This window comes from Peromyscus maniculatus, chromosome 15, assembly GCF_049852395.1.
Source record: "Peromyscus maniculatus bairdii isolate BWxNUB_F1_BW_parent chromosome 15, HU_Pman_BW_mat_3.1, whole genome shotgun sequence".
NCBI classification, from domain to species: domain Eukaryota; kingdom Metazoa; phylum Chordata; class Mammalia; order Rodentia; family Cricetidae; genus Peromyscus; species Peromyscus maniculatus.
Window position 1 is genome coordinate 49,321,861 of NC_134866.1, and position 72,089 is coordinate 49,393,949.

Consider the following 72,089-nt stretch of genomic DNA (forward strand, 5'->3'; position numbering starts at 1 on the left):
ATCTTATGAAGAGCTCTGGAAGCTGATCACAACTGCTCTGAATCAAGAAGGAGATAATTACTGCCAGCTGAGAGGAAAGAACAACACAAGAGACCACATTTGGGGAGAGGTAACTGGCTTGAAGTCTTAAGTACACTGATGCCCAATAGACATGCTCAGAGTGAAGAGTAAACTTGGTCATCAAGTCTGTCTCCTCCCAAGTCAAATAATAAATTAGATTTTTCTCAAAAGAAAACTTATGAATATTGTGTAGTTAGCTTATCTAGTGAATAGAGAAGTTAGCATAAGAGCTTTGTCATCTATTAGGTTAGAGGTATTTATAAATTTATAAGTCATAGTATATAAATTAAATTCATAAGTATAAAATCAGGAAGGAAGTCCTTTTTTTCAGTAAAGTGAGAACTAAAGGGATTATAATATTGACTTTAAGGTAACTACATTGCTTGGAAAGGCATAGTACTACCATGCTTATTCTGTTGGAAGTAAATATACTAGAGACACTGTGTTTAATGGAAATGTTGGTGACTTTCATTTTTAGTATATAAATATACTTTAGTTTATAAATATAAATATAATTGGTATGACAAATTCAAAATTCTATAAGCATTTCAAGGTTATTGTATATGATTTCTCAGGTAACATATTTCTGCTTTGATATGAAAGTGATATACATGTATTGTGTTTATTTCAGAATCCCTATTTATTTGTGCATTGTGGTCTATTTGTTTTAAAAAATAGTTATTAGTGGCTTTAAAAGATCATTTTTTTAATTCAAAGTTCTTTTCAATAGCTAGAACCAGGAGAAAACAACCCAAATAATGTACTCATTCATATGTGATTTTTTTTTACAAGTTTGAATGAAAGTGGACATCTAATTAGAATTCTACTTTCTACAATAGGTAATAATGTGGGACTGCTTTGTTTGAAATAGGACCTCATATTGACAAAAATATGCTGCAGGAAGCCATGATTGTATCACTCCAGGCAGGAGGCTGGGTGAAAATGTGTGAGAGGCCCTAAGTTGCACCTTATCCTAACTCAGTGTAGGGCTGTTTGGCTGGGCTTAGACTTGGAGCATGTTCTAATGGAGCTAGAAGAGTTCAGTTCCATCTCACAGTGGCATGTCTTTGGGTTTGCACAGATGGTGTCCCTGCAGATTCTATGGAGATGGAATTGTGGTCTGTGGAACATGGAGATCATTTTCCTCCCACTATTCCTGTACTACTTGCTGTTCATATCGTCTAGACTGATGCATCCCTGAGTTTCAATGTCATAAAAATGACTGGAGGTCATAGCATTAATTGTATTATTAAGCCCTATTAAGTGAACATCATATCTGCTTTGAAGGATAGTTTTAAACTGGAAATTTCCATCTTGCATTTGTGTGCGTGTTTTTTTTTTTAAATAGTTTTCTTTTACAAAAACCTACAGAAAGATGTTCTTATGCATTTATATATTTATCTGTTCTATCAGGAGGCTGCATGCACTCAATTATATTTTAGGTTGCACAGCAGAGAGCTGGCTGTTAACTAAAGCCTTGTGCTGGGTACAAATGAGCAAAAGGGGTAATGCTCTTATAACAGATGTTTTCCTTGTTTGCCTGCACATGTGATTCCTGTTGGTTTGCGAATCTGACGTTTTCACTGAATTTTCCAAGCAGGGGTGACATAGGTAATTTCAATTCTGCTTTCCTCACATTGCATTGTCAGCTAGAATGTAGTTGGTTAATTTTAATTTCATGCTTCTGATCAAAAATTGCATGGTAGAAATAAACTCATCCTAACAGGTAAATAAATTTGAGCAAGACATTGAAGAGGTGTCTTCACCTTGTCAAAAGCAGCATTCATTCTCTAGGTGCATGGGCATCTGTGACAGCTAGGAAGGAGTCTACCAGTCCCTTAGGACTCACTATGTGTATTAACTAAACCTAAAGGAGTTTAGAGAACAAAAGGTGTTCTGCAAGCCAGCATGGTCCAATCCACAAGGAACTTGGGTAATAAGGCAGCCGCTGAGACACTTCGTGTGAGAGCTAGGGGTTGCCTTCTTCTGAATGCTCTTTCCATAGAACTGAGGCTAAAAAAAAATCACTGGGCAGCAGCATATGTGGAAAGCCTGATGAACAATTTTAAAGACAAATGTTTAGAAAATTTGAAGATGACTTTGTTTATAGATCTATTTACAACTCCTCTGCTCTTTCTACCTTTTCACTTTGATTTTTCCTTCTTCTCTCATACTTGACCACTTATTTTTATTGTTGTCATCCTAGGGTCAATTTGCTTTTTAAACATCTGGAGTTTCATTTTTAATGAAACAGAGAGGCATTCTCTTATACCAGGAGCCACTAAGAGAGTGTCTTAAGCACTTTGGCTATTTTGTGTTTGGGATTATCTTGATTGTTTTAAGACATTGATTTTGGAAATTTAAGGTGAACTGACCTTAAAAAAACTACTTTTTTCAATGTTTTCTCCACTTTAGTAATTTATCTAGAATAAATGAACTGAGAAGGTTTGTTTATGGATTCAGCTAACTTTATAGAATAATGACTTACTCATTGTAGTTATTTTTCTGTCCTAAAGTAAAGAAGGATACAGTATGCCATCAAATCTTAAGAAAGTCTTGTTCTAAATATGCAAGTTTTAGGCTGCACTGAGAAGCAGATGCAAGTTTTGAAGCCAAAATAGGATATGAGTTCAAGAACCATGAAAGAAAGATAATATTTAGTGATACAAAAAAAAAGAGGTATTCTGGAGGAAGTCAAGATAATGTGTTAACATATCTATGTTATATTTGGGAGTCCTAGGAACAGGTTAGCAAGCATATTTTCCACACACTGTTTTATTTACAAAACTCTCTCACAGAACTTCTTGAATAGCATCTCCATGTGTTATACAAGAGAAAGTGGTTGTAGTGAGAGAGAGCCTTGAGCTCTCCCTGCAGTTGAAACAGGTTCAAGTGAACCTCTGCCTTGACAGAGCACAGCTTGAAGCCCCTTTTAATTCCTACACCTGTATTGTCAGGAAGAACAGTCATTGTGACTGTTTTTGCTGCCACCACTGGTGAGTCCTTTATCTAACAGTGGGAGGTCATGGTCGACACAACACCTATGCGCCTGGGAGGGCAGTGTGGCCAGCAGACAATGGATCTGCCTGGAGGTGTGTGTTCCTGGACTGATTATCAGTGCAATAGAATAGAAGCTGAGGAACACAGAGGTATGATTCTGTCTAGCAGCTAGTCCCTAGCTCACATGGCCTTCCTTCCTCAATGCAGTAGTGATGGCCATAGTGTTGTGAGGTAGAGCCCACTAAGTGTTCCGATCGTCCAAAATGTTCTTCCTTCATCTCTTTGCTTGGTTGATGTTTCTGACCATTTCGGTGTTGGTTCATGGGTCACCTTAGAAACAGGCTTTCTTGCTTCTCTACCTACCTTCCACCCTCTTCTCAATAGCTTTCATCTTAATTCTCAGTATTAATTGCCACCATAACATGGTCTTTCATCCTTTCAGAGACTTGAACAATTTTGACTTCCTTGGTCTTCCTCACTAGAATATATTCTTCAAGAAATTACAGAGCGTGTCTTCCTTATTTATTCTCATAAGTTTAATATATTGAATATAGTAGTTGGATATTTGATAAATATTTTTTAAGTGCTTATGTGTGATTTTTACCTGAGAGCTACAAAACATAGCACAGGCCATTAGAAGACTCAGTGGGCATGGTTCTTTTAGGGATTTTTTTTTGTTTGTTTGTTTTTTCAGAGCAGTGTAACTTAATGTTTTGAATCTTTTTTATTGCATAAAAAAAGTGAATGTGGCTTGTACATAGAAACATTAATGAGAAGTAAAAGTTGTAAAGCCAAATTTGGACATATCTTTATGGTCAGTCATCTGTTGTAAACATGAGGCTGCAAAGTTTTAGAAAAAAGAAGAAACAGGATTATAAATTTACATGATTGATATTTTAGGGTATTGTAGAATATCATTTTACGGTGTGTTACTTTTGTTTATGTTGCATTTGTTTAACTCTGTGAAGTGGTGTTGCTGTTTTTCTTTAGAACACCTGATGGTCTAATAAAGAACTGAGCAGCCAATAGCAAGGCAGGAGAAAGGATAGGTGGGGCTGGCAGCTAGAGAGAATATATAGGAAAAATCTGGGAGGAGAAAGGAAGTAACTAGAGAAGGAGGAGGACCCAGGGGTCAGCTACCCAGCTACACAGCAAGCCATGGAGTAAGAAATAATGAAAGGTACACAGAAATTGAGAAAGGTATAAAGCCCAAAGGCAAAAGGTAAATGGAATAATATAAGAAAAGCTGGCTAGAAAAACACCAAGCTAAGGCCAGGCATTCATAATTAAGAATAAGCCTCCATGTGTGATTTATTTGGGAGCTGGGTGGTAGGCCAACAAAAGAGCAAAGCCAACCAACATTAGAGCATATCTTTTCCCTCTTTATGATAGCCAAGTTTTATGTATATGTATATATGTGTGCATATATATGTATGCGTATATGTAAGTATATGATGTATATGTATATATAGCACTGTATGTGATTATGCTCAGAAGGAAACGATCCTCTTCCACAGGTGATACTGAGAGCTCTGGGTCTCCTGGAGGTCCTCCAAATGAGGGGTACATCATTCAGTACAGAGGATTCACAATACTCTGAGGGGGGCCATTTGTGCTGGTTTGGGTAGATGCAGGACACTGAAGAGAGCAGAAGCATTGGCTCTGCTTGCTTATATGTGTTTTGAGGTGGTTAAGCTTGTTCGTGTTTCAGTTCAGATATAAGTGCTTAAGGAATTAAGACTCAATAACTATTAAGAGAGCTGGTGAGGTGGGGGGGAAAATGGGCAGAGATTATATAGTGCCTGCTGGGTCCTAAGTAGTTTTATGCCCATTATCTGCTAGCAATTTCAGGTGGAGGTTCAAATTTCTACCAGGTGACACCTGGAGCTCAGAGTGTTGGCAGTGAGGTTCAAACTGGGGCAGGAACTCTTTTTTTTTTTTTTTTTTTTTTTTTTTTTTGTTACTGTCATCAAGTTGTGAATGATGTTATTGTCTGACTTTTCCTACTAACAAAAGCAAGAGGATTTTTGCTCAGCAAGATTTTGAGTTAGCACAAAGCAATTAGGTGTTTCCCCTTTTATTGTTGTGAAGAGAATTGGGGAGATGAGTCATTAATTACAAACCATATCCACACAGCGTGATCACCTGAGCAGAGGTGCAACTGCATTCACTTCTCCAGTTTGATCTATTAGACAACCATTGTTAAAGTAGGCATGTGCTTTTACTTTTTATTAAATGTCAATGTTCTGAGAAGTTTACTCTCCCCATTGAATACTGAAAATAATCAACATTCATAGTGCTTATTGCTGTGGATATCACTCTGTATGCTGTGAATGTGTTGCTCTGATTGTTAATAAATAAAGTGCTGATTGTCCAGTAGCCAGGCAGGAAGTATAGGCGGGACAAGCAGAGAGGAGAATTCTGGGAATAGGAAGGCTGAGTGAGGAGTGACCAACCAGACACAGAGCTGAGAAAAGGTACCAAGCCACATGGCTAAACATAAATAAGAATTATGGGTTAATTTAAGTGTAAGAGCTAGTCAATAGTTAGTTCTGTGTGTTTACTTGGGTCCAAGCAGCTGCAGGACTGGTGGGTGAGAGAGATTTGTCCTAACCATGGGCCAGGTGGGACACAGGAATACTTCAGCTACAGCTTATATGCTTTAAATTAGACCCATGTAAGTCATCAATGATTAATATGTTTAAACATGTGAGAATTCCAGTTACAGTTACCAAATTCAGAATAAGGAATTTAGAAAATGTAATCATGAATCTAAGCTTATAAAAATAAATCTCTAATAGAAAAATCAACAAAGACATTATAAACATAGCCCTGCATGTGGATGAATGACTAGAATATTGGCATTTGAGTTAGCTTATTAAATATGTAAGTATTCATGATCTGATTGTACTAGAAAGACCCAGTTTCTCTTCATGTATAATCTACTCATTGAAAGTCAAGGAAACATGGATATTCACTTCTCTCTCTTTCAAAAATTCCCACAAGGACCCAAATTGTTATATGGGGTATGTGAATGTTTAGAAAAGAATAGAGTTTGCTTTATTTTTGGAAATGCTGTATGGCACCCTTTGGATACTTTGAATACCACCCTTGTAACTGGAGACTACCCTTGTAACTGGTGATTCCAGTCCTGTATGGTCGGGTCATCACTTTTATTAGGCCAAGGTCAGGCCAGGAGAGTATCTCATTCAGAACAGTGTAGCATGCTGTTGGAAGCCAAAAACCCTGTTCCCTACATATAGTCCACACAGGAAGACTTGGAGGTACAGGGATCTAAGAAGAATTTTCCCTAGAACTGTTTGTTGAGGCAAAACAACCTCTTGCTGTCCCCCAGTTTCCTTGCAGCAAAAGCCAGGGCACATTGCATTTAACATGCTCACTCAGTTCCAGTATCATTTTGGCCTGCTGCAACTCTGCTGTTGTAGAGGATACTATCATGACTCCTGGAATTTGGCCTATGAAGAAACCACTCTGATGAAAAGGAAAATTAACTAGGGCTGGTGTTAATGAGTCAGCATCCTTCTGCCCTGATTCAGAGTTGCCAAGGGCTCTGATTCTTGTTTACCACTGCTATATAAACTCCTGTTATCCTTCATACCTACAAAATCCTCAGGCTGGCTGGTTGGCTGGCTGGCTGTGTTGGACAGATTCTTTCTCTTAAACCCAGCTTTTTTGAAGACCCTGTTGGGAACGGATCCTGTTTAGTAGCAGGGAAAACCTTAATGAATAATCCATTAGGTTTCTGCTGAGTATTGATTTCTAAAAGGCTACACCACTTCCTTTAGATCCTAAGAATGTGAATAAGTGATTAAATTTAATGCAACACAAGCTTGCTTGTACATGTTTATAAATGAACCATTATGATACAAATTGCCTTGAAAACATCATGGCACCAGGTCAGGGTGTTAGTATCTTTGTGGAGGCTGTCACCAATTACGTGTACAGATTACAGACTGAACAATGATTATTCCTGCTCACCAATTCTGCCAGATTACTGTCAGACAGGAGAGCTACCTTCAAATGCAGGCTAGTTTAAGAAAAGGACATCCTCTTAGGGATTCATCTCTGAGATGGGAACTATTTGCATTAACTTATTTATTTATTCATGGCTTTTCCAAAGTGCCGAGAGAGTGATTGAAATTTTGCTTCTCCAGAATGCATGAATTTAGCTTTATTAGCCATTATCTGCACCTCAAGTTTTAGTTGGAATAACTCAGACAGTCTTGATAACTTGGTCTCAGGAAACAGGTTTTGTAGTTAGTTAATCTGACAAAGGCAATTAACTGCCTTTGAGGCTTTTGGAGGCGGAGGCAGCCAGTGAAGGTCAGGACACCAATTCTCACCACAGCATCTCTCTGCCGATATCATCTCTACCTTTAGTGATGAAATTGTATTTATAGCTCTTTATAAATTAAGGTATTTGTTAAAATTAACTTGGATGAGGAAGTCATTATCCAAGGGAACAACACCGAGGAAAAAATAATAACAGAAGCAAAGAGCTGTCTCGTATGAGGGTCAGAGTGAAAGCCGATGCTCAGATCCAGGAAGGTAGGGATTTGTTGGTTGTAGAGGACACAAGAAATCATCATAGGCAATGTCAGAGTGTTGAGCTTAGATACGGAGGCCTCCTTGGTGACCCTGAAAGAAGGAATGAGGTCAGATGTTTTTGTCTGAGCAGATGAAGAACCTTGCTTCCAAAGAAAGAGTCAGCCAACATACTGGCTGAAACTCAGACAGAGCACAGTTCGGGTTAAGAGGGCAGTTTTCAACAGCCTTGAGTGGCCTGGAAGAGTCAGGCATAGCTATGACATACATATCTTAGAAGATTCAGGAAGAAGTAACCCTTGAAGGTGAAGACAAAACCTGCAGAATCAAAAAAATCCCTGAAGTCAGAAAAGGCTGAGATCTGTAGGTACGTGGCTTACTTTTATTACAAATATGAGAAGCAGAGTGCCTGAGTTTCTTCATCCTTGGTGAAGAACCCGGTGACCTGTGCTCCATAGTTCCTGGATTTTGATTTAGGAGTGCTGCTATACTGTGTGTATTTGTTGGTGTGAGATTAACTGAGGATGGAAAGAAGGGCGTGTTATTAAAGAAAAATTCTCTAATTTTCTTTCTTTTGTTCTGAAAGTTTTTTTTCTTACTAAGAGATTTTCTATTTGTTTTACATATCAACCACAGATTCCCCTGTCCTCCCTCCTCCCACCTCCAACCTCCCTCCCAACCCATCCCCCATTCCCACCTCCTCCAAGGCAAGGTCTCCACTGGGAGTCAGCAGAGCCTGGTACAATCAGTTGAGGCAGGTTCAAGTCCTTCCTTCCTGCACCAAGGCTGAGCAAAGTGTCTCAGCATAGGCACTAGGTTCCAAAAAGCCAGCTCATGCACTAAGGACAGGTCCCAGTCCCACTGCCTGGGGCCCTCCTAAACAGTTCAAGCTAAAGAGCTGTCTCACTTATCCAGAGGACCTAGTCCCGTACCATGGGTGCTCCTCAGCTATTGGTTCACAGTTCATGTGTTTCCACTAGTTTGGCTAGTTGTCTCTGTACTTTTTCCAATCATGGTCTCGATATCTCCATGATAAATGAAGACACCATGGGAATAGGAAGAAGCAGAGTGCTAGAGAGGTCCCCAGGAATCCACAAGATACCTCCACTATAGACTACTGACAATGGTCAAGAGGGTGTCTGAGCTGACCTACTCTGGTGATCGGATGGCTGAACACCTTAACTGTCATGATAGAACCCTCATCCAGTGACTGATGGAAGCAGATGCAGAGATCCACTGCCAAGTCCCAGGTAGAGCTCCAAGAGTCCAATCAATGAGAGAGGAGGGATTATATGTTCTGAAAGTTTTTAAGCAAAAGAAAGCAACGGACTCCTCTTTTCAAAATGGCTCTTAGGCTGGATGGATGATTTTGGTCTTGTCTGAGCAGTGGTTGGTTTCATAAGCATGAGTAAGATCCTCCTCTCAATTGAAGATGCCTGGAGCATTTAAGCATCTAGGAGCTTCTGAGGCAAATGACAGATATGTCTATACCCTGTGAGCTTTGTAGACACCCCTAAAAATAAGGGCAGTGACTTGAATTTTTCTAACATGCTTTAGTTCAAACTTCTGAATTGTTTCCCACTTTCTTAGAGCCCAGTATCTGAGGTCTGGAAGCTTTAAGTCCTATCTTTGTGTTACTCTGAGGATACTTGTGTGGATACTTGTCTTAACTCCATGATGTAAATAGTTGATTATATTCATGATGTGATGTACTCAGTGCAACCCTGAATCAGAAGATACTTGGTTATTATGAAAGTGTGTCATCACTGACTGAAACCTAAAGTCAGATAAAGCGTCAGCACAAAGGCATTCTACATCTAATTCATTATTACAAAGAAAGGATATTTCTGATTCACAATGTAGTTCCTGAGAAGAATGAATTTGAGTTTTGTATTTAATATCAGCCATGGAGTCTGCACTGTGTTTGGCTGGCCTCACATTTTAACCCTCGGAAACAAATTCCCAAATGGTCTCATGACCTCTTTGCCTCTTTGTTTATTTCTTTACACTTTCTTTCTTTCCTCCCTTCTCTCTCTCTCTCTCTCTCTCTCTCTCTCTCTCTCTCTCTCTCTCTCTCTCACACACACACACACACACACACACTTTTCCCTTGTAATTAATATGAATTCATTATTAATATGAATAATTAATGAATCTATAGGGAGAGAGACTCACCAAGTAGGATTTCAAGATATGACTATTTCCTGTCTTCCCTGGGTTCTCCAGTTTGGCATGGAGACACTGGTACTCTTACTGCTATAGAGATTAGAGAAATTCAGTCTATACACATGTTCTGGAGCAGGAAACAGTTTTGAAGAGGAGATGTTTCCTATTTCTCAGAAGTCCTCATGATCACTGGGTACAGGAAGTGTGGGTAGACATATTGGAGGAAAACCGAAAGAAAAGGGAATGTTACTAAAAGGGCATGAATGTTAAAGAGCCCAGATACAGGGAAAACAGGTAGGAGCTTCTGAAATTATTCAGGAGAGAGTTTTGGAGGCCCTTCCTAAAAGACAGAGTAGAGATGAAAACAGAAGAAATAGTTGAGAAGTATACTAAAGGCAGCTTTCTAACAGTCATGCCCAGTAACTGTTGTACTTTGTACTTTCTGTTCTGTTCTCTTTTTGGTGGGGCATCCTTGGGTATGAAAGTGAGAGGGTTCCAGATGGATGCCTAAGAATGAAGGCAACCCCATTCTAGTCACATAGCTTGTAGGTGACAACTCCAACCTCAACTGCCACCAGAACAATTATTTCTCCAAGACACTCATATTCATTTGTCTTCTCCCATGATCTCTTCAGTTCTACATTTCCCAGCAAGTCTTGTGTTCCAGTTTGAACCATCAAACTTTATAAACAGTTGTGATTCACTGAGCCATGGTGTGATTAATTTTTGTTTTTTCTTTTTGTTTGGCATTTGAATCAACTCTTCTTCCCCCAGGAGTTACAGCAATGATAGAAACTAAATGAAACCTGTGCTTATTACAACTCACTCTACATAAATCATCTTGCCCTTGGTAAATGCATAAGCAGCTATTTATGAAGCTGTAAATTGAATGTGTTCAGCATATACAGGAGCAGATGCCAATGAGTATGAAATGGAAGTTATGGTTCCTGAAAGGTTATTCTAACAAAGTTTAAGTCCCCCTCCTCTGTAGATGTAACCAACCATCTTATTAAATAAGAAACACAGAACCAATGTAAAAGAGAAAGCCAAGAGGTCAGAGCTCAGAGCTAAAATCTCACCCTTCCTCCTGCGGTGGTCCTAGCTCTCTGAAAGAGAGTTATTTCCTGTGTGTATGTCTTTAAATAGTCTTTCTGTTCTGCCTTCTCATTGGTTGTAAACCCAAACACATGACTGCCTGGTCACTGCCTGTAAGTACAGTCCTCTAGGTCTTAAAGGCATATGTCTCTAATGCTGGCTGTATCCCTGAACACACAGAGATCTATGGGATCAAAGGTGTGCGCCACCACCGCCACACTCTTTCTATGGCTCTAATAGCTGTGACCCCTGGGCAACTTTATTTATTAACATACAATTAAAATCACATTTCAGTACAAATAGAATACCACCATACTCCTCAATTGCTCCAAAACAATGTGGAACAGAATATGAGCATTAGAACTTGTCTATGAGTGAGGAAGAATAGCTTTGACAGACTGAATGTGAATGGGCCAGCTATCAGAAGCAAGTTCAGGAGACCCTGAGCATATTCCTCAGGACCAAGGGAAATGTGGTGATCATGATGTGGGGCTGAACCTTAGTGGAGCAATGGAGGGTAAAAGTCTCTGGAGGGAATTGTTTCCATTAGGAGCTCCTAGGACGTTTTCATTAGGACATGGCCAAGTTCCCAAGGAATTTGAGAATAAACCTATGAGCCAAACCTGAAAATTTATATATTAAGTAGACAGAGTTTATGGCTGACTATGACATTCAGTCAAAGGATTCTAAGGTCTTTCTTCACCAGAATTCCTTCCATACTAACTTCATCTCAGTTTCAAACATTTCTTCTCTACAGGAGAAGGTTGGGTGAGAACTCTTCAGTGGCAAATAAATCCTGATTAGGAGTTGTTAAGCTACATTAGAAGTTAATGGCTTTATATAAATAAATTATATTTATAATTTAGCATTTTAAGTGCCCTTTCTGTTGTAATACCTATGACCAGTTGTGTTCAAATGTGCCTTCCCTTTATATAAGTATTACCGTGGTAATTACAAAGCCTAACCATAACTCTACTTTTTCCTGTTCCTAGGAAAGGATCCCAGAATGCAAATAGTGGGATTAAGATTGTTATTACAATAATATCTTCAAGTTTAATAAAAATAAAAGTATATCTAGCTTTCCATATTTTATATGAGTAAAATAATTCACTGTGGGGTGTTTTCTGATTTTGATTTTCTTATCATTCTGGACTATAACAAGATACCACAAACTGACTATGTTAAAAACAACAAATGTATTTCCCCACAGTGTTGGAAGTTAGGGAGTCTGCGATCAAGGCATTGGCATAGTTTGTTCATAAGGCACTGAGTGAAGAATTGGTTCTGGCCTTCTCTCCTTGGCATATGGATGACTGACTTTTTTATTCTTCATGTTGTCTCTTCACAACTAGATTTGGTGTTTTTTTATTTTTTATTTTTTTTGCTCAGATTTGCTGTTTTTTTTATAAGGACACATCATATTCCATTATTGTCTTCTCTAATGACCTCATTTTAACTCAATCATCTACAAAGACTTATTTCCAAATAAGGTTACAGGTGCTGGAAGCTTGGGCTTCAACTGCTTTTAAGGTGATATATTCAGCCCATTATGGTACATCTCCATAACTGCATTTAATGAAGAAAAAACTAGTGAATTAATTCAACAGGTGTGCCATGGTATTACTTTTAGAAAATCAACAAAATGTTAGACATGGTCTTTGGGTGTAAGTAGGAAAGACTGAAAATGTAATAAGAAGGGCCAGGGTGGGACTGTCTCAGACAGAAAGGCCTTGAGCTGCCAACACAAGTAGTTGGTGGAGCCTGACTGTCGAAAGGTTTCTATAATCAGGAGGACTGTTACAGTGCAGCTACAAAGATATTAGATGCCAACTTCACCTTCTTCATCGGATGGTGGGATGTTGATCCCACACGAGAGTGTCTGGTAGGGAAGGTTATTAGAGTTCATTTTTTGAGGGAGAACTGTTTTGCGTCTGTTCTCCTGGGTATTTGGTAATAAAAATAGCATTATTTTCTCAACTTAATAAAAGGATAATGAGATCATTTGCCCCACCCTCTCTTCCTCTTATCCTTTCCAACCACCCCCCTCTGCAAATTCATGGTGTCCTCTTCTTTCGGCATTGTTGTTACATATGCATATGGATGAATAAACATACAAATGCAATTTGTTGAGTCTATTTAGCATTGCCTGCATGTATGTTTCCAGGGCTGACCACTTGGCAATAGATAATCAATCAGGGTACTCATCCTTAGGGGAAGATTAAATAACCTGATTGCATTTATAATTAAAAACACCAGCAACATGGGTACTTTATTACAAACTTGGTAGTTTTCTATTGGTAAATATTTAGATTTACAGTTTTATAATTGTATAGAACATATGTTGTATGCTGATGTATATATTCAAACTAAATCAGGAAATATGTTGGAAAATAGTCAGGTTTGATAATAAATATTAGTGTACTGGAAATTACCTGCTATCAAAAACAAAAACAACAAAACTAAAAAAGAATTGTATGCCCTGCCTCTTAACTCCATGATCTATGCTGGAATCATAAAATTGGGCAAGGTGAGAGAAACTGCATATGACAATTGGGCAATAATGCAAATGCAAATATTAGTTTTTTGTTTTGGAGTGCTGGCTCTGACATGTTCGGTGCATTTTGACAGCACTGCAGATATATAACACTTGTTAGCAAATTGATCTCTGATTTGAGGACCATTTACAAGAAAAAATTGTCTCCCATGATGAGCAGAAAAAGCTGATTTTTTTTTAGTGTCGTACTTTAGAATAGTTTATAATAACTGTAGAGCCAGCTTGGGAAACAGGTGACAGAGATCTGAACTGCAATTTCCTAACAGCGTCTAAAGCTATGGAGTAAATTGCGGAGGCAATTTTAATGGGTGAAATACATTTATTCTGAAGAATTAAAATTCAAACTCCCTTCTCCCCTGACAGTAGGATGATTAATGACAGGGCCAGAAGGATCAGCACATCCATGGGAAACTCTGGAAATCATGAGTCCCTATGCTGTCCTTTGTTGAGCTTTAAGGTTTTAAAAGAGGAGAAGCAATGACTAATGAAACAGTTGTTAACTCATGCTGCATGTTTTATGAGTTGTACTGGATGACTTAAGTGAGTAAATCAAATCCAGGAGAGCGGTGTCCTGTGCAGTTACCTCTGGAAAGTGTTTTGAGCTTTCCTACTTGAAAATGCCAGAGAACTAATACTCATACTGCAGTACTTTCCCGATTTTCTTGTGTTTGCAGAGTTACTGGGAAAGCTTGTTGAGGATTCATTTCTCATTCAGCAAATGATGCTGTTGGTGCAGGTAGGGGTGTTGGCGACAACACTGAATAGAAAGGACCTTAAAGTCCCTCAGTAGAGACAGGTATGGGGATACCCCATGCTTCCCTTCTACTGTCCATGTTCATCTGACTAGAAATAATAATGAACATCACGATTGAAAATAGCTTCCCTCCAATACACTTCATTTAAATTTAATTTAAATTTAAGTTTCCTTAGTGGTTGTAGTAAATTCCTCTTCCATCACTGCTTCTTAACATTTGAACCTGCTCTGTTCTTTATATATGTTGTTTTAATTTTCTCCTTCTCTATCTCCTTGACTGGCATCTCTGTAATTCTGTGGAACTTCCAGTAGAGGTCATTGCCTTGTTAGAGAAATGCTTTCTTGTTTCCTTTGCTAAGAGAGGGCTCTGTGGCTACAATGACTTTGCACTGTGTAGGAAGTAATGTCAAGGGACCAGTCAACTCCAGCTGTTTGTACACTATAGCATCTTCATTACAAAGTGGGAAGCCTCCTACTTTCTCCTGATGAGTTAATCCTGCAGCTTTCCACATTTTCAAATATTTAAATACAGTAAGCTTTTCCAGTCACCTGGAGTGAATGGAGAGGAAACTGACTGAAACATGGTTGATATTCGAGATGTGGCTTATTGGCATGCTAGAGGACCATCAAAAAGTGCCACACTGATGGAGTGGATCAAACAGTGGATATTGCTTTCGTTACCATTATAGAGTCCAGAAGATTGAGATTAAGACAGGAGCAAGTTGGATTCATTTAGAGGCCCCAAGGAAGTCTCCACTCCAGGCCTCCGTTGGCTTGATTTGCTCTTTCTCTGTTTTCACATTGTGTTCCCTCTGGATGGGGCCTAGATGTCATCCTAAAAGCAGACCTGTTAGTAGATTATGGCCTACCCTAAAATCACATTTCTGTTTAATTATTTCTTGGAAGACCCAATTGTCAAATACAATTATATTTAAGATATATGGAGGGTTAGGCCTCCCACAAATGAATTTTTGAGGGGACATAATTCAGTCCATAGCATGCAATCAGCAAATTGTCCTAACATATCAAGACTTCATTGATGAATTTAGCTGCAACTTTGAAATAAGAAAACTGTTTTATTCTTACCACCATGAACTGAATTCAAATATAATGGAGTTCAAATAAAAAGCAATTATTTCTAGCAGGAGTTGCACACCAAAGGCTGATCTGAGAGCAAAGACGTACAGGAAGAAGGCTCTGTAGTAGCAGGCAGATGTAAAATTATCCTCTTCGGTTCCAGACTATGGCATTTTTCTTTATTTTTCCACCCCATACCATGTGTTTTCCTCACAAATCTTTTGTTCTTTCAGGTTTGCTGAATTTGCCTTTTCCTTTAAATCTTTCTGGGTCCCATGAACTGAAAGTTTCTGTTCTCTGAGTTCATTAACTCATTCTAAAAAATATGTTTCAAAGCACCCAGTATATCTGGAATGCCCCTGGGAATACCCTCTGGGATATATATGTCAGTCCCTTCTCTTTGCTAACTTAGTGGAATGAAACAGAAATGTTGGTTAGCAATGTGTGGCCTTGTGCTTTTGCAGATCAGCTTGAGGAGTGATTCCTTAGAGGATCAGAGGATGGTTGATCTCTTGTTCATTTGGTTTTTATTCACATGTGCTGGATACCCTCTCTCATGAATTATTGACCTGTTGTCTCTGCGTTTCTTTTTTTTTTTTTTTTTTTTTTTTGTTTGTTTTTGTTTTTCGAGACAGGGTTTCTCTGTGTAGCTTTGTGCCTTTCCTGGAACTCACTTGGTAGCCCAGGCTGGCCTCGAACTCACAAAGATCCACCTGGCTCTGCCTCCCGAGTGCTGGGATTAAAGGCGTGCGCCACCACCGCCCGGCTGCGTTTCTTATTAAGCAGTGCCTCTTGGTACGGGTGCTTTCAGAGAATGAACCACATGAGATGCTGGCCTTTCCGGACATGTGTTAAGGGGCTGTTTTGTAAGGTGGGACTCCATGTATAATTTGCCTGTGATCCAAAAGGGCTCACACAGCCCTTTCCTGGCATGCTCATGTGATAACAGAAAGATCAGAAAATGGCTGAACTCAATCAAGTTATAGACTTCAGAAATACACAGAATTTGCTTGTTGTTTTAAAATGCAGCAGATAATATGTTTCAAAATAACATTTTATTCCCCTCTTTCTAAGAATATAGTATAAACCTTAGCCAGCTCTGACTAAGAGAATTCCTATCCTATTTTTCTTTCGGATGTTGAGAATATTTGTGCTGATTTTCTTCCAACTCTTCTAGCTTGTTTTATTCGACTGTTAATTGCTGTTAGAATGGTCACTTACAGTGGAGCCCTTCCTAACTTTGCTTTGGGTCTGTTCTAAATGTAAAATCTTCACTATTTTATGTCAGAAGGCTTCCTAATATACCTAAGAGCTTTTCTTTTCTTTTTAATCTGATTATGAGATCTTGAAGTATTATATTTTCTCTTGAGCATTCTGATAGCTACATTAACATAATTCAGTTTGCTTTAGTGGTTGAAGATTCTTTCAATTTGATCAAAGTAAATACTACCCTCACAGTGAAGAACCATGAATATTATAAGATCTCATCTGATTTTTGTCACTTGAGGAAATTGCTATTTAACTAAACATTGAAGTAGCTAAATAAATCTACAAAGCCTTGTTCTCTGTTGTTGAAGACTTATTTTTTTTTTAAGAGTAGCTGTCAAATCTTGAATGAGGACTAATGAAAAGAGAGACTTGTGAGATTCTCTCCACCTCTTCTGCTCACCTTTATGGCTGGCTGTCTTCCTTTCTGACTCCCACTGAGGTAAATGGGCTTATGTGCCTGCTCTGATTCTTTTCATTGAGTACTCTCAGCTTTGAGATGATGTGACAAAGTGAATGCTGTATCTGAGAGCAGCTGTCAAAGTCCCCATTGCCAGGAAATCAAACCCGAATATAGCACAAGCAAAACAGAATTGTCCAATCAGTTCCAGGTATCCTTTTCTTATGAGCTATTTATCATTGTATTCAGTGTTTGTGCAAACTGACTTTTGCACATGATCCTTAAACTGAAGCATTAGAAACCTACTTGAGGGACTTCAGTCACCAGAACAAGGAAGCTGCTTCTTTGGATTCTCTCTCTGCATGATTTGTGTTGGGCTCCTTGTGTCCCAAAAGTTATTGTCATTTAGACAAGGATGTCATTTGGATGAAAATGGGCACTCCATGTAGGAGCTGCTCATGAGGTCTATTTGCCAGTATAACACAAACTGCATCTTGTCTCCTCAGGGAGAACGCATTTTCTGTTTCCTTTAATCTTTTTTTTTTTTAATAAGAGATGACAGTATATATTAATGGAGGGCAAGAATAAATCATTAGGTTTAAGTGTTAATGATCACCTAATAATAAGATGTGATAGGATTATATTAGAATTGCAGAATTGGGCTATTTATTAAGAATGGCATGCTATCAAATTATAAGCCCCAGAGGACGTAGGGATAATTATAGTCATCTAGATATGAAAGAAGTTAAAATCTTGTTGAAAGTCTATTTTATTATTTTGCTGTAAGTTATAACCGAATAAGGTTAACTTAGGAAATGTCTGCTATGTGAGAAAAATAAAATTTATTAGCATTTAAATGAGACCCCATCTTCTAATACCTTCTGGTAATTTTTAGAGGAATTTCACATGTTTGATGTCTTTGTTATCCAGAAAATACCAAAGCCTGATTGATAACAGAAAACAATATGCCTTTAAAGTGGAACATTCTTTGGTGTAGAAGATTATTAGTTGCAATTATAGTACATTTGCTAATAGCTCACTGCAAAGCATGTTGTGAAATATGTACTCTACAGAAGTTTGTATTTAGTATGTTACAATCAGGGTGATCAGCAAACTGAATATAGAGACTCAAAAGTGAGAATTCAAATCTTATCTGAGTCTTTTAGCTGACTCCCTATGGAAGTTCCTTTATCAATAGAACCAACCACATGGACAACCATATTAAATAGCTTATTTTCTTCCAGCCTTTCAATGACCTTGGTCTACTTCATTGGTTTCTGTCACCTCCAATTTTGCTCAATCTCCCATTGCTCCAATGTTTTCAATTATTCTTTCTTGGCTTTTTTTTTTTTTTTTTATCAGAGTGTCTCTTTCCTCCCTTAAAACATTCTCAAGATATACTCAGCGCTAATTAGTCTAATTCATTTGTAATCTCTCCAACTCATTGCATCTTGGCATTAGTTCCTACCATTGAAGCAAAATCGTTCTTAATTACTAAATGGAGAAGTCATTTATTTTCCTGTCACTGTCTTTGTAAATATGTGGATCTGATGCAATGAATACCTGATTTTGGTGAAATGCTGCTGGATTCTGCTCTGTAATAATCATTATTAGGGATATGCCATTTCTTACTTTACATCACAGAGTAACACTTTCTTAGCTTTAGCCACAATTCTAGGGCCACAGAGAAATGCCTGCTATGTACACAAGTATTTATTTATATCTTCCAAATGTACAATTATTATGTTACTAGTCTTTTATTTTCCTTTTATTGAAAATAGATCCCCCCACACTGTATCCTGATTATGGTTCCCCCTCCCTCTATTCCTCTTAGTTCCTCCTCACCTCCTCTCCCATCTGGATCCATTCCATTTCTGTATCTACTTAGAAAATAAACAGGCATCTGAGGGATTATGATATGATATGATATGATATGACAGAACAAGACAAACACACTGGAATCAAACAAAACAAACAGGAGAAAAAAAGCCCAAGAAAAGACATAAGAAATAGAGACCCACTCATTCACACACTCAAGAATCCCATAAAAACACTAAACTGGAAGCCATAATATAGATGCAAAGGATCTGGTACAGACCTGAGCAGCCCCTGTGCATAGTGCCTCAGTCTCTGGAAGCTCATAAGAGCTTTCATCATGCTGATTAGAGGGCCTTGTTTTCTTGGAGTCCTCTCTTTTGCTCTTACATTCTTTTTGCTCCTTCTGTAGCATGAATCTTAAAGGTACTTATTAATAAAATCAAACCTGAGGCCAGTTATTGGGGTGAATGCTGGAAGATCAGAGAAGCAGAACAAGCCACAGCTACCTCACCTCTCCAGTTCCTCAGCTGATCCTGTTTGCTCAGACTGGAAGCCTCTGTGTCCTTTTACAAATGAATCTCAGCTGAACTGCTACTCACAGCCTGAAAGCTTAACCAGCTAAAAGCTTCTAGTTTCTGGTCTTCACGCCTTATATACCTTTCTGCCTTCTGCCATCACTCCCTGGGATTAAAGGCTCATTTCCTGGGATTAAAGGCGTGAGTCACCATGCCTGGCTGTTTCCAACGTGGCCTTGAACTCACAGAGATCCAGACAGATTTCTGCCTCTGGAATACTAGGATTAAAGTGTGAGTGCCACCATTTTCTAGCCTCTGTATCTAGTGGCTGTTCTGTTCTTTGACCCCAGATAAGTTTATTAGGGTGCACAATATTTTGGGGAACACAATACCACCACATTCTTCCACAGTCTTCCCTGACCCCTGAGGGGAGGAATTTGAGACAATCCATGCAAGATTGAATGTTCCAAGCTCTCTCATTCTCTGCATAATGTTTGGCTGTGGGTCTCTGTATTTGTTCCCATCTGCTGCAGGAGGAAGTTTCTGTGATGATGGCTGAGTTAGCAGAATGCCATTAGAAGTCATTTTATTGTTTTTTCTTCCCTTTCTTTTTACTGTAGTATTTGGTTTATTTTAACAATGCTGAGTAGTTTTGCTAATATAATTGGCATATGACCACTCAGTGCTACAGGGAACCTAAAGTGACAGCTTTGCTTCCCTCTTGGGTAAAATATATTATTTGAATCAAAGATTACAAGGCATATGTATGCTGGTCTTAAGAACAAAGTATCTAACCTACAGCTCTCTCTGATTGTTGGAGCAGGCTGTCATTCCTTAGGACTCCGACAAACTCTGTATGTATTTTAGGATGGAAGTATGACTTACATATTAGCTATTCTCTCTCTTATGAGAGTATAATGTTATAATTGTTAAATACTGAAAAAAACCCACACAAATCATATTTGAGTATGCTGACAGGAGAGTAACATTGGATGACATTTTGTGAGGTTGCAAAATCTATAGCCCCATTTTCATGATCATGGTAGAGTATGCTTAAAGTACTTCCCAGAGTCTTTGGGGCTCTGAGAATAGGTCACATGGTTTTAAAATAAGTATCATTTAATGGGACTTTCCTGAATCTTGATTCTGAATGTGAACTAATAATAGTGTCAGATGTCTGAAGATACTAAATCTTTCGAGGGTCCTATGCCACAAGACCCTGAAGAGAGTCTTGAGAGAAGTGGTCACAAATAATAAAGAATGTTCATCACTCTCCTGTCTAGTCTTGAGAGGGTAATAAAGACATCATATCTCTGAGGATTGGCATGGGAAAGATCTGTGGAGAATTGCTGGGATGGTGTCTCTCCTGTGGGGCAAATCTCTGCTGATATAGATAGAACTGAAAGGTCTTTCTGGGGAATCAAGAAAGAGAAAGTGAAGAATGAGACAACAATTGGAAGGGAAGAATGAGAGAAAAGAGACCACAGTGACACTCTCAGAAAAGCCCTTTCAGCATGGTTGACTCTGGTAGGCCCGAGGAAGGAAGAGACAGCATGGGGAGAGTCTGGGAGTGAGGCTTAGAAATAAACTTTCCTGAAAAACTGATTGCATATATTTACACCAAATTTTAATCCAAAGCTGATTAACATACCCAAATAAGACTTTATTACTGAAGATGATAGAAAATTGATGGAATTGGGCCAAGTTGTCACTAAAGAAAGTTCCATCTTATGGGAAAAATGATTGCATCAGAGAACACCTGGAGTCAGTGATTGGAAAAATAACTGGTAAATGTTTGATTCTTAAAATCCTTATATGCCTCAGTAAAACCATTGGAAGCACCTTGACTCTTTTAAAAACTATATTTGTATTTATTATTGACCATAATACTATCTGCATAGCATCCTTTTCCCTATCCCAAAGAATATTATGTAGCTGTTAGGAGATTTGGGCCTTTAATTGTCTATAGGTAGACTTTTAGGTAGCCTATATAGCTATAAAATATTAATACATTTTTGACATGTTAAATAGAATGGAAATAATGGGATAAATGGAAATGTTAGCTTTGAGGAAACCATTACAGGTGGAGAAAAATCACAGACATTAACATAAATACTACATAGCAATGTCTAGGACCTCAAGAAGACATTGAAGTAGAGCCTTTATTTAGAGGCACAAAATATTCTACTGACCTTTGTTTTCAAGCATCTGTCATCTTTACTGCTTTCAAGGAGGTGAAGAACAAGCAGCTTGGATTATTGATCCCTGCTACTTGTGCCACCAAATGTCAATCTCTACCAATTGATCAATTTTCTGAGGTCAAAATTAATTGAATGGACCTTCCCTTTAGGATGCTCCTATAAGTTGGTATCCTGCTTATGTGACTACTGGTTTTGTTTGAGATCTTGTAACACCCTGGCTTTTAATGAGATTTTTGGATATAGAGAAATGCCGTTGTCAATTCATATCTGGAGTGGCTGGGACTCTGGAGACAGACCTTCTTTGGAAATTTGCCCTTGACCTCTTAGGTGGATTTCTTTTCCTTTATTTTACTATCCAAATGGGAAAATGCAATGGATCTGTACCTATCTTTTAAAGCTCTCCTGAAACTCTGTTATATCTACAATGAGCCCTCTTTTGGAAATATTATAATCAGACAGATTTACCATTTGCCATCTACAAACTAAGAAATATTGAGAAGGTTGTTTTCAGAATTTTGAAAGAATCTTAGTGCTTAGTTAATAGTATTGGGCCAATGTCATTTTCTTTGTTTTGATAAGTGTACCCTGGAGGTATGGTAATAATAATGGAGAAGGATTTTTACAAGGGTTATAGAAACTCTGTCATATTTCTGTAACTATGCTAAATCTAAATCTAAAATTTCTACTAATAAGAACTTTAAAAAACCTTGTAAGGAGGAAGTTATTTTTAACCAGTGTCAAATAAGTATGAGGAAAATGAATGTATTTTTAAGGGTTCACTCATGCATTGATTACAATTTCATGAGTATCTGTAATGTTTAAATAATGTGGTAACCAGTAAGATGCTGGTGGACAAACAAAAGCTCCTGGCCTCACAGCATTGAAACTCTAATCTAAGAACTAGGGGAAAAAAGAAAACAAAAGATATAGCATGGCATAAAGTGCTGTGGAGAAAAACAAAGCAGGATGGAGATGTTGTTGGGTTACAGTTGTCATAAGGAAGATTATATAGGTTTAATTAGGTTGACATTTCATAATGATGTGAAAGAAGTCAGCAGGAGAACCCTGCAACTATTTGGAAAAAAAGAAACCCAGGCAAGAAGGACAGCTAGTGCAAGTACATTGAGGTAGCCACTGTGTCTGGAGTATTAAAGAAAGAGCATAAGCCAGTGTGGCTAAGAAGAATGAGAAAGATCTGTAGAAATGATGAAGTCAGGGAGACAATGGTGGAGGAAACTCAGAGTCTCATGACTGTCTCTAAGGGTTTTGACTTTAATACTGAAGTCAAACATAGAATAAAAAACATCACAGGCTATTGTTAAGGTATTGGTTGCTTCCCACAATCTGATGGTAGGGCCCTATTGCTGAAGACAATGCTTAATGTCATCAAATGCGGAGAAGTCAAACTGGTGCCTAACCAGAAGCTTCACCCCTACTGAGAGGTACTTTGCATACTAGTGGAGGAGAAAATTATCAATATCACCTAGCTACAAACTCTTTGACCTACAACAGTGACCTGCTTTAAAGTATATTGATGCCATAGTGACACAAACATTGTGGCAGTTACCAATCACTCTCTTGTTGAATTTAAGGCCCACTCCATGAGATGGAACCCATAGTCAACACTGCCAAAGAGGCCAAGAACCTGAGACCAGATAGCTTATGGATCTAAAGGAAAACCGAATGCTATAATTCTGTTAATGTCCATAGCAATAAAGTAACTCCTAATGACATACTGTTATACCCATTAATTAGTGCCTTACTCAACCCTAATCAGAGAGAAGCTGCTTCTTGCAATAGGTTGGAACTAACATAGAGACCTACAACATGTCAATGTTCAAAGAGTGAGAGACTGAGTGAGTACTCAGTCCTAAATGGAATGTCTTCCTCAAAGCTCTTCTCTCAAGGCTCAGGGATCTACATGAAAAGGAAGTAGAAAGACTAAGAGCCAGAGGTAATGGATGACTCAAAGGAAATAGTGTCTTCTCGACATATCAAGACTGATGCACATGTGAACACAAAGAAACTGTGGGAGCACATATAAGACCTGTACAGTTTCAAGCCAGATGGAGTTAGTCCTAGCACTGAGAGTGGGAAGTAGACACAGAGTCCTTCCCTTAACCAAGAAGCTATCAGCAATTCATACTGACTAGCAAAGGGAAAACCAGTTTTCTCCAATGTAACACGATTCCTAATGGGTCTTAATAAAAACCTGGAGTCAGATATTAGGGTAAATGTTGAAAGACTAGGAAGATAAAGGAATAAGCCACAGCCACCTCTTACCTCACCAACTCCTCAGCCGAAACTGAACTCCTGTCTCCTCCTGCCTTATATTCCTTTTCTCCGCCCAGCCATATCACTTCCTGTTTCAACCTTTCTAGTGCTAGGATTAAAGGCATGTGTGCCTCCCAAGTACTGGGAGCAAAGGCATGAGATCCCAAGTGCTGGAATTAAAGGTGTGTGCCACCACTGCTTGGCCTCTATGGTTAACTAGTGGCTGGCTTTGCCCTCTGATCTTCAGGAAAGCTTTATTTGTTAGAGCATACACAAAATACCACCACACTCCAATGGGTTGTTACTGGGTATATCCAGGGCAGGCTTCATGCTCTGGAGTATTTGGTCAACACAAAATGAACTAAATGGCATTTTTTGTGGACCTTTTGTTATGTTTTGGCATTTTTGTCTTATTAGTTTCTCAGTTGTTTTGATTTTCATTTTTGTGTTTTTGTAGTTTTGTTTTTTATTTTTTGTTTTTGTTTTTAAAGAGAAAAAAATGAGGGAGAGAGAATGTAAAGTTGGGTGGGTAGGGCAGTAAGGAGGATCAGGGAAGAGTTGGAGGAGGGAAAGACATGATAAAAATATATTGCATGGAAGATTTTTAATTAGAAAATAACAAAAGTTTGCCTCTGCTGAGATTCACTCAGACAAGACAAGCTGCAAAGAAGATTCACTGACAAGTTCAGCCCAATGAAGCAGAGATGAATAGAACTTTCTGGTAGAGGCAAAGACCAACTTGAGCCACCTGGAAAGGATGCTCTCCACTCTGTTGAGCTGCCCGTAGGTTGTGCAGTGTGCTCTAGGTTCCCCAGCTTTGGTGAACTGTCATCCATGCTATGGTGGACTTTGATGATGCAGCTGCCTTTGAGTCATTTCTGCTCCTGGAAATAACCCCTCACCCACACTCCTATTAAATATTTTCAGTAAAATATATTTGTTCACAAAGTTGGACTTTTGTGGTAGCCGTACTCGGTCTGGCCTTTTGTCCCCTGTCTGGGGTGAGTAGAAGTTTGTTCAGGTTCTCTCCAGGAATAGTGTCCTGTAACAACTTAAAGCTGTAAAGTTGTTTCTAGAGACAAAGAAGAATGATGTTTGGAATGGAACTGAGTGAGGCTGTTTGAGGTAATTATGTAGAATCTATTTTCCTTCTTTTATCATTGTTGCAGTTTCTATTTTTCTGAGAAATAGAGAAAACACCACACTTCATTAAATTCTTGGTTATTAGCTCTTAAGTAGGTTTAAATGACCTACCATTAATCTCCCTTGGGCACTTTTGCCACTGTCCACTGTCGGCACCTTTAGCCTAACATTTTTTTAAAGTCGGGTTCTAACCTCCTTCATGGATATAACTGGGGCTCTATTCAGACGAGGACTTGCTTTATTCATCTCATTTTCTCAGACAAGCATTTCCCTTGTGCCCATTCCCCTCAGGCATAAGTCAGTCAGTAGGAAATTTTCCTAACTTTGCTGCCCCAGTCATCCGAAGGCCATACATATCTAACCTGGTTTCTACCAGGTAAAACCAGAGGGGTTAGAATTGGGCACAGGTGAGATAATGCTGGATCTGTGCAACCAACCTTGGCTACTTGCCAGTTTATGATTGGTAAATGGATAAATGGGAGGAAAATGGAATTGGAACTTTGTAGGCTTTCCCCCCCTTTTTCCTTCATATTGTTGGATACTTAATTCTTAAAACCTTCAATACCAGACTCCTCTGGTTCAGTTGTTTTTCTGGCTCTTTATATCCGAATACTTTTTTGTGTTTCTCTTTGCTTTGTTGTTACTTTTCTTTTGAATACACCTCCTGCACTTTCTCTTGGAATGCCTCTCAGTTTTCTGCTGCATGCTGGCATGCCCTGCTGCATGCTGGTATGCCCTGCTGCTGAATGCAGTTTTCATTTGCATGTCTCACCTCCTGGGAGTGAGATGTTGTCTATCTTCTCAGTGGGTTCTGTAAACCTTTGATCACTCTGGACCTTCTCTGGTTACAGGCAATAGTTTGTAGGAATTCTTCTATTTTGCTTCTCTAAGCTTCAATACTTCTTATATTTCTTTTATTTCTAGACCTTCTAACTTCATGGCATTCCAATTATATATATCACAAAGGCAGCTCACTTCCTATGATGTCATTTCCCTCCAGTTAAAGTTCTTAGCATTACCTGCCCTGGACTATATCTAGCTGTATTTCTGTGTTTGCTATATGCATTAAAAAAAATCATTTTATCAGCTTAAGACAACTTTTGTCTTTTTCTGCTTCTTTTCCCTTCCTTTCTTTTTCTTTTCTTTTCATATATTGGATTGTGTATCCAAAAGTGATGAACTATATTGGATTATTTTCCTTCATTATTGATAAGATCTTATTGTTTTATCCTTTATCGTTCGTGCAGTAAATCTGATTTGAAAACTTATCTAACCAACTGTGCATTCTTGTGTAATAGTCATGATTTGTTTCTGGCTGGCTTGTCCATGTTTTGCTTGATTTTGAAGCTGTGCTCTGAGTCTGTCCTCAGTTTGTCTATTTTCTATTTTTATTTTATTTTTTGTTATTTGTCTGCTTGTTCGTTTCTCACCTTGCACTTACCTATTGTGGTATATAGTGAAAAAGCTTTGTAAATAATGTCAGAAATCGAATTCTTAGTTTTCTACTTTCCATCAACTTAGTTAACTATCTGGATCTAGAGTTTTTTCTTTGTGACAATGCATTTTTAATTTCTTATTAAAGTTATGGAATCCTTATTGAAATGCTAGAGTTTTCTATTTCTCCTTCAGCCAGTTTTTGAATGTTAAAAATTGTTTTGGTTTTTTTTTTTTTGTTTATTTCTCATCTGAATTTTGGTTTATTGGTATAAAGAATCCCTTTAAGAATTTCACTTTATAATGTTCTTCCATTTTTTTTTTTACCAAGTATTGATGTGTGTTTTACTCTTTCCCTTGATCTACCTTACCAATTTAATCTGTTATTAGTTTTTTTTAGACTACCATTACTCACCCTTTAAAGTCTTCTCTGTTATATCTTTGTTTTATATCACAAAAGTATTAATTTTGTTTTTTTTTTAAATTATTTTTGCAGAGCCTTTTAAAACTTCTGGCCTTCTATTATTTCCATACCTACCCAGCTCTCTGCTTATCATTTCTACCTTTGCTTAATTTTCATGTGTCTATTGATTTTTATTTGCTTGTTTTTCTTACTCTGTTTATTCCTGTTTGCTCTGCTTTTCCCAGTGTATTCCTTGTTATTTCATGTAAAAAATGATCCCTTTTTCCATTTGTTTGTTTGGTTTTGTTTTGTTTCCTGTTTTAAAAGTCCTGCCATTTTACATTCATGTTGCCAGTGCTATGGTGATCTGGTCAACCTCATAAGTCATTTGCGGCATTTTTTTTTCTTTTTTGACCACATGTATTTTTTCTTTATAGATAAGATTGCTTCATTTTTTTCAACATTCACATCTGTGTCAGTCCAAGCCTTATTTTATATTTTATATTCAAGTAAACTTTTAATTTTAGAATTGTTTTTGATTCAATAAAAAGCTTCAAAGACAGTACAGAAATGTTATTCTATATGACATGGCTAATGAACCAATAACTAAGGCATTGTTAGTTAATAATTAAATTTAGATTTATTTCTTTTTTCCTAATACTTGTCTTCCCAAGGATCCCACCCAGGGTACCATACTACCTCAAGTCAGCATTTCTGTATAGGCTCTTCTGGATTGAGACAATTTCTCATTTTGATGGTAGTTTTCTGTGCCTATTTATCTTGTCATTTAATTGAAACTAATCTCTGTGGTACTGTGAAATATTTCATTGACGTGATTGACTTCTATAATCACTATATCTCAAGTAAAGGAGATTATATTTGATATAACAAAATGTACTTCAAACACAGAATAGACTAAAAATGGTGGCTTCGATGGATATTGTATAATTCCATGTAGCAATGAAAGTATTACAAACACTGAAATAAGTTATACTTTATTTTAATATTATTTATTTATTTAATGTGTTTGTATGTGAGTCTGAGTATATGTATATGCACCATGGGCATGTGGGAAACCAAAGAGGTAAGAAGAGTGTGTTGGGCCACTTTGGAACTGGAGTTGTAGGTGGTTGTTGTGAACTTCCATGTGAGTGCTAAGGACTGAAACTGGGTCCTCTGCAGGTGCTCTTAACCCCTGATCCATCTCTCCAGCCCCCTTACTATCTTTACATTGTTTTTTCTTGTACTATGCTGGGAATCAAAGCCAGATTATTACATAAATTAGACAAATGCTGTACCACCGAGGTCTAGTTTCCAGCTCTTCTCTATCCATAAATGACTATGTTAAGTGACATAGTTTTCCTGGGCTGAAACAGGTTAGAATAATGACAGGCAAGGAGACTAAAGGTAGCTTCTGGAATGCACGTGATATTCTGTTTCTTGTTTTCTCTGATATTTACTTGAATTTATTTTGTTTTAAAAATTTATAAACTGATGCTATTAACATGTACACTTTACTATAGCAGTCTCTCTAGAAACTTCGCAAGAACATTTTGTATTACTGTACGACAATATCTGTTGCTGGAATCAGGTAGGCTTTTCAAACCATCTCCTCTGCTGTATCACCAGAAGCTGTGCCTCATTTCATGTCCTTCTTCCCATATTTCCACAACAAAGGGTGTGCATAAACAAGTGACTTAGGCACATGATTGCACATCAGAGAACATTGGAGAATTTTAATAAAATATGGATTTACACTCTTTGGCAGAACCCAGGAATCTATACTTTAATAAATTTCTCTGAGTAAACTTCATAGACAGACAGGTTTGAGAACTTTCAGATTAAACTACTCAAAAGTTCCAGAGATATTCATTAGGCAAAATGTTAATTTATAATTACATGAGGGAAAGTCAGTTTTTATAAAAGTCTGACCTTGGTTATTTATGCTTTTGTACTGATTGGACTGAGTAGAATCCATACTAAGTAGATAAAACAGCTTGTTTTGATAGCATGATGCTAATGACTCAGAATCTTCTTTTAGAAAATTGTTCAAATTGCAATCAAATTAAATTGCAAAATCTCTTCAAACCATGGCTCCCACACATGTAATTGGAAGATAATGCTTGTCACATATGGTTGTTTTAAGATTTAAATGCATGATATCATAAAGTACTTATTATAGTGTAATGTCAGATGCAGAGTCAATTTGATGAATGAATTTCAAGGCTCCCCGCAAGAGGAAAAGTGTTGTCTTTCAGTAAATTTGTTTTTTTGCTCTTTTAGAATAGTTCTGTGATTGGAATTCCAAGTTGGTACAGCCCCTCACTGGCATCAAACACATTTTTTTGGGGGGGTTGTGTATTCCATCAATGATAGTGACTTTTCACACATCAGGCATGATCTCTTCAAGGTCCCAGTTTTTATTATCACTATTATTTTGTAAAACTACTGGCCAGTGTTTAGAGAGAATCTAGAGTAATTTGTGATCACCTGCAAACCCACTCTCCAAGTGCAACATTAAATCTCTTCAGTTTTCTTAGCATCACGATCTAGCCAATGAGCCAATCAACCACAGGTAATTGAACAAAAAGTAGGTAATTGACATGAAATGCTCTACTACCCCAGAAGACAATTTGGTCACATCTCTTTAATTTTTCAGTTAATCAGTTTGGTACCCAACTTTCTTATTCATCAGAAAGCTTAGAGTTTCCTTCTTGAGATTTCTCTTACCTCCTATTTGTCCAAGAACATTAACACCTCACACAGTCCCATACAAGTTTCTATTTTCAAACCAATGAGAAATAATTATGGCTCTGACTATATTTTCACATCTGTCATCACATGATAGAACTTTTGGGTTTTGCTGTTTTTTTTTTTTGTTGTTGTTGTTGTTGCTTTTGTTTGGTTGTTTTTTTTTTTTTTTTTTGGTCAGCTTTACGTAAGTTAGGGGTATCTGAGAAGGGGAAACTACAATGAGAAAATTGTAAAAACTAAGATTGGTTTGTAGGCAAGCCTGCACAATATTTTCTTAATGATTGATGTGAGTGAACTCAGCCCATGGGGAGCAGTGCCATCTCTTACCAGGTGGTCCTGAACTGTATGAAAGCAGGCTAAGCAAGTCATCAAAAGCAAGCTAGTAAGTAGCATTCCACCACGGCTTGTGCTTCAGGTCCTGCCTCCAGGTTTCTGCCTTGTGTTCTTGCCCTGATTTCCCTGGATGATGAACCACAAACTGTAGCCTGAAATAAACCCTTTTCTTTCCAAGTTGCTTTCTGGTCATTGAATCACCTGTGTTATTAGCCAAGATGACATAGAGAACACTGATATTTTTAAAAAATTGTGTTTGTATTATGTATATGTGGTGTGTGTGTGTGTGTGTGTGTGTGTGTGTGTGTGTGTGTGTGTAGTTTAGGCCAGAAGTTGACATTAGGATGTCATTCCTCAATGACTTATTTTTGAGACAGTGTCTCTCGTCGAACTAGGAATCTGCCTTTTCAGCTAGATTGGTTGGCCAATGAGCTCTCAGGTTCCATCTATCTATCCATAGATATGCTGTATATATCAGCTTTTACATGGGTGTTAGGGATTCAAACTGAGTCTTCATACTTGTCCGGCAAACACCTTACCTACTGAGCCATCTCTCCAGTCCCACTGTGATTCTTTAGGTGCAGAGAATCTGTTAATGCTAGGGTTGATTTATCTGAATTTTAGTGGCCAAATACTGTGGCCTCCTTCTACACTATTTCCCATAATTGTAGGTAACTCCATGGGTGCTGAGGCAAAATCAGTCATGGAAAACCTAATCTCATTTTATAGACCCAAACCACTGTCATCTTTTTCTGTGTATGGATCAGTTCTAACTCCAAGATGTATAATATCCCTTTCCTTTTGCTACTGAGCAACTTCTTCAACTTTCTAAAAGAGACAAAGACCCATGGTCTTAGAAGTCTATCTGTGTACTTCTTGCCTTCATCTGCCTACAGCCATGGATCCTAAGGAGAACTGTCACCATGCTTCAGCACACTTAGTACTTGTCTCCTCAGTGTCCACTTGCTCCTCCTAAATGTACCTGGAAACACAATAGACGAGGGAATTCTGGGATCTTTCTCTTCTTTTCAGGTAAGGTGCAGTATTCTCAAGGATCATGGTTCTCTATGTGGTACAACAGAATTTGCCATTATCATTCCATTAATGCCTGGGATTTTTGGATGAAATTACACCATCTGAGGGACAAAACCAATATCATGGTTAGGCTGACAGTTGTGTGACTTAGACCAGGGTATATTGAATGCTTCCACACATGTTTTCTTTGTGTCTAAGGAATTTTTACATGACTGCATAGGTATATGAAATAGAGATGCAAATCAAACATTCACTGAAAGTAAATAACAAATTTATTTTAAAACAATTCTTTGTTTTATATATGCATACATACAAGCTTATGATTTGTTAAAGGCAGAAAAATTTCATACTAATGAGATAGATGTGCTTTTCATTTTCACATAAAAGTTAAATCTTGGCTGGGAATTTGATACTGCAGAATGTGGATTATCTTCCATGTTTTTCAGAGTTGATGGATATTTTGATTTTATAATTTTCATAAATATATAGTACAAAATGACCACAGTATGTTTTAGTACTATTTATTTTTAAATAAATATTGTTAAATTCTGTTCTAATTCTGAGCTAAAATTTATTTCATCACGTAAAAAAAGACAACTCAAGTAAAGGTTTCAAGCAGTAGTTTTTATGATCAAACATTCAAAGCCAATCCCACCCAACCCAATCCAATGATACACAGAATCAAATACTTATTAAATGAATGCCAAGGAGTGATAGCAGCAAATTACTAAAAGTCTTTGCTTTCCATTCTTAACCATGGAGAAGTGAGAATTAAAAATGCTGTGAGCATCATCTCACCCCACCTATAGTATTATCACACATAGAAAAAGAGGGAACAAATGGCAGCAAATGCTGGCAAGGCTATGAGGAACCGGGAGCGCTAATGTGCTGCTGGATGAGAGTATAAAACTGTGCATCCTGTGCGGAAACCGGGAGGGAGGTTCTTCACAAAACCGAAAAGAGGACCACAGCTTGACCCAGCTGTCCTACTCATAAGCACATACACCCAAAGAACTAAATACCACAGAGATAATCACACACTGTATTTATAGCTTCTCTATTCACAACAGCCAAGCATTGAACCAATCTAGATGATCATCAACAGGTGAATGGGTAGAGAAAAATGTGGTACATGTCTTTGGAGATGTCTCAGTGGTTAAGCACTTTCCATGCAAACCTGAGAAGTAGAGTATGGGTCTCTGGAACCTATGTAAGTGTTTGTTGTTTGTGGTGGTCCTTTGTGGGAACAAGGGATCCTCAGAGCCAGCTGGCTAGTGAGACCTGCATGTCCGTGAACTTTGGGTTTTATTGGAAGATCCATACTCATCCAGTGAGGTGGAAGAGTGATTGAGGATGCTTTTCAACATTGATATCAGAGGCCACCACATGCCTCCATACACATGCACATACTCACATATGTAAACACGAATACACACATAAATGTACACCATACACATGGAGAAATGGGAAAAGAAAAAAAAATGTGGCTTATATACACCAGGGAATTTTATGCAGCCATAAAGAAAAATATCATGGCCTGTGCTGTAAAAATGAAGAAAGTAGAAATCCTTATGCTAAGTAAAATAAGCACATTCAGTAAAACAAATACTACATCTTCTCTCTCATAGATGGAACCCAGATTCAAAATTTAACACATGGGGCTGGTGCAATAGCTCAACAGGTAAAAGTGCTTGTGGACAAGCCTGATGAGTGGAGTAGATCACCAGAACCCACAAAGGGAAGGAGAGAACTGCAAGGTGTCCTTTGACCTCCTCATATTTGCCATAGCACATGCTCACTCAACTGTACAACTGCACTCACCATACACAATCTTAAACACACACACACACACACACACACACGTGTCAGTGTCTGGAGGGTCCAGCCTCTAGTCACCACCAGGGTATGCCAAACATCCACGAATACAGTGAGGGCTAGACTTTTTCTATCTGGGGGGAAAATAAGGAAAAATATGCTTTCTGATGGCAACTTTCTCCTTTACTTCATCTTAAGAAGTGTTTCTCTGAAAATGTCTCCACACAGCTACATCTCTTTGCATACATACATCTCAGAATCTCTTTCTGAAAATCTCTTTTGCTCTCTCTCCTGCCTAGCTACTCATTCTCTTTCCTCAGTTCCCTGTGCACACCCATCCACACACACTAAACACACACACACACATACACCCCTCTACATCATTAACTCACTCTTTACTCACTCATTCTCTCACTCTCTCACCTTACTCTTCCCCCTTCCTCTCACAGCCAAATTCTGAACAATTGTGTGTTACATTTTCAGAGTCCGACCCATTCTCATGGCACATGATAAGTCACACAGTTTTTCTCAGGCTGGGAAGGCTGAGCTGACAGGCCAGTGAGTAACGCTTGGCCAAGCATGTAGCCTGAGTCATTAGCCTTCCCAGACAGAGAATGACATTGAAATTCAAGACTTAGCAATAACAATAGTTGGTTTAACCTTGAGTGGTTGGGTTATATGCAGAAAGAGAATTACTGCAGGGGTTATGTCTACCAAAGTTGCTTCAGTTCTGACCTTGATTCAGCAATAAACACCTGAAACTTATGTTTATGTATTCTCTGCAGAAGAAGCTACTCTGTTTTGAATTTGTTCTGAAATCTAAAATTAGCTGCCTTTGTGACTGAGAAGACTATTACTTTGCTGTATCAGTTATGAAAAATATCCTAGTATTATTTCTAATAATCAGAATTATTCAACTTAAACAGAAATCATCTTCCTGACCATCTACAGCTATATGTGTGCCCAAAGATGTAAAACACACTATCAATGGGCTGTGGAAAGAACCACAGCTGTTCTTTTTAGGGAGGTAAGTGGTGGCACATGAGAAAGTTACAGACAGAAAACAACCAGTTTCCACAGCCAGTGACACCACAGACTTTGCCTGGTGGGGATCCCCAAAAGGAGCAGCAGTTATAATTAGTACCAATCTTACCTCTCCCTTCCCTCTCTTTCTCATTCTTCCCTTCTCTCTTTCTTTCTAGTTTGAAAGGCTCTTCTTGCCTCCACTTTCCAAGTTCTGGGCTTACAGCTGTGCCCAAACTCTTGGCTCCTATGTATTTAATGTTATTAAAGCCTTGGTAGTATTATAGTTGATGTTTCCAAGAATATTCACCGCTTTACTTAGAAGTACTTACATAACTCAGAAAAGCTGTTGTATTCATGATTTATTATACTCAGGGATTATTACACTAAAAGGATGCTAATTAAATAAGTAAGATACTTAGGGCAAAGTCAAAGATGTGCCAAATATAGGTTTCCAGTTACTCCATCTCAGTGAAATCATGCAGACAGCATTTACTTTTCCAGCTATGAAGTTGGGTAATATTCACAAAATATTGCCAATGGTGCTTACCTCAGGCTCGATGTGCAGGTTTCTATGGAAGCCAGGTAGCATAGATGAGGTTGACTACCTACAAAGTGCTTCCTTGTGCTCCAGACTTTTCAGAACACATATTGACATTGTGTGACCCAAGACCTCATCATAATCACGTTGCTAGTGTATGCTGTCTGAACTCAAGGCCTTCAGGTAAATTGAAACAGTCAGTGGATGCATAAACTTTTCAAGCCTCATCCACTTCGTCAAGGAGCATTTGTAGTACAATTTAATTATGTGTATTAATATTAAAATTTCCTATGACCATAGATTGTAAAATTATACTAATAATCACAATTATCACTTCATAGTACTTGTAACTTCTGAAATTTTATGGCCACAGAAAATAGGCTTCAATTACTAATAAAGATGATAGCCACTAGTAAGATATTTTCATGCTTCATTATAAGAATTAAATTCTATGTTGACTGCAAATACTAATTTAAGAAAGAGAATAATTAAAATCTTTGTTATAAACATTATTCTTATGATTTTAAAGTGGAGGACAATGGATGCTACTTATATAATTTTAAATGAGTCATACTAGGTATTAAATTCTGATGCTTCTTCAGTTATACCAGATGCACTTACAAGGCATTGAATACATTTAATTTAAAATATAAACACTTACATTAAATTCTACAAACAACTGCCTGGATGCTAGACTGTGTAAACCTCTCATATTTTTAAACATATAGACATTATTAGCTAGCTGCCTATCTTTTTTAGGAATGTTTGCACTTGTGCAAGTACATGGTTTTGGAATGATAGAGACAGTTTATTTCTTTTGGAGAAAATTTGCTGACATTCTTGGCATTGAATCCTTCCCCCTTTGCCTAGAGAGATTTCCTTATATTCCAGGGTAATGAAGACAAGTGCCCTTCTACAGAGGAATGTGTGGGTAGATTCTTCAACTGCCTTTATATGAGATCAGAAATTCTTAATCAGGATTCTTCTCCTGTAATTCATTTCTTTTGTGTGTGGAGTCAAGGCAGCCTTCCCTGTTTGGCCATCAGAGCCAAGATGCTATTAATACTGAAAGTAATAGCTGTCTAAATCCATTTGAAATTACTGTCTCCTTATCAGACAAATTCACAGAAGGATGGCAAGATGGCTTTGGAGATGCTAAGTGATGCAGCTTAGGTACCACATTACACACACATCTTACAAGTATTTAAACATTTATATATAAAACAATTGAAATGGGAATTAAAAGCCCTCAAAACAAATATGTTTTCCCTATACTTTTAGTATCTATACTTTCATCTGGAAGATGTTAGTAATTAACAGATATTTGTTTAAAAATAAATGGAAGAATAAATGATTGAAGTATGGAAATGAGTTTTAGAATCCATTTTTGCTACCAAATTGCTATAGACTAAGTAGGATGTTAAACAGGCTGATTATGTCTTAGAGAAAGACGGACTTTAAGAATGGAGATGAATTCACTTATTTGTTCCTTTAAAATATTTATTAAATATCTGCTCTTTACCAATCATTTACTAAGTATGGAAAATAATCCACAGAAGCAGTTGTTTACTTCAAGGAAGCCTAGTAGAAAATGTACAAATATAAAGAAATATAGTAGTTGTTAAAATGGAAAAAGATGCAGCCTGTTGGTGATCACAAAGGTTATAATGCTTCATGTGCCTGAGGGACTAACAAAAGTCTCCTCAAGTGGCCCTTATTTTCCTTTAGTTGACTATTGAAATAGAGACAGGAGTATGCTAGAGTGTGCAGGCTGGTGACACAGAGAAAAAGGTGTAAACAAGGTGGGTTATAAATAAGATATGGCATATTATTATGCAAATTAATTTTAAATAAATAAATCATCTTCAGTGTAGAAAAGTAACTGACAGCTCCCATCACCATCATCATCATCATTAAAATATGATAAAAATTGACTTAAGTCTTCAACTTTCAAAATTCATCATCTTTGCCTTTTTTAATCACTAACTTTTAAAAACAAACCACCGAAGAGATCCACTTTCAGATTTGATACCTAATATTTCACAAACTGGGCATGCCAATGGGGTTCTAACAATCACTTTTTGCCTCTGTTGAACTCCTGCAGGGATCTCAGGCTTCACTGGAAGGTGCCCACAGATAGCAAAAGCTGACCAAAGGGAATACACAAGTCAGAGCCAGACACTCGGTAAGGCCAACATGGACAAGGAGCTGTATACTAAAGGCGGTGACTCCTGTCCTTCTGCTCAGACCCTCACACTAGCCCATTGGAGCTGTTTGGGCTTTAATGTACCATGGTAAGCCAGGCTTTGTAACCCCACAGAAATTCTTTAAGTACTGAAAACCCCGGAGACAGGAAATATGTTTTGTTGTTGTACTTGTTAAAGTAGTTCACGTTTTCTCTCACATGAAGCCTGGCAGTAAAGAGATTTACCTTCGGTGATTATACACAATGATGGTTGCTAAGTAAGACATCAGAATTTGCTGTACTTTAGTGTTAGTAAGACTCTGGATGGGGTTGTGTTTTTGTCAGAAAGCCATTTTGGAGGGTAACATTTTAAAAATAATAAGTAATGTTATTTAACTATTTTTTCTACAAAGAATTTAAGGTTACTGATATCTATATCTATCTATCTACCTATCTATCTATATCTCACGATAGTTAAGTTGCATTCTGCAACCTGACCTTTAAAGAAACATGGCATTTCATTATATTTCAGATATGTAAGTGATGTGTTCTTATATACCTTTCACCCAAGGGACAACTGGTTATAGTGACAAGACCTAGCTAGAGCTAACACCCTCCAGTCTTTATTGTTCTCTTTCTCAGACACACTATGTCTGTGTGAAGAGAGAAGCTTTCTATTTCTGGGCACCTGATATAATTCTGTGTGCTGTTATACATGGTAGGGGCAAAAATAAATCACGTAGTGTGCAAGAAAAGACCAGACAGACACGAGTGATTCCATCCTGTCCCACTGTTTCCTGTACTCTCTCTTGACAGAGAATCTTAACATGATAGCCTTTATTCTTGAGCCATGCAGATCATCTTCATGGTGTGCTGTGGCACTTGATCAATCATACCATGTCCTGAAACAGTCACAAATGTTTTGCATGCATGTTTCCTGGCTTTGTTAGCCATAAGCTTTGTGAGAAAAATGACTCTGCTTTCTATTTCTTTGTATCCTCTCTGGCCCTTAATAGAGTTTTCAGCACATGATAGATTTTCCATACATTTTAGTTTGATGAAGTATAATTGAATTGGTTATAATGTGTAAGACTGCCTAAGAGTAGCAGCCCCATGAAGTTTCATTAAAGAGAGGCAACTAAAAACTGACCATGACTAGTAAACATTGCTATTGTCATTATTATTATATTGTTATGATTATTGCTATCATTATCACTGGCATACTTTTGCTATGTTGCTGAGGCTGGTCAGTAACTTTGTAAGCCCCCTCCCCCTCTTCTGCCACCTCTTCCCTGACTTCTTCACTTGCCCTCTCTGCTGAACTATGTTCTATTGTTTCTTCACTTACCACACTGTGTAACCCAGGGATATGCTCTGGATCAGGAAAAGATACCTTCTTCTCCTTCTGACAGGCTCAAGGCTGATCGAAAAGTGGTCATGTGACACACAGGTTATATCTGTTATAGAAATTACAGGTGCTTTCTACATTGTACAGGCCATATACAGTTGCTCAGGTTGTAGAAAACCAAACGACATGTACGTCACAAGGTCTGATAAGGAAGCATCTGTCCTTAAGCACTGGTAATAATAACGAAGAGCATGCCAAAAGCGCAGCAGGGTATAGAGGACATCACATGCTTTGCAGCAGAAAATAAGAAAGGGAGGGGAATGCTGATCAGGGTGGGCAGTCTGCAGGGAGCTTTATACTCCACAGTGGGGAAACCGAGGTTAAATCTAACATGGCATCCTCCACTAGCACCGATCAGAAGCAAAAATACCTCAGGTTGCTAGAGTTCTTTTTGTCCTATGGAAGTAGCAGACGCTGGAGAGCATGGCTCAGTTGAGATCCTCTGCATGTTGGCCAGCATATGAGTTATTGCACAGCAACAGATCACTAACAGGTGCAGTGACTCAAATCAAAGAATGTTGCTTTTTTCTAGGAGTACTGAGTATGTGCTACAAGCTGGCACAATGGCTCTCTTCCATGTAGTTATTCAGGGACCTCGTTGACAGTCCCTGCCATCTTTAATATGTAGCTGTCGAGGATCCAAAAAGATGGTGAAGTTATATATGTTTGGGGCAACCATTGTAAAGAAGAAAAGGAGAGAGGGGAGAAAGGGGAGAAAGGGGAGGAAGGGGAAGAAGGGGAAGAAAAGAAATCAGGATGAACACATGGGTGGTGTTTTTAGCAGACAGGTTTTAATGTGGCACAATAATTTTAATCAATGTTGGTTCTGTTTTCTAGATGTCAGCAATATGTTCATAATTACATACCAGGAATGGAAGGAGAAGGAGGGTTCGTGAAAGCCAATGGTGAAGAGGTGAAAAAAGAAAGGATCAGAACTCTGGAAAACCTGTTCTGTTTAGCTTTTACGTACCAATGTCACGCATTAAGCCATGCACCATCGTACATAAACACATCTTTGTGATGATCCCTGGGCTTGGGCCTTGGGCCTTTCCATGACTTACAAAGTCGCTTGCTTTTTTGGCCTAAAATACTACTTTACTATCAACAAAATTCTCTCCCTAGGGTTTTATTAACTGATGTATTTTGTCTATGGCAATGTCTTTTTAGCACACCTCATATTTAATGACTTCGATAATCTTTTTAACATTTTAAATTAAGAAAATGATCACTGCAAAATTACCCACTGTAGAGTTTTCTGTATTTTAGTGAACAGTTGTATAGAATATGAATAATTTAGTGCTGTGCTAATCAAATTTCGCATCACAAAGTCTATAAGCTATAAAAACTTTCCAAATGCTTCCCGAAACTATAATAGATTTGTTCATCTCAGATTTTTTTCACTTCTCTGAATTGCCAAAAATTATTTCACTGGAATTAACTATCAGCAATTGCATTTACATAACCTATTAATGAATTAGTCTATAATGTTCTGGAATGCTATTTCTTTCTTTAAGTGCTCTCCTAACATTATAAGAAAACCACACTAAGTGGTTTTGACTGACATCAGTTAAAAATGCTTATGTAACTAGCTGGAGGTATAGCTCAGTGGCTGAGTTCTTTCCTAGGTATCTGTGAGTTCCTGGTTTTATTGCTAGCATTACAAAAACACCTCTGTGGTTTATTTAGCAGTATAAAACTTTAAGAACTTTGTAAACTTCATGATAAGGGAGAAAAATGAAATTACATACTATGTAATAGGTGCTAAATTTTTCCCTAAGTATTGAAGAGATTAAGACAGTTTCTTCTCTCCTCTGACCTGTTTGTACTTCCTATCTAAACAATGGCTGATTATTCAAACTCTTAAACATTAAGGGTTGTGTGTATCCCCTGTCAATACAGAAACAACACACTTGTTGAGCAGCAGTGATTCAATGGCTTTAATTGTTGATAGGTGATTCAATACTGAATAAAGATCTTGTCTGAAAGCAGATATTTTATGTCAATTACATATTTCATCTATTGTGTCATGGTCTTAAGTATTTATAGTATATAAGTTTCATACTATATCAAGTAGACTAGTTGGGAATGTAATACAGAGTGGGCATCTGAACTGGAAAAATTGTAGACCTAAGTCAGCTCTCAGAAAAAAAAAATTGTAATTTATTCAGACCATTTCCCCTGCGATTGCAGAGTCCTGACTTCCATCATTTACTCTAGTGACGGCCCTTGATTTTTTCTCTTTACAGTTTACTTCAGATGGCCTGAAGCACTTACTTCTATGAATTATCTTATTATGTTTTAGGAATGAGGTGTCCTTAAATTAGTACATGAACTAAACTCACTAGACATCTTCCTTGTACAAGCCAATTCTATGAAACAGTGAGAAGTTTAACTCAACTCAGCAACAGTATATTGATTACTTCACATGCAAAGGGAATATATTTGTTCTAGAAATATTCATACAGAATTTAATTGAGAGATATAACTTAGTGAGTTTGGGATTCTATAACATACACTCAAATGCCAAAAATGATGTTTTGGTTAATGATGGATCACATACATAACAGTAGCCATCTAAGAAGTTTAGGGAACCTGAAAAATTTGTATCACCTAGAGTTCTTACTGTACTTTTTCCACACACACTGTATCACTGTGTTCCATTTGTATCTAATATTCAGTGTTGAATACACATACAGTCCACACAGGTTTGTAGGCTAGGAGCAATAGGCCATACTACACAGCGGTGGTATAGAATAGGCTGTGCCATCAGGTTTGTGTAAGAAAAATCTTTTATGTACACAACATGGCAACATCACCTAAGTATGCATTTCTTAGAAGTTATCCTTGAAGTTTAGTGACACATAACTGTATTATGATTGTGAAAACTCATCATTCTGACTGGCATGTATCATGTCCTGGGAAGCTATTCAGTTTTCCTCAAGCATAGTGGCTGTATTTTTGTATTCTTCACTCAATTCATTCATGGTTGAGGAATATGGCCACATTGAGCAAGAGAAGTATATTTTATCAGAAACATGTGTTTTAGCCTTTATTTACCATGTACTTTGAGGCCTCCTCCTAAACTGGCCTTAACAGTTGAGAGTGGCAGCCTCAGAAGAACTTTGGATAATGTGAGCATATCTACCCACATCATAGCAAGAAAAGGGTCAAAAGTTCTGCAAACAGTTCAAAGTGAGTTTTGGGAGGGTGGCCTTGTGTGCATATCTTACTGCCTTCTGCCCCTCTAGGCTTTGTAGTGCTGTCTCTTCCAGCACTCATGAGCCTTACCATTGCCCACATTGAAGTCCCATACAGTCCTATATTCTCTCCAAAATAATTCAATACTTGACCACCCATTATTGCAGAAAATGGCAACTTCTGTTCAGCTTAGCAGGACCTACTAGAACACTGCCACATAGCTCCATTTAATTCAAATCAATGACAACAGAATATATAGGTAGTGTGGATTTCCTTTCCAGGAGGAGGAGTTCTGACATCTGTAACCAAGGAGTAGAGCCCTAGCATATGGTGAGCTTAGTTATAAAACTTCCATTACTGTTGTGTGTAATAGACACCACTTCCAAAGTAAGGCGATTCATTTCAATTCTAGGCTCCAATGGGATGTGACACTCCCTGTTTTACTGTGGTTCTTAGGATAGAGAGCCTCAGCTCCTCTGCCTTTCTAGTCAGCCCATCCCTGAACTAAGCTTAATATCTGGTCTCTTTCCTGACCTTTTAACTTGCCATTGAGGTGTCTCTATTTCCACATGGTGCTTGATGTCATTATCCCATGTCAGTTTCCCAGCGCCATCTGAGACTTTATAATCCACACTAAGTCTTCCCCATTGACTTCATCCTTAGTTTCAGTCTTATAACTGCTCTTGTCCATGTTCTTGGAAGAGTATCACAGCTTGCTTTATGACCAAGGGTGCTTCATCTGATGTTTAAAAGATGTATTTCTTTTTATTTAGTGTGTGTGTGTGTGTGTGTGTGTGTGTGTGTGTGTGTGTGTGTGTGTGTGTGAGAGAGAGAGAGAGAGAGAGAGAGAGAGAGAAAGAGAGAGAGAGAGAGAGAGAGAGAATATGCCAGCATAGGCATGGGTGTGAGGTGCCTATGGAAGCCAGAGGAGGGCATCATGTCACCTAGAGCCAGAATTAGAGAGAAGCATAGGTATTGGAAACTCAACTCTGATCTTTTGGAAGAACAACAAGTGCCTTAGCTGCTTGATAAACTCATGTCCATACCTAAATCTAGGAGGGAAGGTATAAGTCTACACTCTTTAGGGTGAGATGCTGTGGAGTAATGCTTTTGTACACTGGTTTAATAAAATGCTGATTGGTCAGTAGCCAGGCAGGAAGTATAGACAGGATAAGCAGACAAGGAGAATTCTGGGAAGAGGAAGATTGAGTGAGGAGATGCTAGCCCACCGTCCAGGGAGCAGCATGTAATGGCACACAGGTAAAGCCATGAACATGTGGCAACATATAGATTAACAGAAATGGGCTGAGTTTAAGTGTAAGAGCTAGTCAGTAGTTAGCCTGAGCTAATGGCTGAGCAGTTTTAATTAATATAGGCCTCTGTATGTTTACTTGGGTCTGAGTGGCTGTGTACTGGGTGGGATACAGGAAAACTTCAGCTACAGTGAGATTATTTGTTGACATGCTAAAATATATCTGAATATGTAAGTTTAAGGTAAGAAATGTTTTCTCAGATTCTTAATTAATTTTTAAAAATATGTAACTATAATCAGTTTGTACCGCAATAGCCATTCTAAATGTAGCTCATAGGAAAGGGTTGATCTTCACTTAAACCTTATTAATCTTTTGACTCATGAGCTTGTTTCCATGCAGGAACAAAGCATGTGATGACTTCACTTGAGCAAAAGGGCATGTCAGAGACTTCACAACTGTTTTAGCTACAAACATTTATATTTTAGAGCAATGGTAGGTTTGCTGGAAAAGTTGGGCAAGTTTTTCTTCACCAACATCCAGCTTAACAAATTTTATATTGTTACAATAGGCTTGTGACTGTGTATGAATCACTACTGACATATGGATTTTGATGAATGTGTATTGTCACATATTCACCATTATAATATCTGCTAGACTAGTGTCACTGCCATAAGGTCACCCTGAATCCCTCTTCTTCCTTTTTAACCTCTGCCTAGGGCTTATAACTACTGTTCCTCCAAATGTCTTTCCTGTGACATCATATACTCGGATTCCTGTAGTGTTGGCTTTTCTAATATTCATCTTTCACATACAGACACATTTAAAGTCCCCTTCATTTATTTTCTTGGCTCAGTAGTTCTTTTTAGTTTCTGTGCAATATTCTACTGTATATTACAGTTTATGCCATTGGCTTTTGGTTGCATTCAAGTTTTGTCAAATGTGGATAAAGCTCCTGGAAAATTCTCCATTATGATATTTGTGAAGATACATATGTTTAACTAATGCAGTGAAATATCTGGGAGTATGACTTCAGAGTCATAGGGGAAGACAATGTGCAGCTTTGTAAGAAAGCACCAGACTGCCTTCCAAAGCAACTGAACCACTTCCACACTCCAACGCTGAATGTAAATCCCTCTTGCCCTTTCTTGCCAGCATTTTTTGTCTGGATTCTGGGTTTGGGATGTGCTAATATTAGTATGTGTTATTAGTGTGTAGCAATCTCTTATCGTGGTTTTAATTTACATCCTTGTAATGTGACACATGCTATTGAAAAATGTTTTCTTTGCTTATTTACCATTTGTCATATCCCTGGTTGGTTCAGATTTTTTGTACTTTTACAGTTGTTTGTTTTCTTGTTGTTTTAAAGAGTTTAATATTTTGGATATATCTTATTATAAAGTATTATATTTTGTGAATACTTCTTCTTTGACTCTGACCTGTCTGTTGATTTATTTTTAGCAGATTCTTTGTCACAGCAGAATTTTTAAACTCTAGATTTCTTTTCTTTATTTCTTTTTTCCCTTCCTTCCTTCCTCCCTTCTTCCTTCCTTCCTTCCTTCCTTCCTTCCTTCCTTCCTTCCTCCCTCCCTCCCTCCCTCCCTCCCTCCCTCCCTCCCTTCTCCTACACCTATTCTTTGTTGGGGATCAAACCATTGAAGGTGCTAGGATACCACTGAAGCGTATCCTCCGCTCCTCAGTGATTAGTTGTTTTTGTTTGTTTTGTTTTATTTGTTTTTTTTCTTTTGAGACAGGGTACCTGTGTAGCATAGGCTGACCTTGAGACTGCTATGTAACCCAGGCTGTCCTCAAATAGTCTATATAGAGGTCCCGAGGTCAGCCCAAATGTTGGGATCTAAGAGAGGTACGTCCATGAGGGGCTAGATTCATCATTTTTTTTTTTTTACTGCATTCTGTCTAGTTGTTCTGGCACTGTTTGTTGAAGACTATCATCTCTATGTTGAATTGCATTTGTTCCTTGTTACATGTCACTTGATGATGTCTGTGCAGATCTATTCTTGGGCTCTCTGTTTGTTGACCTATCCCTTGGCTATAGTTCATTATGGCTATTACTATAGCTTTATAGTGACCTTGAAGTCAAGCAGTATTAGTCCTTCACTTTCTTCTTCTATTTTGATGTGATGGCAACTTTTCTGGGTCTTTTGCCTTCCATTTAAACCCAAGAGTCAGCTTGTTGATATTCTCAAAATGATTTGCTGTGATTTTGACTGAGATTGTCTCAATCCTATAGATCAAGACAATAACATCTGAGATCTTAACATATCAAGTCTTTTGCCCATGAATATAGAATACCTTAATTTTCTTTGATTTCTTCCTTCAAAGTTTTGAAATAGATCTCATTCATATCTTTAAAAAAAGATTTACACTTATTTCTTTATTGATGTCAATATGAATGATTTGTTGTTAATTGTAATTATTTCTTGCTTTCATATAGGAAAATAATCGTTAAATTCATTTTTGTAAAAATATACTAACTATATTATCTATACATTTGGCATCCAAACATTGTTGATTTCTTCTAACTAGAACATCAAATACCCATTATTTAAAGATTCAAAGGTAACTGAAACAGAAATTGACTAGTTGTATCTTAAAAAAGAATTTCCACATCTGATAGCTGTAAGTCAAGCCAACTTTTCATATCTCTATTCTCTGCCCTGATAATAAAATCTTATTATAAACTATGAACATAAGGCTGACTGGGTTTATTATAATATATTCCAATTAATTCTTGACAATTCAGTTACTTAATTATGCTTTTGAAAACTACTAAATTAGTGACAGTACATATCTGAAGGTCACCCAGCCAGAAAGACTGCATAACTTAAGCGACTTGAGCACAGATAAGAAGGTAGTTATACTTTTATAGATGCTTCCAGTTCTAGGTCGCCCCAACTTATCAAAGTCTGCCGGCTCCTGAATTCCATGTTTTCCAAATCCCTTTATGATGTTAGCAATTTGTAACGATCAGTGATACTCCACTGTCGTAGTCCAGTTGGGGTTGCTGTAAGAATGTGTGGAGCTGGGCTGCCAGTTTCTGTTCTCTCCTTCTACCTTGTGGATCTCAGGGATCAAATTCAGGTGATGAGGCTTCGTGGAAAATTCCTTTCCCTGCTAAGCCATTTCTCCAGCCTGAACTGGACAGTTTTTAGGAAGCTGTTTATTTCTCACAGTTCTACAGGATAAAATTCCAAGATTCAAGATGTCAGCAAGTTTGGTGTCTAGTGAGTACTTACTGTTCAATTCATTGCTTGTATGTGTCCTTGAATGGAAGAAGGCACATCTAAATCCCCCTGGGGATCCTTTCTAGGGACACTAATGCTCTTCCTGATGCCTCAACTCATGATCCAGTCTCCTCACAAAGTTACCCTTCTAAATACTATATTGTGAGGGAATATCTCCATATGTGAAGACATAAGCATCTTATTGCATCATAAGCTCTAGTGATACAGATGTCTCATGCTTTCAAGCAATCGATTCAGCCTTTTGTTTCAAACAGTGAGTGGTAGCCTCTTCCTCTGAGAACTTTCATCTTTCTCATCCATTTGGTCATCAGAGCGAGCACAGGTAGGTTTTATTTGTGAGCTGGAGAGAGACATGAAAGAAGCAAGACTTTGTTATTCTAATGCATTCCCTGTTGCTATAGGTATGTATAGAACCCAACCATGGCAATGTAGTTTTTGTCTTAATTTATTGTCCAATAGCTAGTGAAATGTTCCTTATATATTAAAAAAAACTTGGATGAATTCCTCTTAGAATTCAGTGTTATGAAATATTTTCCTTCCTGAGAAAATGGTTTTACCTTTTACTGTCATAAATCTCAGTGCTGCATTTTATATTGTTTCAGTATTGATTCTAACTTTAAGATACACACTTAACTGCCATGCCACATAAATTTCATTTAATTTCCAGGGATATGCTATCATAATCCATATTTTGAAGGTTTCATTATCTATGACTTTTGCTTAATCTGCCATAAAAATCCATTTGATGGACTAGGTATGAAAATAATTTATAATACATTCTTTATGAGAAATGTCAGATATAGTACCTTGGTATCTGCATGCTTGTTAATCTTTCTAGGCATTTTAAACTTTAAAAATAAAATATTTTCATTTTGATATAAGCCCTAGAATTTGTCAGCCAGTTATATTTTAATAAAACCAGTAGGCTACAGTTCTATTTTCACAAATAATTTGTAACATTGTTCTCTTTGGGGCAATGCAATGTGTGATAACACTAATTATCAGTATAACTGGTAGGAGGTCAAGATACCCACAGCAGTTAATTGGCCAACTATAGAGTCACGTTTGATGGTGTTACAATTTTAATAATAATACTATGCACAATGAAAGGAAGCATGCTTGCTACTAGCAGAAGGAATCAAAGCAGGTTTCTAATTTTTTTACTTCTATCCAAAACAATACAAAATTACAAAGTTATTGTCATTCTTCATGGAAGAATAATTTCACAACATATATGATGAAGAGAATATTTTAAACCTGAGGCTGGTTCTGAATCTGGTATAAAATAAGTTTTACTTCTTTTTACTGTAAACTGTAACTAGAGTTTTCCTGCCTTGCCCACAGTCAGGACAAATCTTTGTCACCCTCTAGTCCCACAGCCGCTCAGACCCAACCAAGTAAACACAGAGACTTATATTGCTTACAAACTGTATGGCCGTGGCAGGCTTCTTGCTAACTGTTCTTATATCTTAAATTAATCCATTTCCATAAATCTATACCTTGCCACATGGCTCATGGCTTACAGGCATCTTCACATGCTGCTTGTCATCACAGCAGCTGGCACTGACTCCTTCTGCCTTCCTGTTTGTTTTTTCTCCTCTCTGTTAGTCCTGCCTATACTTCCTGCCTAGCCACTGGCCAATCAGTGTTTTATTTATTGACCAATCAGAGTAATTTGACATACAGACCATCCCACAGCACTTCCCCTTTTCTCTCTCTCTCTCTCTCTCTCTCTCTCTCTCTCTCTCTCTCTCTCTCTCTCTCTGTCTCTCTCTCTCTCTCTCTCTCTCTCTCTCTCTCTCTCTCTCTCTCTCTTTCTTTCTTTCTTTTTTAAAGAGGAAGGTTTTAACTTTTACACATCTCCAAAGCCAGCTTGGTATATTTGGGAATTTGGGTGTAGCTTCTCTTACTACTTCCTGCTGGAGGGGGGGTTGTGCTGTATCTTATGGGGACACAAAGAAAATTTTAGGATTATGGAGTAGTCTGTGAGGGTGTATCGTCTGAGCCAGTTACCTTGAAATGGTTCTAGATGTTGGATCATCTGGGCCTTGGTGTCATCAGAGACCTTTCAGGGGGTCTTGGCTGGTCAAACCTGATGTATCTTAATCTGGAACAAATCCATAGCCTCTGGTTTTCTGTGGAAACAAAAGCAGATCCTCCTTTCCAAAGCAATATATCCTTTCATCCAAATTTTGAAGTCAAGGTACCTTTAAAATAGACATTTTGGCATCACTCAAACAGATTTTGCAATCAAATGTTTTTCTTCAGTTACGAATATCAAAGAGAACATAATCCAGATTCTCTGTGTGGTAGCTATCTTTATGTGGCTTATTTTTTATATTACCTTGAGCCTATTGCTTTAAACTGCAGCCTTCTAAGCCTGAAAGGCACTGGCGCTGTGGCTGCTGGCTCCACCCACTTCAGCTTCCCAACATGGTGGTGTTATGTTTTCTGCCAGCTCTGGGAGCCATCAACTCTCAGATATAGTGGGTCTATGCTTTTATCAAAGCAGCATGTAGCCCAGAAACCTCTTTTTTTGTTTTGTACTAGCAAAGGCTAAATCCACGACACAGCTTAATGTGCCACTTGCAGAGGCCTCATTCCTGCCAAACTGCAGGTCGAGCACACATGCCAGAAACCCGCTATAGTAGCTCAAACATGTATGCTACCGCTAACTTGAGAGAAACAACTAGGAACTGTTTTTAGCTCCGTTTTAGAATTTTTTTTCTCAGGTTTTAGGTGGAAACTCTTGCCAACACGTTGGGCGCTATTTGTAACTAGAGTTTTCCTGCCTTGCCCACAGTCAGGACAAATCTTTGTCACCCTCCAGTCCCACAGCCGCTCAACCCAAGTAAACACAGAGACTTATATTGCTTACAAATTGTATGGCTGTGGCAGGCTTCTTGCTAACTGTTCTTATATCTTAAATTAATCCATTTCCATAAATCTATACCTTGCCACATGGCTCATGGCTTACAGGCATCTTCACATGGTGCTTGTCATCGCAGCAGCTGGCAGTGACTCCTTCTGCCTTCCTGTTCTTTCTTTTCTCCTCTCTGTTAGTCCTGCCTATACTTCTTGCCTAGCCACTGGCCAATCAGTGTTTTATTTATTGACCAATCAGAGTAATTTGACATACAGACCATCCCACAGCAGTAAACTATCTCACTATCTCATCTCTCTATCTATCTATTATCTCTATCTGTCTGTCTGTCTATCCATCCACTTATCTATCACTCTATCTATCTATCTATCTATCTATCTATCTATCTATCTATCTATCTATCACCTCTATCTGTCTGTCTGTCTATCTATCTATCATCTATCTACTGTGTGTTGGGAAGCTTGAGATAATTAGTTTGGCTTTAATTATATCTGTGGATGTAATTATGAATTGTCTTTTCTTCTACATTACCAGTGCTAGTACAGGATAAGTGGTTGTCCCTAAGGTATAGCTTAAAGTGGTGATGAGAGGGGCTCCTTTCAATTTATGGTCCTTCCCAAGATGCCATTGTGTTTGATATTCTATTCTTAGAGTGGCTGTGGAGAGGAATGCAATGGAAGGGAGATTTGGACTCATTCTTCTAAATACTAATTAAATAGAATAAGAGATGAGGCCAAACCTACATCATTAAGGCCAATTACCTTTTATCCAGAGGGCTTAGGAGATACTCTTGGGAGAGATAACTTAATAAATCCTTATTCCTGAGGATGAATATATTTAGTTAGATCTTCTCTGAATCATAAAATGAGTAACCTGGGTGCTTAATGGTGAAGAGGGCATTATGGTTTGGTCTTAGGAGATTTGCAGTTAGGGGCATGGACAGAAACAAAACAGCACAAAGAAGCAGGAAGAGAAAGATGTGGCAATTCCCACCTGTATTCCCAGCACTGGGGAGGTGGAGGCAGGAGGGCCAGGAGTTCAAGGTAGTCCTTAGCTATACAGTGACTTCAAGGGTAGCTTGGGATACATGAGAATAGGAAGAAAACACAATAGCAATGTTGAGAGCATGTGCTAGGCCTGACTTGTTCTTATTTAGTAGTGACTGAAGCCTTTTGTAGTTCCCAAAACTTGGAATCTCAGGCAGCAAGGAGAGAAGTAGGGTCATTTTTTGCATAATTCCCAATTCTAGTCTCAAATGACATTGCTTTAAAAGAATATAAAGTTCGAGTCTGTAACTTGCCAGCCTGACAAGAAATAAAATGCTGGAAGAGAAACCAGTTTTCAAGGAGAGAGGAAAGTTATTATAAAGTAAGGTCGCTCTGACATTCAGTGAATGTTCCATCTATCCCTGAAGCTGCTGGACCATGGGATTGGAAACATGTGTGTAGTTTTGCATTTTCTGCTGATTTTTCTAGTTCTGGACACATTGTACATGCTCTTTATATCTCATATCCAGAGGTCTTCTTAGGATAAGGTCCAAGGGGCCAATGTCCCTGGCTTGCTTTAGAGAGCTCACATAGGATCAGGGAAGCTACCACAGAGATTGCAGTGACTTGACTAGCTCTACTATAAGGTGGGTGTTTCAAAATGCCCCAAGCTGTTATTTTATTGCAGCTTTTTAAAATGTCTGTAAAGCCTAATCTAAAACTGAGGTAAGTCAGGTAATGTTTTACTCATCCAAGATGATCCATGTCTGTCTTCTGATGGTTTATTTCTATAAACCATCCCTTACTGTTGCCTGCAATACACAGGTACTGCTTATTGTGGTGCTCATACTCACAATCTATTTAATTATATCCATTGAAGATCTACAATAAGCCATCTGATTTGAGTTATTGAAGCATCACCACCAGCAACTGTAGCACAAATTGTTAGAAGGTCTTAATAAAAACAAATCCAGTGCCAGTTTTGGGGGTGAGTGCTGGAAGATCAGAGAAGCAGAACAGGCCACAGCTAACCTCCTCTTGCCAACTTCTCAGCTGATCCTGTTGCCTTGAACTGGAAGCCTCTGAGTCCTCATCCAGAATGGATGTCAGCTGAACTGCTACTAGAAGCCTAAAGGCTTAACCAGCAAAAAGCTTAACCAGGCTCTCGTTCCTGGTCCTCACGCCTTATATACCTTTCTGCTTCCTGCCATCACTTCCTGAGATTCAAGGCGTGTGTCACCATGAGCAACAACAGTACCGGCAGCAGCACTACGATTCATTCAATCATATGTATCGGACCCAAGGCTGAAGACATTAACTCATTTTATTTCATTCAGCCACTAAGCAGCCGAGGGTGAGCAATGCTGTCCTTGTTTCATAGGTCAGAGAAAACAAGCAGACAGTCGTAATGACCTTTGCTATGGAACACAAGTGACAAAAATCCAATTCCATGTCATGACACTTTACAAATAAAGCCACCAAGGTCGAGAAAGGACAGAACCCGCTTATCCACTTAGTGACACGTTTGAAGCCCAGCCCGTCTGACTTCTCAAAATGTTTTGTTTTTATACTTGGCATTGTTTCTCTACCCTTTCTAAAGCAGAGGAAAAGAAAATAAGGTTTCTGAATAAAGGATTTTGAATGATTATGGAAGATTCCTATTTTGTAGACATAATTGTACCATTGAGTGAAATCACATTTTAGGAGAGCCTCGGACACGTGCTGCTGGCTTGGCAGTAGTCTCAAGCATATTTCCTGGTACCCCTTTATCCAAAACATTCACTTAAGTCTCAGTGTTATTGTGAATCACTGGCACACAAGCCAGCATAAAGCTCCTCTCACTCAGGACAGAGGCAGCTAACAGAAGCCTGTCTCGGCAATCAATGTTATCGACAGAATGAGAAACTGTGAAGTGTGTTTCAACAGAAAGTGTTGCAGGGGTTCTATTTGGCTAACGCCTAAGCTCGTGTTGGAGGCAAGTCCTGGAGGTTTTGGAAAGGAACACAGAGGAAAATGGTAGACAGTAGGAAGGCTGCTTTACCTCCATTGTTTTCAGCCAAACACCAGGTTAATGTCTACCCACCTGAAGGCTGTGTCCAGAGCAAATACCCGAGTAAAATTAGATCCTGCAGTGTGGCCTTGTGGGTGTACATCCTTTCCCCTCAATGGCTTTCATATCTAAGCTGCTTTGTTTCCAATTTCACGTAATGGGACTTCAACCTAATTCTTTGCCAAGCTCTCATTGATCCTTGGTGTGGAATAAATGCGAACGCTGCCTCATTAATCCTCTCCACGGTCCTTGGAGGGAAGTGCCCAGCAATAGCCCATCATTTTGCAGTGGAAGAAAGGTAAAGTAAATTGCTCAATCTGCATCTGGGCCTCAGCTTCCGGACATTTCCATCTGGATATCCTGCTGGTCTGTCAGTCAACTTATCCCAAACGGAATGCATCTTCTACTTACTTTCAAGCTGTACTCCTCTTTCGGGGGGAATATGCCCGTGTTAATGGTGCTACTATTCATACAGTTACCTGAGACAAACCTCTGAGCAAGCTTTATTTTTTTTATAAGCATTTTCAGTGTTTAATCTATTATGTAGTTTATTTCCTTTTTTTCCTCTGAAACAGTCCTTTAAGCCACTCTTGTCTTTAACTTTCTACCATGCTTCTTTCCCTGTATTTTGTCTCTCCATCCCTCTACCAGAGTAGTAGAAAAACAATCCTTTTGTATGCTTATGTTTGGTTCTTCATTTGTCTTTTAGCCCCTATCACTGTGTTCAACCTTCTGAAATTGAAGTATGTTACTTTTCCCACTGCTCAAAAGCACTGATGGCCTCACATGACCAACAAAATACCATCTTGGCTCAGTGTTAGCAAGGTCTGTCCCATTAGGAATAAGTAACCTCAGTCTTGAGACCATTGCTAAAGTGATTTCCTTCCTTGTTTTAACTTCAGTTCATGCTGTTTGTTTTTATCTCAGATTACTTGTTATATAAATTCTCCTAAGTGTTTAGGAATTTATTTTATACATTGTTTGTTCATCTGTTTTGACTCATTAATCCACATAATCTCTTAATCAATTTCCCCTCTGTGGAGCTTTCACAACAATTTGCTATCATTTTTATATTCTTTGTAGTTAGTTACTGGTATTCCCTAGAATAACCTGTGAATTTGTTGAGACCAAAGTAAATATTTTATTCATCTCTGCACTATCAATGACATGATATATTAGTTGCTTTTCCCCTTTCTGTTACATAATGCTCAAAAAGAACAATTTGTGGGAAAAAATGATTTATTTTGAATCATGGTTTAAAGAGACACAGTCTATCATGACAGGGGAGGCATTGTATCTGGGACTCCGTATTAGTTACTTTTTTGTTGCTGTGATCAACTGCCACAATCAAAGCAGTTCAAATAAGGAAGAGTCCATTTTGCTTTATGGTTCCAGAGGTGTAAGAGTTCATCATGGTGGGTAGGCCAATAGGCATGACAACAAACATGAAGGAAGTTTGGAGTGTGCATCCTCAATCACAAATGTGAAACACACAGAGAGAACAAAATGGAGGTGGATAAGACCGTTAGTCTCAAAGTCCACCTCTGGTGACATATTTTCTCTAGCAAGGCTGCGGCACCTAAACCTCCCCAAATAGTGCTACTAACAGAGGAGCAAGTGTTCGAATGTCCAGGACTATGGGTGTTCAGAACAGGCATATGGCTTATTAGAAGATGCTGTCCAGGAAGCAGAGAGTCTAGGATGACAACAGTAGGGAGTATCACCTTCAAGGCTTCCCCTTACCTCAAATGTGACGCATTCTTTCTGCTACCCCTCATCTCCTACAGGTTTCATATCTCTGAAAATACCCTGACCAACTAACAATCAAGTATTTAAACACATGGTCTTATGATAGACATCTCACCTTGAAACCATAGCACATACTATGTGATTTGGAGTATAAATGTGTTGCTAAATAAATGACATTTATAAATCAATATAGTTAACAAAGAATTTTAAAAAGAATGTACCTTCTTATTTAATGCTCATAATAATCCTGTAAGGTAAATATTATTACTGACCCCTGGACCCTAAAGAAGTTTCCATGACTTAACAGCAAAGCCAGAACTAAGCTCAGGATCTTTAACTGTAACCTGAATGTTGTAAACAAAAGCAAGCTTGGAACCTGACCCTCAAACAGTACTGATTTTCATAAAGCAAATGTATCTGGTTAGTAAAACTAGAAAGGTGTATTCATACTGATGCATTGTTGATATTCAGGGAATCAACCATTGTCCCTACTATTGTCTGTACCTGAAGATAAGAACACAAGCTCTCATGGGCAAGGGATCCATCATGTTCACATTTGGGGTAACAATAGCACCTGTATGTTTTGATGGTAAAAGATGGTCATGAATTATTGGCTACATAAGATAACCCAATGAAAGGGCTTCAGCATTCTTGGGCATTTGATCTTCCTGTCTCAACCTTCACACTATATTGCCAAATTCTTACAAAAAAACACCCACGGTTTTTTGATTCCTTGATTAATCTGTTCATCCTGTGACTTAAGGATGCCCTTTCCCCTTGGATTTTCTTCCCCAGCAGCAAAATTCCCTCACAGTCACTAACTTTAGATTACAGACAAGGAAGTCTTCCAGGAGGTCCAAAAACAGACTCCTTTGCAAGGTTCACATCTGCTTTGCAGTCCTAGCGTCTCTGTCCCAGGTGCAGCTAGTTCAGGCTGTTTTTCTAATTATTCACTCCTGATTGACCTAGATTGGTTAGAGACTATTTGCAGCTTCATTGTTTTCCAAATACTTCATCTTCTGAGTCTAGGTGCTCAGAAGAATAAAGGACATATTGGCAAGTTAGAGCTCCTCTCTAATTTGGTAAAGATTCTTAAAGACCTCTTCAGCAAATAGATCCTTTTAAAGGCTGTGTCTGGTGCTGTGGCTATCGCTCTGTATAAATAAAATGCTGATTGGCCAGTAGCGAGGAAGGAAGTATAGGCAGGACAAGCAGAGAAGAGAATTCTGGGAACAGGAAGGCTGGGTGAGAGAGCCGCTGCCAGCTGCAGCCATGAGAAGATGTTAAGATACCGGTAAGCCAGGAGCCATGTGGCAACTTATAGATTAATAGAAATGGGTTAATTTAAGATATAAGAACTACATAACAAGAAGCCTGCCATGGCCATACAGTTTATAAGTAATATAAGTCTCTGTGTATTTACTTGGTTGGGTCTGAATAGCCGCGGGACTGGAGGGTAAGAGAGATTTGTCCTGACTGTGGGCCAGGCAGGACAGGAGAAAACTCCAGCTACAGCCTTGCTTTCTTCCCCCTGTTTATTCTTAACCGTATTACCCAGAAATGTCACACAGTAAATCTTCTTGATTCATTACTCAACCCTAATTTTCCACGTCTTTCCACTTTCAATGTCCTCTAACTGAACTTCATCTCAAGTTCATGAGCTTTGATCCACACATATTCTATGATTTACCTCATTCTTATTGAAACTTGAAGAGACAGTGATCAACATATTACTTCATATTTTTCAGATTTATTTTTATTTTCCTTTAAAATTGTGTGTGTGTGTGTGTGTGTGTGTGTGTGTGTGTGTGTGTGTGTGTGTGTGTATGTACATATGAGTGCAGGTACTCGTGAATGAAAGAAGAGGGACTTGAATACCCTAGAGCTGGAGTTAACAGACAGTTGGAGTTGCCTGATGCTGGGTTCTCGGAGAGAACAGTATACACTTAACTGCTATGCCATTTCTCTAGCCCTTTAAGTTCTTAAAAGAATGTAGTAGATCAACTGAAAAAAAAAGAAGCCTTAGTTCTTGACTCTTGCCTCTTCAGCTGTCTTCTCCAAGGATCAAGACACATCCATGAACCAAGCATCAAGTTTATTTTGCATCCTTTGAGTGCAGACCAGATTTGTCTTTTGCTCTGATCAGTAGAGTGTGGGAAAGCAGCTAGCCTCATGTTAAGAGCACTGGCATGCCTTCACTGCCTATCTTGGAATTCTTACATTGTGTAGTTAAGCCTGCTAAAGGATAAAGTCTGTTTGAAGGAAGGGCTAGTTGTCCTTGAGAAGCCACCCAAGGTCAGTCTATACTAGCTGGACTCAAAATGTTCAGGATGGTTGCTTGTTCAACTTATAATTGGTTGAGGATGCAAGACCGGGATGACATGAGACAAAAACTCAAACCCAGACACCCCACAGGTTGAAACAGTAATAGATAATTACTGTTTTAAGCCACTATATTTGTTTGTGGTTTAATTCAAAACAGTAATTAACTCACACAATACATTACTTCATTTAAGCCTCTTTAAACAATGATGTAAACACCAATGATATACTTAGTTAATGACTAAATGTAATTTAGGATTAGCAAGATTAGATTTCTCAAGTTCCCATAATGAATAAGTAAGAGGGCCCAAGATTTGAGCCTGGATAGTTTAACTACAGAATTTAACTATATAAATATTATGGTTTACAGCTCCCCTCCAGGAGCATATAGTTAGTAGACTAAATTTTTTGCATCATTAAATATTCAGGAGAAATTATTTAGCATACTCCTCTTACTCATTTCCTTACCTCCTTACTAATATCTCAGGATTATAAAGTGACAACCAAGGTGCTTTGGGTGACTCTTAGGACTCTGTAATTAATTGTCTATTGGAGTTAAGAGCTTTCCATTCTCCATAGTATGACTACAAGTTTATTGGGACTTAACTGTCACTTCTAGGAGTTCCTTGGAGGCTAGCACAGTGCTTAGCCCTGAAAGAGGTTAGCCTGTATCTGATAATGAACTGTTTGCTGCTGGAATCTGTTTATTGTTGAAGGCATCTTCACTCAGGCAGCAGGCTGAGTTAGTAATACTAGCAATGACATGATGGAAGTCTACCAGAAAGACTGCAGAGCCAAGTGAGATCTGTCAATTTAGGCCAAGGCTACTATAGAAATCCCTCCTGGAAATAGCAAGCATTTATAGTTGGATATTCAGAGTACTGATTCACTGAATTATCACAGTTGTGATTTTTGTTTGCCATGTTTGATGAAGGAAATAAGAGATTCACATGAGGGAAAGTGAAACTTTTCTATTCATTCTATGAGAAAAGACCTATGTGGTTGACTTTTCTTTCATACAATCTGCTACGAGATTGCTATGTAAGTTCCTGGAACAAATTTGAAGCTAGCAACAGTTTGAGCAAGTGCTGGCAAGCAGCATCAAATTAAATGTGGACTCTCAAAATCTGGCTGATTTGGGGGATATAGCTTAGTGGTAGAGCATTTGACTGCAAAATTGGACTGATTTTGAAGTTTTTGTTAGGCAGAGAACTCAGTTTCACAACAGAATCAGTTAAACTGAGGACATGTGAGGGAGATATGCTCTGGGGAAACGGACCCTGGAAATGCCTTTCCTTTCCTATTTCTTGTCCTTGTTTTTATATAGAAAGAGCATAGCAAAGCAAGATTCATGCTTTTCCCTCTGTTATTCAACACAGCCTCTTTGAAGGCACTCCGAATCATTCCCATAATGCGATTGAAGATTTTTGCAGTGATTAAGAAAAAAAAACCAAACAAATGCTCCTTCCTTCACATTGGCTTCTTTCTTTCAGCTTGCCCCTTCTTTGCTCCTGTGTGAAACGGATGACTTAGTGACTCACTTTCTAGAGGTTAGAGACTGGATTTGAGTCAGGCAATGATTTAGAGCACAAAATTGCACATATCATCTTTAATTTGAGTATAGGAAAATTTTAGCAGCCTCAAAATTCTCTCAGCTGTCAGAAAATCTATAATCACTTTTGAAAAACAAAGTGGTATTTTTAATCATTAAAATGTCCAATTTCTGAATTTTATATTGATAGTATATCAAGATGGATTAAAAGAAAGGTGAGCTAAACATTGAGGATGAATAAATTAGCTCCTTCTCTCACCATTTTCTGTAGACTGCATTTTCCCTAAAATCTTGTGCCTACTAAAATGGGTAATCCTTTTTCTTCTATTACTGTCCTGCCTGGGGTCAGTCCATGGCTGTGATTAGCAGTCACATTCTGGCTGACATCAAGAAACAAAACAGGACCCTTTAAAAATTGTTCTTGGTAAAGAACAAATGGTCCAGATATAGTTCCACTGTCACCACTTGGGTAAATAAATACGAAAGTGTTTTGTTACTAGTCAGGGACACATTTACATGTTAGAGTCACAGGAGGCCTTGCAGCATGCTGTTTGCTTGGAACAGTGTGTCGTGTATTGATGGATTGTTGGATTACACCGGGGAGGTGACAGGCAAAGGGAACAAAATGATTTTTCTTCTTGAAACCTTTCTGTCCCCCCAATTCTGTCATGTTTGTGTCTCATACATGTAAGTAAGCAGACAGAAGCCTGGGGTTAGCACTCCACTGTGCCCCTTCTTCTGTATATCTAACTGTGTTTGCCCTTGGGACTTTCAACTATCAAAGGAAAGGACTATTTCTTCATTATTATTATTTTGGTTAGCGTATGAATAAAGGATTTCCTTGCAGCATTTTCATATGTATGCCATTATACTTTGTTCTAGGCTGACCCTTATTGCCCTTCATCACATTATCCTTCTCTCACTCTTGCTTTTCCCTCTCTTCTCAACAATTTGTGAAACCACATATCCACTGAAATCTGATGAGAACGGTGCTGACATGGACATGGTCTTATGCAATCTACCTTAATAACATTGAAAACAGTCTCTATAAAGTGCTTATCCTCAAAGAGCCAGCCACGTAAGTCTCTTACCACCAGGACTCAGGGAACATCAGAGAAGAGGAAGCAGAAAAAACGTAAGAGCCTGGTGATGGCAGTGGGGGGATGGTGGGGAGAGCTGTGTAATTCTGTCTTCCAGATGGGACATAGTGTACTCATGAATGCACAGTAGCTATGGTTACCTGCATAAGATAGTTACGATATCAACCCAACCACATCCTGGCATAGATATGATGGGTAATCTCCAGTCTCTACCCTTTACTGAAGAGCTTTTGGCAGTAGATAAATACTGAGGGAAGGCAAATTATTCTTTTTTTAAGGATGTGGCACTGGTAGGTTGGCTCCATATCTATGTAATATGTGGGCAGAAGAAACCAGGCTTAATGGGTTGTCAAAATTAAACCAACCAAACAGAAAACAGATATGATATTGGAGGGATACATGTTAGGAAGATACAGGGAAAATGGAGGTAGGAAATGGATCAAAGTAGCTATAATCATGTTTGATTATAGACATGTATAAAATTCTCAAAAATAGAGAATAAAATAAAAAATATTCAAGTACTTATTCAGAGGGCCTGATCTAGTTGGGGGCCCCTCAGCCTTTGGTTCATAGTTCATGTGTTTCCGTTCATTTGGTTATTTGTCCCTATGCTTTATCCAACCTTGGTTTCAACAATTCTCGCTCATATAAACCCTCCTCTTTCTCACTAATTAGACTCCCAGCACTCCACCAGGGGCCTAGCCATGGATGTCTGCATCCAGATTCCTCAAGTCCTTGGATGGGGTTTATGGCACAACTATTAGGGTACTTGGCCATCCCATCACCAGAGTAGGTCAGTCCTGGCTGTCTCTCGACCATTGCCAGCAGTCTTTTGTGGGGGTATCTTTGTGGATTTCTGTGGGCCTCTTTAGCTCTTTGTTTCTTCCTTTTCTCATGTGGTCTTCATTTACCATGGTCTCCTATTCCTTGTTCTCCCTCTCTTTTCTTGATCCAGCTAGGATCTCCTGCTCTCTTTCCCTCCACCCTCGCCCTTCATTGCTCCCACTCATGTCCAGGCTGTTCATGTAGATCTCATCCATTTCTCCGTGTCTTTCTTGGGGTCCCACTTTCCAGGTAGCCTCACTGGTGATGTGAGTAGCAGTCCAGTCATCCTTGTTCCACATCTAGCATCTTCCTATGAGTGAGTACATACCATATTTGTCTTTCTGAGTCTGGGTTACCTCACTCAGGATGATTTTTTTTTTTTTGATCTGTTTGGGAGGCATCTAGACAGTGGTACCAGGTCCTGGGCTCGTTGCTTGAGTTAGCTGTTTGAAACCTGGGACTTATGCAGGGACGCTTGGCTCAATCTGGGAGGAGGGGACTGGACCTGCCTGGACTGAGTCTATCAGGTCGATCCCAGTCCTCGGGGGGGAGACCTTGATCTGGAGGAGGTGGGAATGGGGGGTGGGCTGGGGGGAAGGGGAGGGGGGCAGGAAGGGAGAGAACAAGGGAATCTGTGGCTATTATGTAGAACTGAATAGTATTGTAAAATAAATAAAAAAATGATAAAAAAAATATTCAAGTACATTTTAAGGGCGATAAAGAAAGCAATCAAGTAAGCTAGGAGAGTGAGTTGAACCAAACTGGTCTAGAAAGAGAAAGCAAGCTGAATGCCAGCATTATTCTCTCTCTGGACTTCATGTTTAACATGCTTTCCACCATGATACACTGTATCCCCTGATACACCTGGAGTCAAAATAAATCCATCTTCCTTAGAAAGTACCCTCCTAGCTGGGCAGTGGTGGCGCATGCCTTTAATCCCAGCACTCAGGAGGCAGAGCCAGGCGGATCTCTGTGAGTTCAAGGCCATCCTGGTCTACCAAGTGAGCTCCAGGAAAGGCGCAAAGCTATGCAGAGAAACACTGTCTCGAAAAACCAAAAAAAAAAAAAAAGAAAAAAAAAAGAAAGTAGCCTCTAGTTGTAAAATTAAAAATTTGTAATCTTATGATAGATATATTATAACATAAATACTCTGTATTTACCCCTAGGTAAATATGTTCACTTCCCCCCAGCATATCTGTTGCATATACCTAATAAAGTATACTTATATATAAGTGTGTATATATATATGTATACTTTATTAGGTATATGCATATATATAATATATATACTTTATTATGTATATTTTATACATATCTTTATTAGGTATATATTATATATAAAATAAAATATTGGAAATCCACAAGACTTCACTGAGTGTTGGCCAGAGACAAAATAGGAAGTTCCCTTCTGTATCCAGATATCTTTTATGGCAGCTTATTTCTCTTAGACAGAGGAAAGACAGGGATGAAAGCCTAACACACAAGATGCCAGCACTTTCTTTATAACCCGAATTTAGAAGGAATACAATTAATATACTCTAATATATTTATTTCCTGTACATCCTAAAAAAAACACCACATATTTGTCAAGGAGAAAAAAATAACAATTTAGGGACAGATTAAAACTTTGATGTAAAATATGAGGACATACAACTTGAGAGAATCAAATAAAGCAGCAATAAATATACATATATATTTAATGATAAACTATCATGAGAAAAGTATAACTTCTGTCAAAGTTATATGCATGTTTAATGTAATTCTGATCATCATGAAAATATGTAGCATGAGTCTTAAAAGTTCTTACTAATAAAAGCAAACCCAAGGCCAGTTATTGGGGTGAATGCTGGAAGATCAGAAAAGCAGAAAAAGCCACAGCTACCTCACCTCGCCAATACCACAACTGATCCTGTTTCCTCAGACTGGAAGCCTCTGAGTCCTTATCCAGAATGAATCTCAGCTGAACTGCTGATTAAAAGCCTGAAAGCTTAACCAGCCCTAGTTCCTGGTCCTCACGCCTTATATAACTTTCTGCTTTCTGCCATCACTTCCTGGGATTAAAGGCTCTTATTACCACGCCTAGTTGTTTCCAGTGTATCTTTGAACTCACAGAGATCCAGATGGATCTCTGCCTCTGGAACACTAGGATTAAAGGTGTGAGTGCCACCATTTTCTGGCCTCTATGTCTAGTGGCTGTTCTGTTCTCTGACCCCAGATAAGTTTATTAGGGTGCACAATATTTTTGGGAACACAATATCACCACAAAAATAGAGTTTAATTTTGGAACAGGATAAATTTTTAAAATTTTAACCGGAATAACAATATTTAATGATAGATAAGAATATTATTAATAATTAGACTAATCAATATAGATTTGTTTTACCAAATGTTAAAATAGATGACCACAAGAATAAAATAGTATGCTTTGGGTATGGAATTAATTAGGAAAATAGGTCATAGAGAAAATAATTAAGAGTAAGTTAAAAAATATTTGGCAATTTAATCTAGGACAAAGACATCCCCTCAATAAAGCAAAATTATAACAATTTATTTAACAGGTGGTAAAAATATACTTTGCTATTCAGCCAGAAGATAACAAATTTGAATTACTCCTGTATATCATTTATAGACACAAATCACAAATGGCTTAAATTTCTAAATATAAGAAAATTGGAGATCAGCCCTCTGTCAGATGTAGGATTGGTGAAGTTTTTTTGCATTCTGTAGGCTGTCGTTTTGTTTTATTGACTCTGTCCTTTGCCCTACAAAAGCTTCTCAGTTTCAGGAGCTCCCATTTATTAATTGTTGCTCTCAGTGTCTATACTACTGGTGTTATATTTAGGAAGTGGTCTCTTGTGCCAATGCATTCAAGACTACTTCTTACCTTCTCTTCTATCAAGTTCAGTGTAACTGTATTTATGTTGAGGTCTTTGATCCGCTTGGACTTGAGTTTTGTGCATGGCGACAGATATGGATCTATTTGCAATCTTCTACATGTTGATATCCAGTTCTGCCAGCACCATTTGTTGAAGATGCTTTCTTTTTTCCATTGTACAGTTTTGGCTTCTTTGTTTAAACTCAGGTGTTCATAGGTGTGTGGATTAATGTCAGGGTCTTCAATTCAATTCCACTGGTCCACATGTCTGTTTTTATGCCAGTACCAAGCTGTTTTTATTACTGTAGCTCTGTAGTAGAGCTTGAGGTCAGGGATGGTGATGCCTCCAGAGGTTGTTTTATTGTACAGGATTTTTTTTTAGCTATTCCAAGAATGCTCAATCATACCACAAGGCCACATAGAAGAGGGATTCTATGAACAAGGAACATCAAGCCATGATGGGGAAACGTACAGAGATAGCCAAAGCAAACTAGTAGAACTCATGAACTGTGGACTAATAGCTCTGGAGGCCCCATGGCACTGGACTAGGCCCTCTACATAGGTGAGACAGTTGTTTAGCTTGATCTGTTTAAGGGGCTCCCTGACAGTGGGATCGGGATCAATCCCTGGTGCATGAGCCAACATTTTGGAGCCCAGTGCCTGTGGTGGGACACCTTGCCCAGCCTTGGTGCAGGGGAAAGGGGCTTGGACATTCCTCAGCTGAATGTATGAGGCTCTGCTGACTCCCCATGGGAGGCCTTACCTTGGAGAAGATGGGAATGGGAGCTGGGTTGTGGGGGAAGGCTGGGGGGGGTGCGAGGACATGGGGATCTGTGGTTGGTATGTAAAATGAATAGAAAATATCTTAATAAAAAAGTTAAATAAAGGAAAATAGCATCTTCAGGAAACAGAATGGCAGTTGCACATATGGATTCACAGAAGCTTTGAAGGCATCTAGATGACTTGTGCAAGCAAGAGAGACCAAATCCCAGCAAGAAGAGGAGAATATGCATTAAAAAAAAAGAAAATTGGAACATAATTGAGTAACTTGTTTCTAAAACTGTGTGTAGCAAAGACCCAAGCTAGAAAGTCAAGATGGAGATCTGCACAGTGTGAATATTTGAAAAGTTTCTATGATGCAAAATGCAGAAAGGGAATAAAACTGAAAATGTCAGGCAAAGTAAAACCTGCAGTCAGATAAAATAATGTTTGTACCCCTAATGCATAATATGGTTCTATCATTGATAAAATGACAAATAAAATTAGAAAATAGGCAGAAGCCTTCCACAGAGTCAGAAACTTCTAAATAGATAAACATTGGCTTATAAGTAATTACCAAATACAATTTCAGACAAACTGTAGCTTCTTTGGTCCCATAAAAGTTGCAAAAACGAAAAGCTGTATTGTAATATTGAGAACTGGTAACTGTAGGTAAAACATTCCAGTGACCTTTTTGCTGACAGGAGCATGAGTCTTTTGTGCAGTGCTGTAAAATTACCTATGCAATATCTACTATATGTCATCTTTCCATTTGTCACAGGGCTTTCAGTACCATAGGAAAATAGCAGAAAACACTCACGGATGTGAAGATGCTATGAAAAGCATAGAGTGAGCTACGAATTGACCTTGCATGATGACTGTGATATAATATAAATAAGAGCTTTACAAATGAAGATATCTTGCCTCTGTTGTTCATAGCTCTATTTCCATTGTCTGAAACTCCTAATACAATTAGTTAATAATTATTAATGAGTTTATTGAATTCATAAAATAAAACAAGTTATATTTTAAAAATTATGTGTATGGTTATCAATGTTTCAGCCTAGAGAAAGAGAAGTGTGTGTGTGTGTGTGTGTGTGTGTGTGTGTGTGTGTGTGCGCGCGCGCGCACATGTGTTATATACAATTAAATACTAGTAAGTTAACAAGGATCTATTCATGAAAGTGATGGTCAATATGGTTAATCTGAGGAAAACATTACATTTTTGTTAAGTTTAGTCACATGTTTTTGCTTTTCTACAAGGTAAGAACATTTTGTTTTTGTAGTTTCAAAGCACAGACATAATTTAAAAAATTATTATTAACAATTTTTTGAGACAGGCTTGTGCTTATGTAACCTTAGCTAACCTGGAACTTAGTATGTAGAATACATTGGCCTTGAACTTGCAGTGTTCTCTAACCTCTGACCTCTGCAGCCTGAGTGTTGCCATTATAGGCAGGCACCACTATACCCAGCTTCCCACAAATTTTAATTATATGAGAAAATGCTTAATATATAAAATTCCTGGTGGAATGATTCCCATCTTATAAGAGGAAATTTGGCAGTTTGAGAAGTAACTAAAATATTGGCAATGATTACTATGAGGCATCCTTTCCCTGTCTAATGCTTTTACAAATTACTTTGCTTATTTTTTGAAATTACAACATAATCAAATCATTTCCCCCTTTCTTTCCTCCCCCAAAAACTTCCCACATACTCCTCTTTGCTCTCTTTCCAATTCATGGCATCTTACTAATTTTGTTAGCAGCCATACTTTTTTTTTCTCCTCAGAGAAAGCCATTATTGTTAAGTGGAGTATATTATTATTATTATTATTATTATTATTATTATTATTATTATTATATATGTACTTAATTTCACCATGCATGTCTAAATATATAAAACTCCCATGTGTCTCAAAGATAATATTTTATATTTATCAGTCTAATTGCATTTATAATCAGAAAGTAACACAATTGAAATATCAGGCATACTTTCAGCAGCTTTCTTTCCTGACAATACAGTTATGGATGCTGTGCTTCATTATAACTGTTACCATTTTTTAAGAGGTTGCTAGTGTGTCTATGACCGTGGGAAATGCTAATCTTTAACAAAATCTGATCATTAGGATGTGTGATCATAAGTTTTTGTAATATCAAGTTTTGAATAAAGATTGAGATTCAGTAAGAATTTCTGTCACAGCGCCATTTGACATCTGCTTTATGATTATCCTCAAAGCCATTCTCCGGAGATACACATGTGGAGTGATGCCATCAGTCAGCAGCAAATATTCTTCCTTTGACACAAATGGGAAGCCATTCTAGCTGTATATCTCTTCTGTAAGGAGTGGTATGTACTATTAGAATCCTACAGATACAGGCAGGGTATTCTCCTGATGGATAACAAAGGATTCACGATCATAGACTTCCATTTTCCCAAATGTTAGCTCCTAGCTTTAGGCATGTGGAATAAAGCTTAGTTATGAACTCTTCACGATCATAGACTTCCATTTTCCCAAATGTTAGCTCCTAGCTTTAGGCATGTGGAATAAAGCTTAGTTATGAACTCTGTGTAAGTGGCAATCAAACAGGATTAAATGAACTTCACTTATGGTTCGTTTGTCCCACATTATGAGCATGCTCATGATATCATCTAGGTTTTGCCTAAACAGCTTTAATAAAAGGAACTCATTATGCCCTAAGACTGCTTGTTCTGTTTTAGGACGGCTCATTTTATTGTAGGATAAAAGGATCACCAGCTCTATTTCCGAGGGCTTTAAGAACAAAATGATTTTTGGGGAGTGAGAATTTGGTAGTGGAGTGTTGCTTTAGGATTCTTGATTTAGAGGGAAAAATGTGTGTTATCCTAGGAGACATGCAAGGTCAACTATTGTAACATTCACCACAGGGCTGAATCAAAAAATAATCTCCCACTAAGACCCCATTGCATAATAGTCTATCATGTTCTAGGTTCTGTCAGATTGTGTCGGAGAGAACAATTGTGAGGAAAGACGACAGCAAAGACTGTTTCAAAGAAGTGTTTAATAGTTGTTGTTTACCTCTAGATAAATGTTGAAGGAAAGCAGCGATTGTGCCTCAGCCAGGTTCAGAACCTTTAATCACGGTGTCTCTCCCCAAAGTACTGAAAAAAAAGTACAAGTTTCCTGCAACTTCTCTTGTAGCAAAACTCTAACTGGAACTCAGACGATGCAATTTATAATCCCAGCCCCACTATATTGTCATTCCTGTTTTACTGCAGAAAAATACTAATATATTTGATTATAGAAAAATGCTCTAAACCCCATGGGAAGCACTGGGTAATATAAGCTCTATGAATCATTACCTTCTAAAGTTTGCAAGTTAGAAAATGTATGTATGTTAAAACTTATCTGTCCCCAAGGATTACAAACTGTAGTTGATCGGTTCTACACCTTTTTTTAAAGTACAATCTTCTATCTACTGCATCCATCTTATTTTAAAAAACATTTGAAATATATTGCAAATGGTGATTCTTTTTTTTTTTTTTTTTTTTTTTTTTTTTTTTTTTTTGGTTTTTCGAGACAGGGTTTCTCTGTGTAGCTTTGCGCCTTTCCTGGAACTCACTTGGTAGCCCAGGCTGGCCTCGAACTCACAGAGATCCGCCTGCCTCTACCTCCCAAGTGCTGGGATTAAAGGCGTGCGCCACCACCGCCCGGCCGCAAATGGTGATTCTTAAAGTAAACAGCAGACAGGAAATATCATGGAACTAAAGATATGCCCCAAATGAGGACAGGATCCTTTAGTTCTACAAATAAATTGAGAAGCAAGTCTGTGGTAAGAAAGGAAACAAGACCTTGGTAGGGTATTTCAAAGACAGTAATTCTTTTAAAAACACTTTTATTACATTTTAGAGTAGTGTACAGAATTATATGGTTTGGTTATGATATATATGCTATGTCATGTATTGCTCAAATTTACCTATGTTTCCTTTTTAGATACCTCCTACTCCTGAAAGTCGTCTTCCTTGTTCCAGTAATGTCCCTTCCACTTTTATCTCATGTATCTATGTGATAGGTAGATATATCTTGATAATCCTGTGTCTATCTATTCATCTATCATCCATCTACCTATTATCTATCTATCTATCTGTCTGTCTATCATCTATCTATACATCTAGTCTTGTTTGGTTGGTTTTTGAAACAAACTCTCATGTTGCCTAGACTTGTTGTAATTTTACTATATAGCTAAGAGTGATCTTGAATTCCAGATCCTCTTATATCTACCTTTCAAGTGCTCTGACATAGGCATGAACCACCACAAACACAGCCAGAGCAGCAGTTTGTACCCAGTGTTGGTCAAGAGGTCTTTTGGAAAATCCAATGAAAGTCACCCTAAGTCTTGTTTTAAGAAAGGATATAAATGAATGCAAGATTATACATACATTTTTACAATGTATTCAGGTATTTCTTTTTAAAAAAATATTTAAAAAAATTTTTTTTTCATTTTAAATACCAATTTTGGTTCCCCCTCCCTCTCGCCCCACCCAACTACCTTCCCCCATCCCATCCCCTCTCCACTCCTCAGAGAGGGTAAGGCTTTCCTTGGGGAGTCAACAAAGTCTGCCATACTAAGTTGAGGCAGGACCAAGCCCCTCCCCACTGTGTCAAGGCTAAGCAAGGTATCCCACCCTAGGGAATGTCTTCTAAAATGCCATTTCATGTACCCAGAATAAGTCCTGGTCCCACTGCCAGGGGCTTCCCAAACAGACCTAGCCATATAACTGCCACCCACATTCAGAGGGCCTAGTTCAGTCCCATGAATGTTGCCCAGCTGACAATCCAGAGTCTATGTGCTCCCACCAGCTTGGGTAAGCTGTATCAGTAGTTTTCCCTATCAGGATCTTGACCTCACTTGCTCCTGTGATGCCTCCACCCTCTCTTCAATTGAAGTCTAGGAGCTCAGCCCAGTGCTTGTTTGTGGATCAATGCATCTGCTTCCATCAGTTACTGGATGTAGGTTCTATGATGACAATTAGGGTAGTCAATAATATGATTATAGGGGAAGGTAAATTTACTCTCTCCATTATTACTAGGAGTCCTAGCTAGTGTCATCCTCATGGATTCCTGGGGATTTTCCAAGCACAAGGTTTCTCCCTAACCCCCTTGATGGTTCCCTCTACCAAGATATCTCTTTCATTGCTCTCCCTATCTCTCCCTCCCTCCACTCAGCATCTCAGTCCCTCCTGTTCCCATCCCCCATCCTTTCCCTTCTAACCCACCACCCCAGGTTACCCAGGAGATCTTACCTATTTTCTCTTTTGGGGTCCTCCATGTGTGTCACTCTTAGGGTTCTCCTTTTTACCTAGCTTCTCTGGGGTTGTGGATTATAGCCTGGTGATTCTTTGCTTTGCATCTAATATCCATTAAAGAGTAAGTATATACTGTGTTTGTCTTTCTGGGTTTAGGTTACCTCATTCAGGGGGATTCTTTCTAGTTCTATTTGCCTACAAATTTCATGATGTCATTGTTTTTACTGCTGAGTAATACTCCATTGTGTAAATGTACCACATTTTTCTTAACCATTCTTTGGTTAAGGGGCATCTAGGTTGTTTCCAGGTTCTGGCTATTGCGAATAATGCTGCTTTGGACATGGTTGAGCAAGTGTCCTTGTGTTATGATTGAGCATCTTTTGCTAATATGCCCCATAGTGGTATTGCATGGTCTTGAGGTAGGTTGATTCCCAGTTTTCTGAGAAACCACCATACTGATTTTCAAAGTGGCTGTACAAATTTGCACTCCAACCAGAAGCAGAGGAGTTTTCCCCTTACTCCATATCCTCTACAACACAAGCTGTCTTCCATCTTAGTCATTCTGACAGATGTAAGATAGCATCTCAGTGTTGTTTTGATTTGCATTTCCCTAATGGCTAAGAATGATGAGCAATTCCTTAAATGTCTTTCAGCCATTTGATATTCTTCTGTTGAGAATTCTCTGTTTGTCTCTGTACCCCATTTTTAAGAATTGGAATATTTGGTATTTTGATGTCTAGTTCCTTGAGTTTTTTATATATTTTGAGGATTAGCCCTCTGTCAGATGTGGGGTTGGTGAAGATCTTTTTCCATTCTGTAGGCTGCCATTTTGTCTTGTTGACCATGTCCTTTGCCTTACAGAAGCTTCTCTATTTCGGGAGGTCCCATTTATTAATTGTTGCTCTTGGTATCTGTGCTACTGGTGGTATATTTAGGAAGTGGTCTCCTGTGTTAATACATTTAAGGCCACTTCCAACTTTCTCCTCTATCAGGTTCAGTGTAGCTGTTTTTATGTTGAGGTCTTTGACCCATTTGGACTTGAATTTTATGCATGGCGACAGATATGGATCTATTTGTAATCTTCTACATGTTGACATCCAGTTCTTCCAGCACCATTTGTTGAAGATGATTTCTTTTTTCCATTGTGTAATTTTAGCTTCTTTGTCAAAAATCAGGTGTTCATAGGTGTTTAGATTAAGGTCAGGGTCTTTGATTTGGATTCCATTGATCCATGTGTTTGTTTTTATGCCAATACTAAGCTGCTTTTATTACTATAGCTGTATAGTAGAGCTTGAGGTCAGGGATGGTGATGCCCCTGGAAATTCCTTTATTGTACAGGATTTTTGGGGATATACTGGTTTTTGTGTTTTTCCACATGAAGTTGAGTATTGTTCTTTCAAAGTATGTGAAAAATTGTGTTGGGATTTTGATGATGATTGCATTGAATCTTTAGATTGCTTCTGGTAAGATTGCCATTTTTACTATGTTGATCCTACCTATCCAAAAACATGGAAGATCTTTCCATTTTCTGATATCTTCTTCAGTGTCTTTCTTTAAAGACTTAAAGTTCTTGTCATATAGGTCTTTCACTTGTTTGGTTAGAATTACCTACCCCAAGATATTTTATGTTGTTTGTGGCTATTATAAAGGATGATGTTTCTCTGATTTTTTTTTCTCAGCCTGTTTACCATTTGTATATAGGAGGGCTACTGAATTTTTTTTGCGTGTTAATCTTGTATCCTGCCACATTACTGAAGGGGTTTATCAGCTGTAAGGATTTCCTGGTAGAATTTTGGGGGTCACTTATGTATCAAATCACCTGTAAATAGTGAAAGTTTGACTTCTTCCTTTCCAATTTGTATCCCCTTGATTTCTAGCTAGAACTCCCAGTACTATATTGAGTAGATATGGAGAGATATGGAGATAGCCTTGTCTTGTTCCTGATTTTAGTGGAATAGTTATGAGTTTCTCTCCATTTAGTTTGATGTTGGCTATTGGCTGGATGTATATTGCCTTTATGATGTATAGGTATGTTCCTTGTATTCCTGATCTCTCCAAGACCTTTATCCTGAAGGGGTGTTGGATTTTGTCAAAGGCTTTTTCAGCATCTAATAAGATGATCATGTGTTTTTTCTTTCAGTTTATTTGTATAGTGGATTACATTTACAGATTTTCATATGTTGAACCATTTCTGCATCTCTAGGATGAAGCCTGCTTGATCATGGTGGATAATTTTTCTGATGTGTTCTTCGTTTGGTTTGCCAGTATTTTAATGAGTATTTTTGCATCAATGTTCATGAGGGAGATTGGTCTGTAATTATCTTTCTTAGTTGTGTCTTTGTGTGATTTGGGTATCAGGGTAACTGTAGCCTTGTAAAAAAGAGTTTGGCAATGTTCCTTCTGTTTCTATTGTGTGGAACAATTTTGAGGAGTATTGGCATTAGCCCTTCTTTGAAATTCTGTGTTAAAATCATCTGGCCCTGGGCTTTTTTAGGTTGGGAGACTTTTGATGATTGCTTCTATTTCCTCAGGGGTTATAGGTCTATTTAAATTGTTTACCTGATCTTGTTTTAATTTTGGTATGTGGTACCTACCCAGAAAATTGTCCATTTCTTTTAGATTTTCCAATTTTGTAAAGCACAGGTTTTCAAAGTATGACCTAATGATTCTCTGGATTTCCTCAGTGTCTATTGTTATGTTGCCCTTTTCATTTCCGATTTTGTTAATTTGGATATTCGCTCTCTGCCTTTTGGTTAGTTTGAATTAGGGTTTGTCTATCTTGTTGATTTTCTCAAAGAACCAACTCTTTTGTTTCATTGATTCTTTCTATTGTTCTCTTTGTCTCCATTTTATTGACTTCAGCTCTCTTTTGATTATTTCCTGTAGTCTATTCCTCCTTGGTGAGTTTTCTTCTTTTTGTTCTAGAGTTTTCAGATGTGCTGTTAAGTTGCTAGTGTGAGATTTCTCCATGTTCTTTATGAAGGCACTTAGTGCTATGAACTTTCCTCTTAGCACTGCTTTCATAGAGCCCCATAAGTTTGGGTATGTTGTGCATTCATTTTTGTTGAATTTTAGGAAGTCTTTAATTTCCTTATTTCTTCCTTGACCTAGTAGTGATTCTGTTGAACATTTTTCAATTTCCATGAGTTTGTAGGCTTTCTGCCATTAGTGTTGTTGTTGACTTCTAACTTTAAGTCATGGTAATTTGATAAGACACAGGGGTTATTGCAATTATTTTGTATCTGTTGAGGTTTGCTTTGTGGCTAAGTTTGTGGTCAGTTTTAGAGAAGGTTTCATGAGGTGCTGAGAAGAAGATATAGTCTTTTGTGTCTGAGTGAAATGTTCTATAGATGTCTATTATTCCATTTGAGTTATAACATCTATTAGTTCCCTTATTTCTCTGTTAAGTTTCTGTCTGGCAGACCTATCCAGTGGTGAGAGTGGGGTGTTGAAGTCTTCCACTATTAATGTGTGGGGTTTGATGTGTGATTTAAGCTTTAGTAATGTTTCTTTTACAAATGTTGGTACTCTTGTATTTGGGGCATAAATGTTCAGAATTGAGACTTCATGTTGATGGATTTTTCCCTGTGATGAATATGAAGTGTCCTTCTCTGTCTCTTTTGATTGATTTTTAGCTTGAAGTCTATTTTGTTAGATATTAGGATAGCTTCACCAGCTTGTTTCTTAGGACAATTTAATTGGAAAATCTTCCCAATCCTTTACTCTGAGGTAATGTCTGTCTTTGAGGTTGAGGTGTGTTCTGTATGCAGCAAAAGGATGGGTCCTATTTTTGTACCCATTCTGTTATCCTGTGTTTTTTTATAGGTGAATTGAGTCCACTGATATTAAGAGATATTAATGACTAGCTATTGTTAATTTCTGTTAATTTTGATTTTGGTGGTGTTGGTGTTAGTGTGTGTGTTTCCCTTCTTTGGGGTTTGTTGGTGTGAGGTTATCTATTACCTATGTTTTCACTGGTGCAGCTAACTTCTTGGGTTGGAGTTTTTCTTCTAGTACTTTCTGTAGGGCACAATTTATGGGTGGGTATTGTTTAAATCTGGTTTTGTCACGGAATATCTTGTTTTCTCCATCTATGATGATTGAAAGCTTTGCTGGTATAGTAATCTGGGATGGCATCCATGGTCTCTTAGTGTCTGCAGAATGTCTG